This window comes from Camellia sinensis, chromosome 1 (genome assembly GCF_055761805.1).
Source record: "Camellia sinensis isolate YWXY chromosome 1, ASM5576180v1, whole genome shotgun sequence".
In the NCBI taxonomy this organism is placed as follows: Eukaryota; Viridiplantae; Streptophyta; class Magnoliopsida; order Ericales; family Theaceae; genus Camellia; species Camellia sinensis.
The window spans coordinates 142851413-142923501 of record NC_138961.1 but is presented as its reverse complement, the minus strand read 5'-3'; the positions used below and the strand labels follow the sequence as shown (position 1 = coordinate 142923501).

General features: G+C 36.5%; 3 protein-coding genes and 1 long non-coding RNA gene across 6 annotated transcripts in view; 1 reads left to right on the top strand and 3 right to left on the bottom strand.

The window, feature by feature from the left end:
- LOC114302948 (extra-large guanine nucleotide-binding protein 3) overlaps positions 1 to 7471 on the bottom strand; it is a 9469-nt gene extending 1998 nt beyond the window's left edge. Inside the window, 4 exon segments of the mRNA XM_082885776.1 lie at positions 2505 to 2614; positions 6362 to 6566; positions 6568 to 7267; positions 7270 to 7471. Of these exon segments, the coding sequence (XP_082741902.1) occupies positions 2505 to 2614; positions 6362 to 6566; positions 6568 to 7267; positions 7270 to 7327 (1073 nt within the window). The 5' untranslated portion in view covers positions 7328 to 7471.
- A 26130-nt stretch (positions 7472 to 33601) lies between these two features.
- Positions 33602 to 39488, top strand: LOC114289262 (uncharacterized). Its single transcript, XM_028232929.2, has 8 exons — positions 33602 to 33937; positions 34097 to 34205; positions 34370 to 34485; positions 35656 to 35775; positions 35992 to 36081; positions 37461 to 37612; positions 38686 to 38953; positions 39070 to 39488. The coding sequence occupies exons 1-8, from the start codon at positions 33680 to 33682 to the stop codon at positions 39220 to 39222; spliced, it is 1266 nt and encodes a 421-aa protein (XP_028088730.2). The 5' UTR covers positions 33602 to 33679; the 3' UTR covers positions 39223 to 39488.
- A 2855-nt stretch (positions 39489 to 42343) lies between these two features.
- LOC114289261 (D-xylose-proton symporter-like 2) lies at positions 42344 to 60641 on the bottom strand. Of its 3 annotated transcripts, none has more exons than XM_028232924.2 (14): positions 60207 to 60641; positions 59554 to 59651; positions 57110 to 57188; positions 53895 to 53954; positions 53654 to 53720; positions 53439 to 53563; positions 52835 to 52936; positions 52277 to 52648; positions 52130 to 52177; positions 51954 to 52016; positions 50452 to 50532; positions 50173 to 50271; positions 49737 to 49874; positions 42344 to 42709 (listed from the first exon to the last, which is right to left on the bottom strand). In XM_028232924.2, the coding sequence occupies exons 1-14, from the start codon at positions 60258 to 60260 to the stop codon at positions 42578 to 42580; spliced, it is 1518 nt and encodes a 505-aa protein (XP_028088725.2). In that variant the 5' UTR covers positions 60261 to 60641; the 3' UTR covers positions 42344 to 42577. The 3 variants fall into 3 exon arrangements, with proteins under 3 accessions (XP_028088725.2, XP_028088728.2, XP_082741880.1); XM_028232927.2 differs by having other exon boundaries at positions 57110 to 57174; positions 60207 to 60615; XM_082885754.1 differs by lacking the exon at positions 42344 to 42709 and adding an exon at positions 48877 to 49132.
- LOC145798256 (uncharacterized) lies at positions 54653 to 55699 on the bottom strand. The gene is made up of 2 exons (XR_014339216.1): positions 55503 to 55699; positions 54653 to 55082 (listed from the first exon to the last, which is right to left on the bottom strand). It is a non-coding gene; the product is annotated as an uncharacterized LOC145798256 (long non-coding RNA).
- Positions 60642 to 72089: the final 11448 nt, after the last annotated feature.

The window sequence follows — 72089 nt, the reverse complement described above, 5'->3', positions numbered from 1 at the left end:
CATCCATACACACCGGTATCATGTTGTCTTCAACTTTCTTTTATTTATCATTTTAAAATACACCCTTATCATGTTGTTCCCCACCTTCTTTACTTTATATATATATATATATATATCTCTTTTTATTATATTCTATTACTCAAACTCTCCTCCATTTGATTTTAAAATCACTTATTTTTTATTTATTTTTTCCAAATCACTTTTCCTCCTTTTTACATACCCCCACTTTATTTTTGAAACAATCACCCTGATATTTTTCATATAATCCATCTATACATATTTTTTTTATCTATTTTCTTTCTCCCTTGTTTTCTTTCATTTTATTTTTATTTTTTCAACACAACACTCCCAAAAAAAAAAAAAAAAAAACATTTTACAAACTTGTCATTTCTTCATGCCGGGGATCAACCCCGATCAGCATTTTACACCAAAAAAAAAACAAAACAAAACAAAAAAAAAAAAACACACACACACACACACAAAACAACCACATCCACAGGCGGGATTTTGCTTCTCTACTCTGCTGCGGGTCGCTTTTTCTTGCCTCCGTCCTGGGCGGCCCTTGCCGGTGCTGCCTCTGTGTTTCCCGCACCCACTCCACTGGGCACGATCACTACTCCCTGCTCCTCCACTGCAGCATATGGCGGACCTCCAAATCGGAACATAACGGTGGCCTTCCGCTTCAGTTCCTTATTTTCCGCCTTTAGCACACTTATCTCTGCTCGCGCATCCTTATACATGCGTTGGAGTAGAGCCAGTTGGGCGTTTAACTGCTGCACCTCATTTGTCCTACTCTGCAGCCGGTGCGACAAGTTTGTGACCGCAGTCATGGTTTCCACACATGACTTCAAAGTATACTGATTCGCCTCAATATCTGATTGCGCTGCCATTCTTTGCTCCACAGACCGCATAGGAAAGGTCAACGGAGCAAACTCAGGGGCGTTTGGTTGAGGTTCAAGGGCAACCGCACCGGTTATCTCTCTTGTGGACTCGTTGAGGTCGGGAAAGAGAGTAAGCAGACCACGGGAAGAAGAGGCCATGTTCTGGGTAGCTGGACGGGAAGAAGAGGCCATGTTTTTGGGTTGCTAAGTGTTTCAGAGAAGCAGCGATTACCGATTGGTACTGTCAGACAAGGTTGGTTACAGAGTGTTTCAAGATTTGCAGCTCTTCGAGACAAGCTCTCTGAGAATGCAGAGGTTTCAACTGGTTTGTTATGCTTCCAAGCCTCAACCTCCGCTTCGGTTTATAAAGACCCTGACGAAGAGGCCGACACGCGTTCTGTCGGTCACGTGCATCGCCGCGTGTCTGGCGCGCCTTTTGATGGCTCGCCGCTCGATGATTTCTGTCGGGCACATCTTTTGATAAAGTGGGCGCGCCTTTTGAGGGCGCGACTTTTGCGGGCTCGATATATATATCTACATGTATATCTTTTGGGCAGCCTATATACACACTCATACAGTGTCTTCTACATCGGTCCGACATGACCCTATAAACTGTCCCGACATTAATTCCGGTTAGCTCCTTTATGGGTCCGACAAGACTCTGTAAACTGTCCCGACATAGATTCCGGTTAGTTTCTACAAGGGTCCGACAAGACTCTGTAAACTGTCCCGACATTGATTCCGGTTAGTTTCTACAAGGGTCCAGCAAGACTCCGTAAACTGTCACAACAACTGTCACCACATTGTCTGCTACAACGGTCCGACATGACCCCATAAACTGTCTTCTACAACGGTCCGACATGACCCCATAAACTGTCTTCTACAGCGGTCTGACACCGCCATCCAGTGTCCTCTACACCATTATGACACCACCATACAGTGTCCTCTACAACGTTATGACACCACCATCCAGTGTCTTCACCAATGGTCTGACACAACCATACAGTGTCACCTATCCTCTTTTATTTTTATGTATTTTCTTGTTTTGTAACTCTCTCCAAACTCAAGTTGGCTAGTTCCTATCCCCCTTGAGTTTGCGGGGGGCTGTTAAAATTTATCACCTACTTCACCCACTTGAACCTACTCCACTAAACCTAACCCACTACACCCACTTAAACCTACTCCACTAAACCTAACCCACTACACCACTACCACCTCACCTACTCCACTAAACCTAACCCACTACACCACTACCACCTCCTCTCCACCTACTACTCCACCTACTACATACCTACCTCCTTTAAATCTTCTATATATAGGACTCATTGTAAACAAAAAATAAAACAATCAATAATACAATCAATATCTATACAATTCTCTATTTCTCTTTATACATTAAATTTTTCTACATCTCTCCAGAGGGAAAGTGGGAGTACAACAAGGGAATAGAACCTGACAATGGCGATCAACACACAATGTGAATGCAAGGCACATGACATGGCAACCTCAAATAAAATGATCTGTCAATACACCTGTACTGAAATACATTGTGGGCATGTGTAACGTCCCCACTGTAAGACTCATCCTTCAATTTCAAAAAGTAAAAGAATCCGGAGTACTGACCTTTCTCTTCCATTGATATAAACTTCAGTGTTGCCATTGCTCGCATAAGGACCGAGTTTCCCAGTAAAATTTAAGTTTGAACTTAAAATTCGACCCGATTTTTCTCCCTCCTGTCATATCAACACAGAGAGTCTTACTGGTAGCATTGGCTAAAAAATCAAGTACGCCAGGTTAGTCCCATTTGATGGGATTTGGAAGAGGTAGATTGGCAATCTCTGGCATAATGTGCACAAAATGGCTGCCCTCATGTTCGAACCTACAACCTCAAGGTTAATAGGTCGAGTTCTAACCAGTTAACCAGTGGTCCCTTGCTAACTGGCAGCATTGGCTATCCACACGCGTGTGTTTGTGCGCGTGCACACACACAAAAAATAATAATAATAATAAATGAATTATTCTTCATGTATGTAGACACAAATTTTAAAACATGAAGTGTTGCAACACATTTCAAAATTTATGTTACAAATGTCTACTGTTTAGTTTTTTTTGGACTAAACAGTGTTGATTATTTGAATAGCAGGTTCTTATTTCCGATCTGTATTTCAGATCGTTAATTACACATTTTATACAAATGAAACTTCCAATTAATGAAGAACAAAATAAATAATAAAAGACAATTTAAGAAAAATAAATAAATATTTTATTAAGATTGTTATGAGTTTTGAACCCTCGAATACAAAATACAGTTTGGGTTTGGAACCCTTTACCTATTCATCGCCATTAGCGTAGGTTCTTGAGTTCTCTAGGCTTCTCCTCTTCTTTTTTGTAACGATTTGTTTAGCTCTCAATTTCTTTCTCTCTCTCTCTCTCTGATTTTTTCACTTCTGATTTTCTCTCCCCCATCTTGTGTGATGGTTCTCATATTTATGGAGGGCCATCAGGTGATAGGAATGCTTCATCTTCAATTTGAATTTCAAATTGAATGATATTTGAATTTCAAATTGGATGAGAGCGCCATTTAAATTTTGAATAATAATGCTATCTGATTAACCGGATTGATCTTTGGGATTTCATCCTGTGTGGTGTCCTTGCTGTAGGCTCTACATGTGTCATCTTTTGTAGGCTCCACGTGTCATTTGAGCATCTTAAATAACGTCGTTAAGATACGACGTTGTTTTATTTATGCACTTCAACGGAGCAAGTTAATCATTTTGGGAAGTGATTGCCTACAACAATCTTATCGTAAGCTCTATATGTGTCATTGACTGTATTTGAAATTTAAACATAAATTTGGTTTAAAATTTATGTGCCAACAAATGCCCCTCGTGACTTGCACAAGTGAATTTGGCACTTTTATCTGAATGATCTTTAGGTCTTGGATGGGATTATTTCGTTGCTTTGGTCCCTAGCCCTTTTTTTTTTTTTTTTTTTTTTGGGTTGACGGCTTTTTTATGAGCCCTTTTACTTTTGTTGCATGGGTCCTTTTTGTGGACTTGATCTTTTTTTTAAAAAAAAATAAAGGGTTAATTGCCCTTTATAGTCCATGGGCTAGTTACTTCTGTTGTATGGGTCCTTTTTTGTGGACTTGATTTTTATTATTATTATTATTATTATTATTATTATTATTAGTAAAGGTCATGAGTAAGGTCCAAGATTTAATTGGACGTTTCCTTTTGTGGACCTCCAACTTGCCACCATTTCTTTTTACAGCAGATTTTTTTTTTTTTTAGGCCATAATGGACCTTTCCTTTTCTAGGCCACCATTTTTAATTGGGCCTTTTCTTTTGTGGGCCTCCAACTTGCCACTGTTTTCGATACAACATATTTTTTTTTTTTTTTTTTTTATCTAGGCCATCATGGACCTTTCCTTTTCTAGGCCACTATTTTTTTTAATTGGGCCTTTTCTTTTGTGGACCTCCAACTTGCCACTTTTTTATTTATTTTTTATTTTTTATTTTTTTACAATAGATTTTTTTGTAGGCCATCATGGATTTTTCCTACACCATCATGGACCTTTCCTTTTCTAGGCCATTATTTTTAATTGGGCTTTTTCTTTTGTGGGTCTCTTTCTTCATTCCGTGTAGGTTTACTTTTCTTTTTGAAAGAATCTCCTAAGTTTTTTTTCTTTTTATATATATATATATATATATTTTAGAATCCTTGTGGGATAGGGCTTTACACAAAACTGTTTTTGAATAAACCTGAAACTCTTGGAACAAGACTTCAATCCTATATAAACTATCCTTCTTAGAGAGACACATTCAAGCAAAAAACCTTTGCTCTACAAATACTCTGCCTTGTACTCGTTATTGTGCACATAGTTTGGTAAGTCCAGCCATTCTCTCTCCTCTCCTTCCAGCAAAAAGAGTACCTTAAGGAATACACAAGGATCTTTGCATATTAGGTATGCTTTTTTTTTTTAACCCAAAAATGAACACAGACAGTTTTTTTTTTAGACCATGAATCTAAATAGGCCAAACAAAGCCCTTGTCACAAAGCCTTCTTCTTTTTTTTTTAAAGAAAAACAAACCAACACAGGTTGCCCTTTTTTTTTTTATTCCCACACTAACTTCATTTTTTTTTTTCAAATAGTTTTTTTTTTTTTTTTTTTTGGGGGGGGGGGTGATGGAGGGTTTGTTTGAGGACTGTGGATCACGCCCCCAGACTTTAGAGCGGGGCCAGTGGTTGATGATGATTCCTCAAATTCATATCATCGAACCCCTGGATATCTCTCTTCTCCCAAAGATCCTACTCACAGAATCAATTTCCCTTCTAAGAGTGGAGCTGTTCCCAGTGAGATGCTTTTTAGGTACTGGGCATGCAAGAGGGCATCTGAGCTATTAGGCTAGGTTAAAGATGTATTCCAACAGTGTGCACCAAATTGGGACCGGTTTTTTTTTTTTTTTATAAAAAAAAAACCCTTTTTTTGTAGACCATAAATCTAAGTAGGCCAATACAAAGTTTCAGGTTTTTTTTTTTTTAAACCCCTTTGAATAGCAGGTTCGAGGTGTTTTAAAACATGAAATGTTTCAACACTTTTCAAAATTTATGTTACAAATGTTCACTGTTTAGTTTTTTTGGACTAAATAGTATTGATTATTTGAATAGCAGGTTCTTATTTCCGATCTGTATTTCAGATCGTTAATTACACATTTTATACAAATGAAACCTCCAATTAATGAAGAACAAAATAAACAACAAAAGACAATTTAAGAAAAAAAAATATATTTTTTATTGAGATTGTTATGGGTTTTAAACCCTCGAATACAAAATACAGTTTGGGTTTGGAACCCTTTACCTATTCATCGCCATTAGCGTAGGTTCTTGAGTTCTCTAGACTTCTCCTCTTCTTTCTTGTAACGATTTGTTTAGCTCTCAATTTCTTTCTCTCTCTCTCTGATCTTTTCACTTCTGATTTTCTCTCCCCCGTCTTGTGTGATGGTCCTCATATTTATGGAGGGCCATCAGGTGATAGGAATGCTTCATCTTCAATTTGAATTTCAAATTGAATGATATTTGAATTTCAAATTAGATAATAGCGCCATTTAAATTTTGAATAATAGTGCTATCTGATTAATAGTATATCTGATTAACCGGATTGATCTGGGGTTTCATCCTGTGTGGTGTCCTTGCTGTAGGCTCTACAGGTGTCATCTTTCGTAGGCTCCACGTGTCATTTGAGCATCTTAAATATCGTCGTTAAGATACGACGTTGTTTTATTTATACACTTCAACGGAGCAAGTTAATCATTTTGGGAAGTGATTGCCTACAACAATCTTATCGTAAGCTCTATTTGTGTCATTGACTGTATTTGAAATTTAAACATAAATTTGGTTTAAAATTTATGTGCCAACAATGTACAAAAGCAGAGTTGAAATAATGGCCTGTGTATATAACAAAATAATGATGCATTTACCTTTCCCCAGAGACCAGATTCTTTGTCATACCAACATCTACCGGGCTTCAATTTCTGTGGTGGTAAAGAGCATCCAAGTAATTCGGCCATCTCATCTGGCTTCAGAGGGAGCCCATTTACAATCAGCTGCTCTGGTCGAAGCTGATTAGCAGCACATTCTTTCTCTGCTTTCTTCATTTGCTTGACTTCTAAAGGACTGAGCAAACCTTGAATGTTTAGCAAGTTTGGACCGCTTTGATTCATCAATTGGCTCACCAATGCAAGTAACACATTTACGTCCTTCTGGCATAGAACCCATAGCCCTAAGCACACAATTGCTGCAATACTTTGCATCACAAACAAGCCATGACTCCTTTGTTTCCCACTTCCCTTTTCCACACCTATAACAGATTCTTCTTTTCTTTTTCTTCTTCTTTTCCCGGGAAACCCCAACATATTCAGGAAAAACTTGTTTCTCCACATGGTCTTTTCTTTCTGATCTATCCAAAGTATTGAAAGTGACAACCGGGGCTCTCCTTACTTCATTAACTAACTGTTTAGAAGCATTATTTGGAGGATTGTGAACAGAACCCGGAGATGCCGAAAGGGAAGCAGAAGAAAAATCAGGGTTCTGCAAGACAGACACTACAGACTCTGAACTTGTAGATACTCTTGGACTTTGAATAGGAGGACTTGTGACACCAGAAAAACAAGACACTGGCAAAGGGATTGGTGCAATTACAGGGGCGACATCACGGGTCACTGATCTTCATGATTCTGAGGGCAGTTCTGCCATTGACGCAGTTGGAATCATAGTTGAATTTACATCAACAGGTTCAAATCTAGGAAGCTCGTACGAAACCGGGGGTCCATTATACTCTATTGCTATTGAGTAATCAAGGTGAGACTCATCTTCCTGGAGGGGACACCCGGGGGGAGCATCTTTCTCACCATCTCCCTCCAGTCCTCTCCTCCATCTTTCTCCATCTCTATTCCACCACAAGTACTACCAATTACCCACAAAATCTTAAACTAAAATCTCAAACTACTACTTCTACAAAACACTCTAATCACACAAAGCAACAAAATAGGCTTCAACATCAAAATAACTGAACATGTGAGCTGTTGCACAACTTTGAAAACCAATAACCACTATGAGTCAAACAAAGAAAGAGGAAATGTTGCAATCAAACCACAAGTCAACAAGAAATACCCAACAAAAGGGGGGTTGAATTTGCTACTTGTAGTAGGGCATTCAAACCAACTCCAATTGACATCCACAACCAATGAAATGGCAGCATCAACCGAGTCACAATCCGAGGGTCATCATTCAAAATTGAAAGAATTAATCACAAAATGATCAAAGATTAAAAACCAAATTCAACAGTCCAAGCTCGAATTTTAGCTACTAAACCCCAAAGCATATATATATATATATATACAGAAAGCTGAAATCTGCTAAAATTGAAATAAAAAATACTTTAAAAAAAACATGTCAACGCTAGAAGAAATCACCAATTTTGAAGTGGGAAATCTTAAAAGTTTCAGAGTCAAACAAACAGCCAAACAAATCAAAAACCCAGAAACGAAAACAGTTTCAACCATGGATATATGTGTATATATATACATACATAGACAAAAAGGAATAAAGAAAACATGTGGGTTATATCAAAAACGAATCCAAAAATTTTACTTTACAGTGAAAATTCGACTTTTATAAAAGCGAAGCTAGAGAGAGAGAGAGAGAGAGAGCGTGTGTGTCAAATATATGTATCTGAGAAAGGGACAAGCTGAGAGACTGAGAATCTGATAAGCTCTTACTTTTAAAACCTTCGAAAGCTCTGAAGTTCAAATGGAGCAAAGACCCTTGTGTGCGTCCACCATCAAGGAAAAAAAAAAAAAAAGAAAGAAAAGAAAGCTTTGTGCAGAGAAAGAAAGCAGCAAGGGCTAGAGAGAGGCAATTCGCTGAAAACGAAGCAGAGATAGCGAGAGATGGGGCCCAGACAGACATTTTAGAGAGAGAAGCTTGTGGCAGCATTTAGGATCAGAAGAGAGAAAGATGGGAAGAGGTAGGGCGGACCTACCACCACAACTTTGAGAGAATCTGAGAGATACGGATAGTGCTACATCGTGCTGTGTCGAGTTTCCTTGAGTGCGAGCTTGAATCGTTTGCTTATCGAGATCGAGTGAAATTCGAGATAACGTTTACTTTTTTTTCTAGTTATATTTACAAAAATTTTATAAATTAATTTTTGTTTATTTTTAAAAAAAATAAATTATAAATGCATTTAATAATTCACAAAATGTTTAAAAAAACTTAAAAGTATAAAAAAAAAAAAAAAAAAGTGAGAAATGGTAAGTGGTGGTAAGTGGCGGTGATGGAAAGTGATGACAGTGGGTAGTGGGTAGTGGTGGGTAGGTGGGTGGGTGACGGTGATGGGTGGTGGGTGGTAGCGAGTGGGTGGCTGTGGCGGTGGCGGTGGCGGATGGCGGGCGGGTGGTGGATGGCGGGCGGTGGTGGGTAGCTAGTGGTGGCAGGTGGGTGGTGGTGGGTGACGGTGGCGGGTGGTAGCGAGTGGGTGGTGGTGGTGGTGGCGGCGACGACAGGTGGGTGCCGGATGGCAGGTGGTGGTGGGTGGTGGGTGGGTGGGTGACGGTGGCGAGTGGGCGGTGGTTGTGGTGGTGGCGGGTGGTGGGTGGTGGTGGCAGGTGAGTGGCGGATGGCGGGTGGTGGCGGGTAGGTGACGGGTGGTAGTGGTAGTGGGTGGCGGTGGCAGGTGGGTGGCGGGTAGGTGGTGGGTGATGGTGGTGGTAGTGGGTGGCTGGTGGTGACAGGTAGGTAGTGAGTGGTGGTGGCAAGTAGGTGGCGGGTGGTGGTGGTGGTGGCGGGTGATGGTGGCGGGCGGTGGATGGTAGTGGCGGGTGGTGGGTGGTGGCGGGTGGATGGCAGGTGGGTGGTGGCGGCGGCGGCGGCGAGGGGTGGGTGGTGGTGGTGGTGGTGGCGGGTGGTGGTGGTGGTAAGTGGTGAGTGGTGGTGGCAAGTGGTGGTAGCGGGTGGGTGGTGGTGGCAGAAGACGATGGTGGAAAATGGTGGAGGGTGGTGACTAGTATTGGGTGGTAAAAAAAAAAAAAGAAACTCAAAACTCAAAAGAGAAACACATTTTTTGTGTTTTCATTTTTTGGCCAAATTTATAAACTAAGACTACTGATTTATAAATCAAAAATTTTACCAAACAAGTTTTTATTTGAGTTTTTTAAATTTTTGTAAATATAAACAGAAAACTGAAAACGTGTATTACCAAACGGCACCTTAATTTTATTTGAGTTTAGCTCGGTTTATTAATATTAAAAAGTGTGCTTGGTTTGAATTTTTTGAAAATTGAATTTTTTGATTTTTGTATTTTTTTTTAGTGAATATTTTTAAAATTTTAACATTTTTTCTACTTGTATCTAAAAAATAAAAAAATTGTGAAAAAAATATTTTAAAAAATTAATAAATACATAAAAATATAAAAAATGTATTGAATTTTTTAAAATATTTTTTAAGAATACGAAATTTCGTACTGAATTAATAAATACTGAATTTTCGTATTTTTTGTATTTTTGGTATTTAGGCTTCGTTTGGGAAGCGACCGGTTTAGCCAAAAAGTCAAAAAGTTATTAAAAAAGCCAAAAAGTCAATAACTCATACCAAAGAGTTAAAGATTCTCTTTTCTCTCTACTTTTTGCACATCGTTTCGTAAAAAGCCAAAAATTCATCCCAAACATACTAATTTTTTTTAACTCATACTTTAGCCAAATAGCCAAAAAATTACTAAATCAGCATGTCCCAAACGAGGCCTTAGTGAATTTTTAAAAGGTTTGTTTACAAATTTTTTACTTTTTAGATATATTTATGTTAGGTATGTCTAAAAAAAAAAAACTCCTTAAAATATTTAACAATTTTAGTAAAAATAAAAAAATACGAAAAATAAGAAAGTATAATTTTCTGAAAAGTATTTTTTGAAAAACCTAACCAAGCAAGCTGTAAAATTCAAATTCAACTCGGTTTTGCTTGAATTTTATTATTTAATATATAAATAATATATTTATTATATAATTTAAATAAAAATAAATGAGACGAACTTGACGAGTCGAGTTTATTCAAGTTCGAGCTCAATTCCTTTATCAAACGAGTCAAACCGAATCTGTTCGTAAACGATTCGATTCATTTGCAGTCTTAAGTCTGGAGAACCTACAACCAAGTTTCGTTTTGATAATTCAAGTCGTTCACTTTATAAAATCTTTAATATATATTATTTATGAAAAAATTTAAGTCAATTTAATAATCATAACATTTTTATTTTATAGCATTTATTTTTTAAAAAATAAATGATCTATTTTAAAGATATATATTATCTATTTTTTCGGAAATAAATGCAATAAAATAAAAAAGTTTCGATTATTTGATTGAACTAATTTTTTTATGAATAATATATATTGAAAGCTTTAGAAAATAAATAATTTGAATCATCAAAACGAGATCCGTCGTAAACCCTATAGACCCCCTCAAGTTCTCTCATGTTGAGATCTCAACATGAGAGAAACCCAATCCTTCCATAATCTATTACAAAATATTTATAAAACAAGAAAAATATTAAAATAAATTAAATAGAAATGACAAAACAATTTTTTTATTTAAAGAATGAAATACATAATAAATTACACAACTAAAAATTAAGAAATGAATTAAATTACATTACTAATAGAATAAATTATTAACATGGATAACTAAAACTTAGAACTCATCTTTGTAAACTAAATTTTTGAAAAAATAAGAACAAATGATAAAAAAAAAGAAACAAACCGAAGCCTGCATTAGATAGTTTCCTTAGAACAGATTTACCACCTCTTGATGGATGCTGGAGGTACACTAGTGTCTGTCTCCCAGAATACGACGGTCGAAACTAGCTAATACAGAGACACCTTCTGAATAGCTTCGGCAACCTTCACAATCGATTCACTCTCTCTAACAAAAACTAAAGAAGAAGCTAACGAAAGAAAATAGGAAAACTTTTCTTTACTGTAAAAAATCATCTCTAACTTTTTATCTCAAACCACCATCTTATTTTGCATCACAAAACCTCTTTAGAAAACAACCTACTAAGTTGGAGAAGAAAGATCTCTATTTATACTAGTAGAGGAGAGCCTTAGCCATGAAGTCTAACATTAATAGAGTCATCAAATGTCATCAACTCTAGCCATTATGGCTAGAGTTACAAAGGTTCAAAACTCCAAAACCATTATATAAATCATAATATGTATATAATGTATAAGTTTTGAGAATTAAATTAGATGGGTTGCAAAATAGATACGATTGTTGGGTCACAACTCGATCCAAGCCCAATCTCAAACACATGCACAAACTAAGCCCAGCACAACTCAGCCCCAAACTCAAGACTAGGTCCAAGTCCAAATCTAAGACCAAACCCAGCACATGCACAAGTACAAGTCTAAGCCTAGTCCAAACCAAGACTAAGTCCAAATCTAAACCCAACTTTATTGATGCTCACTTTATGAGACAATTCTCATTCACAACTCAATGGTTTCGGTTCATTGGATTTAAGGTCTATCGGATTTATTGGCTGATCAGTGAAAGTGATGTCTTGAACTGTTCTGCTGTTTATGTAAATCGAGAGAAATAGACCTCACACAGGAGTTACTCCAGCCATTGTTCTTGTTCTCACTGGTGTGTCCAGTTTGGCCTTAGAACACTAGCTTGGTTCAAAGAGTGTTTTTAAAGAATTCGGAGCAGCCCTACTTCGCACTTACATAGATGACCTACATAAGGTATGTCGTTATACCACGGTTGACTATTCACAGCACTTAGGTTATTAAAAACATCAGCTTAACCTTCCACCCCACAGGGTATCACTGTATAAGGGAATATGGGTAGGAGGATGTACCTCCGCAGTGACTCATCCGTTACACGCAATTAGGTTGTCCATTTGAACCTAGATTTTGGGATCTCTAGTTAACTAGGTTCGGTTTTCCGTTCCGGTAACATTCACTAAAGGCCTTAACCCCATTCATTTTGACGACTTTCCTACTAACTCTCGATTTAACCTTTTGGTTAATGGATCCGTAATATCGTCCTTAGACTATATATAGTCTATAGTGACAACACACAAGAGTAGTCGTCGTATGGAACTATGTCTTCAACAAAAATGTCTAGACCTTCCATCTGTGCCCTACCTATACTTGATTGGTTGTCGCAAAGTATATAAAATTGCTAGCACAAGTTTTGATCAACATGGAATACCCTCAAAAAAATGGCAAAGTCATTCAATTACTTTAGTAGCTTTATCTAAAGCATTGAATTCCAATTCCATCATTGATCTCGTAATACACATTTGATTGGAAGATCTCCAAGATACAATTGCAGCTCCAATTAGACAAAACATATCCACTAATGGATTCATAGTCTTTATATCAGATATCCAGTAGGTGCTTTTGTACCCTTCTAGTGCAATTGGATATCAAGTGTGATGCAATACATAATCCCAGCTTCATCGTAAGTACGTTAGTACCCTCACAAACGCCTTCTAAAGATAGGCGTTGGGATTACTCGTGTATCTACTTAGCATGTTTATTGAGTAAGCTATACATGGCCTTGTACACGTCATCAGATACTTTAAAATTCCAATGACTCAAGAATATTCTGGTTGAAATACACTCTTATCATTATTCTCAGTCAACTGTAGACTCAAGCCTACCGGTATTCTCGACACACTTGTATCTGATATACTGAATTTCTCAAGTAGTCTACCAACATAATGAGACTGAGAAAGTACAATACTACCAGATGTTTTAGTAATCTTAATACCCAGAATCATATCTGGAAGGCCCATATCTTTCATATCAAACTTAAAATTTAACAACTTCTTGGTAACTCTAAACATCTTCTCATAATTACCAATCGTACAAACATAAATTGACGTATCTATTTGTCAGTGTCTTTGACATATACATATTTGTCAATCCCTGTTTATTTAAAACCCTCTTGACAACATTGTGTTGTCAAATTTCTCATGTCATTGTTTCGGTGCTTATTTCAAATCATAAAATGATTCTCGAGCTTACAGATTTTCTTTATCGTCAAAATGAAAAAGCCTTTAGGTTGTTCCACTATCTAAATTTTCATATAGGGAAGCTGTCTTTAACACCCATTCGATGTAACTCTAGATTTCGCACAATTACGATTACACCCACGATAACTGATGATCATGTACCAAAGTAATCTAAGCCTCCTTTGATAGCAAAATTGTCTTATCGGCTTTTATTTACTTGCATTCCAAGGCTTACTACCTTTGCAAGATCAAGTTAATTTAATAACTTCTTTATAGAGAAATCACAACTTCAAAAAACTTTTAGCCTCACTAGCCACCATATAGGTTTAAGAAGTTTAGACAAAAGAACTTTAAAGTCTTAGCCCTTTAACATCTTCTAGGCTCATATTTTTTCTCATGAAAATCGTTTCCTCAATTCTATGATAGTATTCTTGTGTAAATTTGAATATCAGATTTTTCCACAAGAAAACTGATATGCACGACTATATTGTGCAAAGTTAACGGATTTTTAGGGCTATCCTACCCGCTTAGGTTTTGCCACTTTTTGCATGACACCCCTACATTTGTAGAATTTATACGAAGGCTTTCGGCCTTTCCAAAAATTCATACAGGGTCTTTAAACAATTCCTTGTATCACAATGATTATGAGACTCTCATAATCATATCACAAAAAACACATTCCTAGACCATCATCAACCGAATTAGGTCTTTTCCGAATTCAAAGCACCAAACAAATTTGGTCTAACTTGTCACTCTGAAGCCAATAGCCTTACTATTAGAAAACACAGATCCAATGTCCAATACTATTCGGAACTTCATAACATGACCAGTAGTCTTATCACTAGGAATCACTAATTTCTTATCATGTGATCAGTAGACTCTCCACTACTAGGAACCACAATGTTTTAAATGTGATCAGTAGTCACTTTCATTACTAAGAATCATCATGTATTAACATATGATCAGTAGTCTCTCCACTATTAGGAACCATCATGTCTTAACATGTAATCAGTAATCTGTTTACTACTAAGAACCACAATCTCGTAACTGTGTAGCCAATGGTATAATACCTCCTAGGAATCACCAGTTTTCTATCTCTGTGATTAGTGATCTTATATTCACTAGAAGCCACCAATTTAAGAATATATTTAGAATTTAAAATTTCAAAAAATATATTCACCCACCCTAACGAGTTGTCTCATCTTTGCTTTTAAGCAAAATCACATAGCAATCATACGTGCCATAATTGACACAAGGATAATATACTAATTGCCTCTAATTCATTCAGAGATATTATCATGCAATCTTATGATTTCCTCTAATCACACTTGATCTCTCTAAATCTTCCTTTAAGAACCTTGCAAGGTTTAAGGTTATCAGGTGGAACAACATTTTCCGTTGTCACCTCTTGAAGCCATTTCTAAAAAATCACAACAGATTTTCACTATTCTATTTTTCCATAAACTAAACTTAACACTATAAAATTCCAAAGTCTGAAATTTAATTCAAAACTGATCTCACCACTTACCCTAAAACCGAACATGATCAGTGTCATGACCCAAACCCGCCCCTATGGATTAAGGTCATAACCGGCCAGTAATCAAGAGATTACCTACAGCCTCAAACCAAGTAAGACATATCTTATCAGAGTTAAAGGGCCAAACAAAAGCAAAACTTAAAACTTTGTCCATAGAGTTGTGCTTACATGGCATAACAAAATCAATTCAAAAACATTTCATAATAACTCACACATATACAAAGAGTTAATCTATATCCAGGAACTTCAATTATACAGTCAGCCAAACAAAACTCATATACAAAAAGTGATTCAATATTTTCGCCGACATAGCAAAAATATAATAAAGGAACAAAAAGGGGCGAAAACTAGTCTCGTACGTGAGATGTATGGGCTGACTCCTCAAACTATAGCTTCTTCTTACATACGTCACTGGGGCTAGGTTTGAACATCACTTGGCTCACCTAATGACACTTGAATGAGAGAGAGCGAAAGCCTAGTGAATAATACCAGGTAAAGAAGATACATGAACAAACTTTGAAACAGTTACATCAGACGGCCTTGGGCTCAATTCATGTTTTTATCTAATGTATCAAACAACTAAAGTTCTAGACGTATCAAATGGCCTCGAGCCCAATTTACTCATACCCAACGGCCTTTGGCCCATTCATTCATGTCCAATGGCCTTTGGCCCAATCGTTCATGTCAAACAACCTTTGACCCAGTCATTCATATCAGACGGCCTTTGGCCTAATCATTCTTATCAAACGGCCTTTGGCCCAATCATTCATGTCAAACGGCCTTTAGCCCACTCATTCATGTTAGCAGACTTATGAAACTCGAACAAGAGTAAGCAATTGAACAGATAACATTCTTCAAAATATCTTTACTAAGATATTACTCAAAGTGATCTCCTGGAAGATTTTCCCTTGAGCTCGACCCTACACATTTCATAAACATAATGGGTCACAAACGATTTCAATTCGTTCTTAACTCATACATCCCTCTTAGGCTTCTTTCTTATCCTTTTAACTCATTCATAATGTTCAATTCATGCCTAGGAGTGCTTAGAAATAAAAGAGAACAAAAAATGAAACATAGATCACATTTACAAATTTTTTGAAACAGGGCTCCCCGTTCGAGCGTGGCTTCTGCTGCTTGAGCAGACCCCTTTGGTTTGCAAAAGTACTAGTTGCTTCATATCTGCGCTCGAGCGTGACTTTGGACGCTCGAGCTAGAAGTCAAACTACATGGCTTGGCGCTCGAGCGTGAATATCCTCGCTCGAGCGGACATCAAAGTCTACAAAACTGTTGGGAACTAGCATTTCACGCTCGAACGGCCATTACCCCGCTCAAGCGGACATGCCGGATTCTGGAAATTCCAGCAAGCTGCTTGAAGCTCAAACTTGCATTCAAACCCATGGATCTTGCATATTATGACTCATACTTCACATGCACATCTTCTAACATGATACAAATGCTAGATTACAAAATTATGAAGCTTAATTTCCATGAATTAATTACATACACATACATCTCTTGCCAATTCCATCTTCAATACTTCAATTTCATGCATTCAACACCCATGCTTCTATGAATTGCACTTGCATGTGGAATGTCACTTCCATTCTCAACTTAGATGATGCAAATGATGATCAAAAGCATGAACTTTAATCAAAATCCTACATGGATCATGTTGTTCATGCTCAATTATACAAATTCATAGCAATTTTATGCATGCATGTACATATAAGCTTTAAATTCTTCAATTTCATCTCAATTTATGTTCTTGATTACCCAACTAGCTTGAATACACAAATTTACAAACTTATACTCATGAATTTATGCTCAAATACTCACCTTGGAGTTCCAAGCTCCCAATTTCTAGCTAATTCTTGAAGTTAAGATACACAATTCTCCCTCTCTCTCTCTCTAGAACCGGCCCTCTCTCTCTCTCTCTAGAGTGTGATTTCTTATTTTTGAATTCACAAAATGAGGAGTTTAAGTGTAATAAGGCCCTTATATATGAGCTTGCCTAATCAAATTGATTAGGCCAAATAATGGAGCTTAAATTAATCGTTTCGAATCTAATTATTTTGATCAGAATAAATTTTCAATTAAATTTCACCATAGGCACTAAAAATTATGCTAATCACAATGACGTAATCAATTCCAGTTTCTGTGGCCGATAAGGCCTTCAATTTTCAATTCATAACAGTAAGTTGAATAGATTTTCCTACGGTGAACAGATAGAAATTCAAAACCACATATAATCATATAAATGGCATTCAAAATCATATTAAACATATAATCATAATCATAATTAGGTTAATTAGCATAATACGGAACAGGGTTATCACAGTCTTCCCTCATTTGCGAAGTTTGGTCCTCCAAACTTATTTTACCTTCATTGGGAAACAAATGTGGATAGCGTAGTCGTATTTCATCCTCTTTTTCCCATGTAGCGTCCGTCCCATAGTGTTCTTTCCATTCTACTTTCACCATCGGAATGGATTTGCTCCTTAACTGTTTCACTTGCCGGTCAATGATTCGTTCCGGCCATTCTGTATACTCCATATTTTCATCAAGAGCTATCTGGTGATAATCAATCACATGAAACGGATCCCGAAGATAACTCCTCAACATCGATACATGAAACACATTATGGATTTGTTCGAATCCTGGTGGCAAAGCAACCCTATAAGCAACTGGACCAAGCCTTTCTAGAATTTGGAACGACCCAATGTAACGGGGCAACAATTTACCTTTCTTTCTAAATCTTACTTAGCCCTTCATCGGAGTCACGCGAATAAACACATGATCACCAACCTCATACTCAAGAGGTCTCCTTCGGACATCTGCACAATTCTTTTGCCGACTCTAAGCTGTTTTGAGCCTTTGCTGAATAGTTTTAATCTTCTCAGAAGTGTTTTGCACAATTTCGGACCCAAGCAGAGCCCTATCCCCGACTTCTGTCTAACAAATTGGTGATCTACACCTTCTACCATACAAAGCTTCGTATGGTGCCATACCGATGCTGGAGTGGAAGCTGTTATTGTATGCAAACTCTGCCAGTGGCAAATAATATTTCCAACTCCCTTGAAAACCCAAGGCACACATTCTTAGCATATCTTCTAAGGTCTGTATTGTCCGTTCTGATTGTCCGTCTGTCTGTGGGTGGAATGCGGTACTAAACCTCAATTCGGTCCCCATAGCCTTTTGCAAACTTTTCTGCAATCTAGACACAAACTTCGGATCTTTATCCGAGGCAATGGACACTGGAACTCCGTGTAAACGAACAATCTCATCAACATATATAGTAGCCAGTCTATAAGTATCAAATGTCGTTTTGACAGGTAAAAAATGTACAGATTTGGTCAGTCTGTTAACTACAACCTAAATAGAATCCATACCTCGAGGGGTCCGAGGTAGACCAATAACAAAATCCATAGTCACATGCTCCCATTTCCATTTAGGAATAGGGAGTGGTTGAAGTAGACCACCCGATTTCTGATGCTCAGCTTTAACTTGTTGACACTGAAGGCACTTGGACACATACTCTGCAATTTCTTTCTTCATTTTGGGCCACCAATAGCTCTGTTTAAAATCCCGATACATTTTCTTATTACCTGGATGCATAGCAAACACTGACTTATGGGCTTCATCTAGAATTCTCTTCTTTAACTAGGGAATGTTTGGGACACACAATCTGTCTTGGAATTTCAGCACCTCATTTCCTACTCTATATCCCGGTCTTGGATTTATTTCAAGTTCATCAACTATCTTTTTAAGGAATTCATCCTCCTTCTGTTTCTATTTAATCTCCTCAATGATTATCGGTTCGGCTGAAATAGCGGCTATCAATCTGCCCTGTTCACATAATACCACTTCAATCTCGGACTTCTCGAAATCTTGCAAGATCTCCTTCTGTTCAGTAAGCAAACAAGCCATATTCCCTATCGATTTTCTGCTCAAGGCATCAGCAACTGTATTGGCTTTCTCAGGGTGATATTGGATTTCAAGATCATAATCCTTTATCAATTCAAGTCATCACCTCTGTCGCATATTCAGCTCTTTCTGTGTAAAGAAGTACTTCAAACTTTTGTGATCTGTGTAGACTTCACATTTTGCTCCATATAAGTAATGCCGCCAGGTTTTCAAGGCAAATACAACTGCAGCCAATTCTAAATCATGTGTTGGGTAGTTTTTCTCATGGGGCCTCAACTGCCGAGAAGCATAGGCAATTACCCTTCCATTCTGCATTAGTACACAACCCATACCTTTATAAGATGCATCACTGAAAATTACAAAGTTTTCTGTACCTGTGGGCAATGTTAATACTGGTGCACTGGTCAATCTCATTTTCAGTTCATGAAAGGCAGATTCTCTGTCATTATTCCATTCAAACGGTTGCCCTTTGCGGGTCAGTTAGGTAAGTGGCACAGCTATTTTTGAAAAGTCCTTCACAAATCTCTTGTAGTACCCAGCTAAGCCCATGAAACTGCGGACTTCTGTTACATTAGTTGGTGTAGGCCAATTCACAATTGCCTCTATCTTCTGCGGGTTTACGGAAATCCCCTCCTTGTTGATAACATGCCCTAAGAAAATAACTTCATCCAACCAAAACTCACATTTCTTTAGTTTAGCAAATAATTTCTTTTCTCTAAGTGTTTGCAAAACAGTTCTCAGATATTGTTCATGTTCAAGTTTATTCTTTGAGTATATCAAAATGTCATCAACAAATTCATCAAGGTAGGTCTCAAAAATTTGATTCATTAGGTCCATAAATATTGCAGGAGCATTAGTCACCCCAAATGGCATAACAAGAAATTCATAATGTCCATACCTTGTTCGAAACGCAATTTTCTCAACATCCTCTACTTTCACCTTCAACTGGTGATACTCGGATCTCAAATCAATTTTGGAAAACACTTATGATCCCTGCAACTGGTCAAACAGATCATCAATACGAGGTAAGGAATATTTATTCTTTATGGTTACCTTGTTCAGTTCTCGATAGTCGATACACAAGCGTAAGGTTCCGTCTTTCTTTTTCACAAATAACACCGGTGCACCCCATGGCGAAGTACTAGGTCGGATGAACCCTTTGTTAAACAGGTCTTGCAATTGTTCTTTCAGTTTTTTCATTTCAGCAGTAGCCATTATGTAGGGAGTTTTGGAAATAGGCTGAGTGCTTGGCATAACTTCAATAGTGAATTATATCTCCCTATCCACCAATTCTCCTAGTAGTTCATTTGGGAACACATCTGGGAATTCTCTAACAATAGGGATATTATTCAACTCATCATTCACAGATTGCTCAGATAGCACACAACACAAATAATCCTGGCACCCTTTCCTGATTAATTTTCATGCTTTCATTACAGATATCAAATAAGGTAGAGGCACTACCCTATTACCCACGAACACAATTTCTTCTTGTTCTGGTGGTTTAAATACAACCCATTTAGTTACACAATTGATGGTGGCACAATATTTAGTTAACCAATTCATGCCCAGAATTACATCGAAATGTCTAAAGTTCAAGGGCAATAAGTTTACATACAGAATAGCATTCCCAATACGCATGTCACAAAATCGATATACAGATGCACACAACACAAATTCCCCGGATGGAGCACACACACATAGCAAATATGGTAATGGTTCTAGAGGCCTACTCAGTCTAGATGCAAATGCACAAGTTACGAAAGAATGCATTGATTCGGAGTCAATTAACACAAAGGCATCTTGTTACATATAGAAATAGTATTTGAGACTACGGCTTCAGCATTCCGTGTATCGCCCGGAACAAGCGTAAACACTCTTCCTTGTCTTACGGTATCTCCAGTGGTAGTAGATCTCGTAGCATTTCTCGATTTTGGAATTGATGCAGTTGAGCTTGCAGCTACCCTTCTACTATTCTGGTTACAATCCCTGGCCATATGCCCCATTTTACCACATTTGAAGCAGGCTCCCGACACACAGAAACAAACTCTACGATGCCTTTTACTACAAATATTGCACATTGGAGATGTATCTCGGAAAGAATTCAAAGTACTCAAGGAGCCCATATTCTGTTTCTTTGAAAACTTCTTCTTTGAAAAGAAGCCCTATTTTTTACCACTTTTCCAGTCGGTTGTTGATTTGGTCTGTCTAGCTATGTTAGCTTCTAATATTATGGCCCGGTCTAGCACCCCAATATAGGTTTCCAGCTTGAGAACATTCACCTTTTCTAAAATATCATTTCGAAGCCCACCTTCAAAATGCCTCACTTTTTTATAGTCGGTATCGATCACATGTGGTGCAAACCTGGCCAATTCAGTGAATTTGGCCTCATACTCAGCTACTGTCATGTTGTCTTGTTTCAATTCCATGAACTCCGATACTTTCCTGTCACGGACACATTGAGGGAAGTACTTATCGTAGAAAACTTCCAAGAATTTTTCCCAGCCAATATCCTTATGATTCTCACGCATTAACATCCACCATCTTCTTGCTTCATCTTCTAGCATAAAGGTGGCTAAAAGCACTTTCTGTGTCTCTGAACAAGGAAACACCTCAAACAGCTTTTCAATGCCGAGAACCCATGCTTCGGCTTTTAACGGATCTAATCCCCCGTGAAACTGCGACGGTTTCATTTTCTTAAATTCCTTGGTGAGGGCTATTACTCAGTCATCATTCTAAGGATCTTGAACATGTGGTACTAGAGAAGGAGGCGGAGGGTGTGGTTGTTGCCACTGTTATTGTTGTCTCAATGTCTCTGTTATTTCCTGAATCAGTATTTCCATTCTATCCATTCTGGCAGTAGAAGACTCCTCTATTTTATCACCTCTTGTTCTCACCATCTGATTAGACTTGCATTATTCTTTATGCAAAAGACTCACAAGTATGCATATACTAAAGGGCACACATATTCAAATAATTTCAATGCAAGAAAATCATAAACTTATAGTACATAATTGTTCACCTTAGAACATTTAAGCATATTCTTGATGCTTTCAGATTTATACCTATCACATGAATGCATCCTAGATCTTTTCTAGACGCTTATTGCTCATTTGGACAAGTGTGTGAGTTATTAACTCGTGCTCTGATACCACTCTGTCATAACCCGAACCCGCCCCTATAGATTAAGGTCATAACCGGCCAGTAATCAAGAGATTACCTACGGCCTCAAACCAAGTAAGACATATCTTATCAGAGTTAAGGGGCCAAACGGAAGCAAAACTTAAAACTTTGTCCATAGAGCTGTGCTTACATGGCATAACAAAATCAATTCAAAAACATTTCATAATAACTCACACATATACATAGAGTTAATCTATATCCAGGAACTTTAGTTATACAGTTAGCCAAACAAAACTCATATACAAAAAATGATTCAATGTTTTCGCCGACATAGCAAAAATACAATAAAGGAACAAAAGGGGGCGAAAACTAGTCTCGTGAGTGAGACGTGTGGGCTGACTCCTCAAAACCGTAGCTGCTTCTTACATACGTCACTGGGGCTGGGTTTGAACATCACTTGGCTCACCCACAGACACATGAATGAGAGTGAGCGAAAGCATAGTGAATAATACCAAGTAAAAAAGATACATGAACTAACTTTGAAACAGTTACGTCAGACGGCCTTGGGCCTAATTCATGTTTCTATCTAATGTATCAAACGACTAAAGTTCTAGACGGATCAAACGACCTCGGGCCCAATTTACTCATACCCAACAGTCTTTGGCCCATTCATTAACGTCCAACAACCTTTGGCCCAATCGTTCATATCAAACGGCCTTTGGCCCAATCATTCATGTCAGATGGCCTTTGGCCCAATCATTCTTATCAAATGGCCTTTAGCCCAATCATTCATGTCGAACGGCCTTTGGCCTAATCATTCATATCAAACGGCCTTTGGCCCAATCATTCATGTTAGCAGACTTATGAAACTCGAACAAGAGTAAGCAATTGAACATATAACATTCTTCAAAATATCTTTACTAAGACATTACTCACACTGATCTCCTAGAAGATTTGCCCTTGAACTCGACCTTACACATTTCATAAACATAATGGGTCACAAACGATTTCAATCCGTTCTTAACTCATACATCCCTCTTAGGCTTCTTTCTTATCCTTTTAACTCATTTATAATGTTCAATTCATGCCTAGGAGTGCTTAGAAATAAAAGAGAATGGAAAATGAAACATAGATCACATTTACAAATTTTCTGAAACAGGGCTCCCCGCTCGAGCATGGCTTCTGCCGCTCAAGTGGACCCCTTTGGTCTGCAAAAGTACTAGTTGCTTCATATCTGCGCTCGAGCGTGACTTTGGACGCTCGAGCTGGAAGTCAAACTACATGGCTTGGCGCTCGAGTGTGAATATCCCCGCTCGAGTGGACATCAAAGTCTACAAAACTGCTGGTAACTAGCATTTCACGCTCGAGCGGCCATTACCCCGCTCGAGCGGACATGCCGGATTCTGGAAATTCCAACAAGCTGCTTAAAGCTCAAACTTGCATTCAAACCCATGGATCTTGCATATTATGACTCACTTCACATGCACATCTTCTAACATGATACAAATGCTAGATTACAACATTATAAAGCTTAATTTCCATGAATTAATTACATACACTTACAACTCTTGCCAATTCCATCTTCAATACTTCAATTTCATGCATTCAACACCCATGCTTCTATGAATTGCACTTGTATGTGGAATGTCACTTCCATTCTCAACTTAGATGATGCAAATGATGATCAAAAGCATGAACTTTAATCAAAATCCTACATGGATCATATTGTCCATGCTCAATTATACAAATTCAAAGCAATTCTATGCATGCATGTACATATAAGCTTTAAATTCTTCAATTTCATCTCAATTTATGTTCTTGATTACCCAACTAGCTTGAATACACAAATTTACAAACTTATACTCACGAATTTATGCTCAAATACTCACCTTGGAGTTCCAAGCTCCCAATTTCTAGCTAATTCTTGAAGTTAAGCTCCCAAATTCCCCATCTTTGAGCCAAGATACACAATTCTCCCTCTCTCTCTCTCTAGAACCGGCCCTCTCTCTCTCTAGAGTGTGATTTTCGATTTTTGAATTCACAAAATGGGAAGTTTAAGTGTAATAAGACCCTTATATATGAGCTTGCCTAATCAAATTGATTGGGCCAAATAATGGAGCTTAAATTAATCGTTTTGAATTTAATTATTTTGATCGGAATAAATTTTCAATTAAATTTCACCATAGGCACTAAAAATTATGCTAATTACAATGACGTAATCAATTTCAGTTTCTGTGCTCGATAAGGCCTTCAATTTTCAGTTCATAACAGTAAGTTGAATAGATTTTCCTATGATGAACAGATAGAAATTCAAAACCACATATAATCATATAAATGGCACTCAAAATCATATTAAACATATAATCATAATCGTAATTAAGTTAATTAGCATAATACGGAACTGGGTTATCACAGTCAGGCAAGTTTCCAGAAAGACTGGAGGGGTCACACCAGTCCCACTTAGGACACAGTTAACCTTAGACAAAACTTTCAAGAGCATATTGACTCCTAGTCCATAGAAAACAAATTTAGAATCAAGTTTTTCAGGAAATAAACTAGGCTAAAACAAATAAAGTTTACAAAACTTACAAGCAATTAAAAATTGCTATCGAAATTATACCATTCATAAAAGTTAACTGGTACTCCCGGAACTGAGCCCATTATTTTTTAATAAAAATCAAAAATATTTTAGCTAGTGCTAAAATTTGGTTCTTCTCCCAAAACCAAAACACTTTGGAAATAATCAGATTATAACCAAAAACTTTCTCCAAACTTGGTTTTCCAACACTTTGGGAATAAAATGATTAAACCTAAAGGCTTCCTCAAACTCCAGAGGTTTGAAACCAAATCCATTTCAGTTGCCATTTCTAAATATAAATTAGAAAATACTCTTTAGCCAAGGCTAAACACCTTGGTTTCTATTACAGAAAACCAAACCACTTTCAGAATAATAAAATTAATTTCAAAGATTTTCTCTAAACCCGAAGATTTATAATTTCTTTATCTCTCCCTTTCCTTTCACTATGGTGAAACTATTACAAACTAGAAATTAAAACTACTACAAATGGAAATGGAAATGCAACTACAACTGTTACAATTACAAATTGTCTAAATCTGCAAAACGGAGTTCATAGTTGCATCTGGAATCTTCTGTTTAGCCAAGAACACACTTCTCCACTTGTAATGCTTATCTTTGTATAAAACATATTACAAAACTCTATTCTCGTTGCCGCTAAATCTCCATGCTCACTGTTCATATACACACTTGGATACAAAATGAGTTAATGAACTAATAAAGTAATTTCAACTATAACTCGCAATGTGTAATTCAAAGGCTATAGATGCAATGCAGTTACAAGAATATCATGATTTGTATGGCTATAAATCAATTATACATAAAAGAATATTATGGTTATAATGTTGGCAATCCAACCATGCAGTTATGAGCAAATATATATAACAATAGAGTTAAGCTTTCATTTACCATTCCATGAATACAAAAAATATTTTGGAGTAATTTCCTTGATTACCCATCAAGACATGAAAGAACTCACAATTGATGCAACCAAAAATAAATAGGAAAAATAAGAGTTAATATCACTACAATACCAAACTATACCACCATGCGATAATACAATATAATCATAAGCAAGCTTAGAAATAAAACCATTATATAAGAACAACAAAATTGTTTTACTAAATTTCCTCCTAAAACAAACATGTTTGGAGATATTTTATACTGTCAAAACCTGTCAACTAGACGAATCTCTTGAAATTCTCAAAACATAAATTCCAATACTTTGATTTTCTCATAATTTAATTAATCGAATTAAATCAAAATTGTTTAACAAACTTTCAAAACAATACGAAATAAATCCAAAATAATTCTCCGCATTACGGTGAATGATTAAACTCACAAATATGTCCAAAAATCTAAAGATTCAAAATTCTTATCCATGCTTATGTTATCCTGATCAAAACAAAAATCAGTAGTCCCATTTATTAATTTCAATTTATTTTATTTGTTTGTATTATATATCTTATTTTCACATTTAGATAAACTTGAGAGAACAAATAACAAATAAATCAAATAAATTAGTAATAGAATCTTAAGAAATAAAATAAATAAAGTTCTTATTTTATTTTTATAAACTCCTACCAACTTAAACACTAACAATCAAGTAACTCATGGAATAACAACTAATTAACATAAAATAAATTCCATGAATAAATTATTAGAAATAAACAATTTAAAACAATCCAATAACTCTAGGAAATTAAATTAATTTTAATTCCAAGAGTTACTAGAATAAATTAAAATAAAAACTAATTTTTTTTTTCAAAAACTATTTATAAAAAATCTGTTTTAAGATTGTCGGTATTTTTCCATAATAATACAAGAAAAATATATAAAATAAATTAAATAGAAATGACAAAATAATTTTTTTTATTTAAAGAATGAAATACATAATAAAATACACAACTAAAAATACAGAAATGAATTAGATTACATTACTAATAGAACAAATTATTAACATGGATAACTAAATATTAGAACTCATCTTTGTAAACTAAATTTTTGAAAAAATAAGAATAAATGATAAGAAAAGAAGTAAACCAAAGCATGCACTAGACATTTTTCTTAAAACAGATTCATCGCCTCCTGATGGATGCTAAAAGGTCCGTTTGGTGTAGCTGTTAAAACAGATTATAGATTATAACTTAACAGATTATAGATTATGACTTTAATCAGAAGTTGTTAATCTGTTTGGTGTACCTATTGGATTATAGATTTAAATTGTTGAGTAGTGTTTGTTCAATAAGCTGTAAAATAGTTTTTTGTTGTGTAATGTCCTTTTTGTCCTTATAAAATATAAAAATTGTTATTTTTTTCATTTTCTTCAGTTTTAATTTTTTTAAAAAAAATTATTTCATTAATAGAAGTTAATATAATTAGTATCAATTAATATAAAAATTGATATATTTTATTACAACAATTGTTATTTCATTTTTTTTATTTCATTTAATAGAAGTTATTTCATTTTTTTTCTCATTAATATCAATTATAAAATTCTTTTAATAGAAGTTATTTAATTGAAATAAATTTGTGCAATTTATTTCTTTATTTAAATTGTGTAATTGTGCCATTTATATAAATAATTGTGAACAGTGACCTCAGAGGAGGTCACTTCTCTCTTCTCTCCGGGTAGTTGCTCCGCCTTGAACCACACCGCCGAACAACAATCCCAATCTGCCTCCGATGGAGTAGAAATCGAGATCCAAGATCACGAAGAGAGCTCTTCCTCTAAGTTCTCTTGGAGAGACCATTGGTACCCTGTCTCTCTTGTCCAAGACCTCAACCCTCCTATCCCAACCCCATTTCAGCTCCTCAATTGCGACGTCGTCCTCTGGTTCGATTGATCTTCCTCCCAATGAGCCGTTTTCGACGACAAATGCCTCCATCGTCTTGGTCCTCTCTCTGTACGGCCTCCAATTTGATCAATTTAGGGTTTTTTTTTTAAAAATTAATTTTGGGGATTTTGATGATGGGTTTTTGGTGTTTTTTTAGGAAAGTAGGATAGATGAAAATGGGCACTTGCAGTGCTCGTATCACGGCTGGTCTTTTAATGGTTATGGATCTTGTACTCGAATCCCTCACGGATGGTCTTCTGATCGCCTTTCTCATGCCGGAACTCGCCAGTCTCTCTCTCTCTCTCTTTTTCAGAGAGGGAACAGTGACCTTTTGTGATTTATATAGTGGCAATTTGGTAATATTTTAAATTAGTGAAGGGCATTTAAGTAATTATGGCCCTCAAAGTTGCGCCTCCACTTAATCTGAGAATCAAAAGCACCCCTGGGGCTGCTTCTCATATTCTGCTTATTTTGCCTTCAAAAAAAGTTGTTAGAAGTTGAAGTTGGTATGCTTAAGCTGAAACAAACAGTTAATTTTAGCTTTTTTTAAGCTAAAAGCTATAAGTTGAGTGAAAAAAGCTAGACCAAACACCCACAAAGTACGCCAGCGTCTGTCTCCCAGATTACGACGATCGAAACGAACTAATATAGAAGCACCTTCTGAATAGTTTCGGCGAACTTGACAATGAATGCACTCTCTCTAACAAGAACCAAAGAAGAGGCTAACAAAATAATATAGGAAAACTTTTCTTTGGTGTAAAAAACCATCTCCAACTTTTTCTCTTAAAACACCATCTCATTTTCCATCACAAAACCTCTCTAAAAAACAACCTGCTATGTTAGAGGAGAAAGACCTTTATTTATACTAGTAGAGAAAGCCTTAGCCATGAAGGCTAACATTAATGGGGTCATCAAATGTCATCAACTCTAGCCATTAGGGCTAGAGTTACAAAGGTTCAAAACTCCAAAACCATTATATAAATCATAATGTGTATATAATGTATAAGTTTGGAGAATTAAATTAGATGGGTTGCAAAATGGATACAGGTGTTAGGTCATAACCTGATCCAAGCCCAATCTCAAACACATGCACAAACTAAGCCTAGCAGAGCTCAGCCCAAAGTTTAAGACTAGGTCCAAGTCTAAGTCTAAGACCAAACCAGTACATGCACAAGAACAAATCTAGGCCTAGTCCAAACTAAGACTAAGTCCAGATCTAAACCCAACTTTATTAATGCCCAATTTATAAGACAATTCTCATTCACAACTCAATGATTTCGGCTCATTATTTTTGTATTACAATCTTCTCACTTAAGATAATATAAAACTACTCAGACCCACCTTAACCGGCAGTTAGGTCTCACTTTAATTTCGAATTAAAGTTGCCGAAAAACCATTATTTTTGAACAGTTTGTGCAGAACAACTTGATCAATATGTATGGAAAGTGTGGAGAGATAGGTCTCTCTTGTGCTGTTTTTAAGAAGATGGAGCAAAGGACTGTTGCTTCATGGAGTGCCCTTATTACAACCCATGCTAGCTTGGGGTTGTGGTGTGAGTGCCTCGAGATTTTTGGGGAGATAAGCAAAACGGGTTGTTAGAGGGTTGAGAAGAGTGTTATGGTAAAGCCTATGACGTGCACCTTTACTGGTGCATATCATGTACACCCTATCACAAATTGGTGTAATTTTATTAAAAAAAAATCGTAATATCGATTATGAAATAGGTAATCTCGCCACAAATTAATGTGATAAAATGTCTAAAATTTTGTAGTTAATGTTACAAAAATTTGTAACTTAATTATGATATTTTTTGTTCCTTTTTTTTCGTGTGAAAAAAACAGCAAACAAAAAAGTTCAAGGCATTAAACCTTAACAAACAAAAGATGACCCAACAATATTTACAACAAGCAGGCTGGCAATCTCACTAAGACAGTCATCAAGAAATAAAAAAGATTCATGACGATTCATTCCCAAATTTTCCAAGCCATCAGCATATTTGATACCTTCCCTAATGATGTGGCCTATGGTGCAGTTGCATCTCCTTATAAGGAATCTTGCATTTTCAAGCAAAGCCCTGTGAGGAAAGTGTGAAGGGATTTCACTCTACATAAACTTGACAATCTACTTTGAGTCAATCTCAATATCAATGTCCTTCATGTCTTTCTCAAACATTATGGTGAGTTCTCTATAAACCCCCCATAATTCAATTTCAACACCCGTGGCTTCTACTAGCTTGTTGTGGTATCCATGCACCTAGAAGCCCCTAAGATGAACAAGCCGCCTAATCCAGCTGCACCAGGATTGCCCTTAGTGCATTCATCTATATTCAGTTTGGGTTTTTCTACAAAGGAGGAATCCAATTAGTGTTGCGAAATAGAAGTTAAATTGTAAATAGGTCAATCTGAAAAGCTTCGTGTGTTTCCCTAGCTTGATTATAAATTCTCCTAATTGCCTTTAGTGGCGTGGTTTCCACTTGGAGAAAGACTCAGTTATTTCTATCCTTCTATATTTTCCATAATGTAATGATGAATACAACTCCCCATGAAATGTTCAGGATTTCATTGTCCTTGTTCTTCATATTAACTTGAAGCCAATGCTCTATACAAGAAACATAAAGGGACATGGTTTATTTTCTAGAATGTGAGGGAGTTAAATGTATCTATCATGAGTGGGTGTTTGTAATTTATCCTAAGGGACATTTACGGGCCGATTTTATTAAAGAAACTTATTTACCTATAAGTCATGCTCATTTTTTCACAGGGTAAATTACACTTTACTCATTTTATGTTTGGTCACTTTTCCCTTTGGCCTTTAAAGTTTGGTTTTTTCTCACTTTAGCTTTTCATGTTTTAAGTTTTTCTCAATTTACTCCTAAAGCTAATTTCTGTAAAAAAATTAGACAGAAAATGACACATTAACAGTCACGTGGCATAAAAATATTTTATTATATATAACTCACATCTCTAACATAAACTTAAAATTCAATATAATATATTATTTAAGTTATGTAATAGTTATTATGGCCTTTTCTATCTAATTTTGAACAGAAATTAGCTTCAGGAGTAAACTGAAAAAAACTTAAAACATAAAGGGCCAAACTAGGAAAAAAAAGCAAACAAACTTGAAGAGCCAAAGTAGGAAAATGATCAAACATAAAGAGGGTAAAGTGTAGTTTACCCTCTTTTCACCTATCAATATTCCTAAAATACCCTTACTTTACCTTCTGCATCCCTAATTATGACTCTTCTCCTTTGCTAGCAACCACCCCCGGTGCCGGTGACTACCTCCAGTGATATTTTTTGGCAACATTTTTTTGAATTGTTTTAACAAAAATAACATCTATCACTACTACATCACAACTCCCACCACTCAGTCACTCATTCATATTTACACACACACACACACACACACACTTTTACTCATAGAAATACAACCAGATAGACATATATAACACAGTCTAATCTAATAAATATTACAAACACATTCAGTGATAAATTTATCACTGATCGATTTCTAAAAAAATTACAAATAAATTTGATTTACTCACTCTTACTCATGTTCATTAATGAATTTATAATTGACAAAAAAAAAATCTAATAAATACAAAACCCACCCTCATCTCACACATACATAGGGAACAATAGAGATTGACAAATTTATCACTGGGAAAAAAAATTTGAATCCATCACAGATCAATACAAAATCGACAATATAAATTTATCACTGGGTGATTTGTTAAAAAAAATAAAAATAAAATAAAAAAAAGAAAGCAATTCACTTATTCACATTCACACTTCTACTCACTTACAAGACACTATCATCTTACATACATATACACAACAAGAGATTGATAAATTTGTCACTGAAAAATAAACTTATTGCAGATCTATTTTTAAGTTTAGAGAGAGAGAGATAGAGGATGAGGACGAGTAAGATCTAAAATAATATTGTTGATTGGAGTCATTTAGAACCGATTTTATCGTTGAAACAACTAAATCGATGTATATCTAGAACTAGATCGGTGGATCAGCGACGGTAGAATGGAGATCGGAGATGTAGAGTGTAAATCGGCATTGGTGGAGTGTAGATCGGTCATGGTAGAAGTGGTTGGTGAACGGTGGTGGTAGATTGGAGATGGTAGAGTGTAAATCAATAGTGGTAGCGAATGGACAGCGGCAGCGGTGAGTGGAAGATGATGGTGGCAATAGTGGGTCGACAGCAACGATAGTAGTGATCGGTGGATGACAATGGTGGCAGTGGTCGCGAGGTAGCAATGGTGATGTCAGTGTGAGTTCTTGGAGAAACATTAGGGGGAAAAAAAAAAGAAAGATAAGAGGATGAGGGCAAAATAAAAATATTAAAATTTATTAGAGCATACAAAATACGTATAGACATCTAGGTAATTAAATTCAATTAATGGGAACAGTTTGTTTGTTTTTAATTTTTAGGATTCACTTTTCAGAAATTTAATTTTTTTTATTTTTTGTATTTATTTTTTGTTTTTATTGAATTTTTTAATATTTTAATTTTTTTATACACCTAACATAAATACACTTAAAAAAATATAATATTTGTGAAAAAATCTTTAAAAAATTTACTAAATATATATATATATATATATGAAAATTCAGTACATTTTCGTATTCTTAAGTATTTATTAATTTTTTAAAATATTTTTTTTATAAATATTTTAATTTTTAGAAACATCTAAGTATAGTACATTTAAAAAAATAAGAAAAAATTATTTAAAATTTTAAAAATATTTGTTAAAAATTAAAAAAATATGAAAAAAATAAAAAACTTAATATTCAATGTAATAGGATTACAAAAAAATGAGAAGGGCACTTACCAATAAGTCCATACACAAAATTCAAAATCCATCTAGTCCGAGAACAAAACACTTGCACCAATTAATGATACATACTTTTAATTGTTACCAAAAAATCTCTTTTTTTATAACTTTAAAAACGCTGCTACATCCCACCATTGCTGAATTTTCGTCAAACGATCACCAGAGACTTATCGGAATATTCAACATAATCGAAAAATCGCCGGAATATCGCTAAAAGTTCACCAGAGTGTTTTGAACGTCACTTGAAGTCACTGGAATGTTCAGGATGTTCTTTGAACATCAAGAACGTTATCGAAGACTCATCAGAATATCCAGAATATTGCTGGGGAAAAAAAAGAAAGAATAGAGAAATTAAAGTGAAAAAAATAGTGAAATGTGCTAAATATTGATAAACTGAAAGAAAGAGAAAAAAAAGAAAAAAACAACAACAACAACAACACAACAATGAAAAAAAATATATATTATTTTTCAATTTTTGTAAAGTTTAAGCAAATAATCTCCAATATTGATCAATTGAAGTAAGTTTTGAAACTGTAAAATGTTACAGTTTTAAAGCATGATTTTACTAAGCATTTCTCTTTATTAATCAAACTGGAAAGCATGTTATGAAACTGTAAAATTTTACAGTTCTAAATAATGTTATGAAATTGTAAAATTTTATAGTTTTAAAGCATGATTCATTTCAGTGCCAAAAAAAATGAAACTGTAAAATTTTATAATTTTTATCACCTGTAACTAAAACTTAAAAATAATTTATTTAGAACTTAAAAGTTTTCTCTATTCAAATAGGAAAATAGAAGTGTATAGCAGAGAAAATGTAGAAAAATTGAGAAATCGAAGGAGAGAAACAAATATAGAGAGAACATTGTACTTTGACAACTATTTTTGATTTAGATCTAGTCAGCTCTCATGTAGATTTATTGACTACATCTACTAATATTTTTGGTAGAAAACTCATCTCTTTTGCAGTCGGTGAAGGTGAAGTAAGGAGTTGATGGTCAATGGTTATGGGTGAATCCCAAGAAAGAATGGTCGTTAGTCACCAATAACTATATATTAAGAAAAAAAAATAGAAGAAGTAAGGCATGCTAGACGGCCACCATAAATCAAAAAGAAAAAGAGATAAAACAACAAACACAGTAAAAAATAAAACAAAAAAAATACGTAATAAACTTTTAAAAGTATTCAAAAACTTACTAATAAACTTATTCCTTAGTATGACTTCCAAATAATTTGCTCAAAACGAAATGATAGTTTGGGCCATCAGGCCCACAAGGTCCAAACCCGTTTTAACGAGGATGAAAATGCAAAGGCCGCGCTGCTTGTACTCTCTCTCTCGCTCTCTCTCTCTCTCCAGCGAACTCCATCAATTTGAGTGAATGGCAAGCACCGGCGGCGGCGGCGGCGGCGGCGGCGGCGCTTCGAATCAGTCAGTTGGCGGCGGTGGTGGGTCATCTCATCCGCCTCCTCCTAAAATCCTATTAGCCAAGCCTGGCCTCGTCACCGCCGGCAAGTTCACCCGCGGCGGAGCCTCCGCCGATGACGATTCAGTCTCCATTCGCTCTCGTCTCCCTTCCGTCGGTTCTCTCAACCTAATTTCTGATTCCTGGGACTTCCACACCGATCGCATCCTTCCCGTATGCTCTCTCTCTCTCTCTCTCTCTCTCTCTCTCTCTCTCTCTCTCTCTCAACTCATCTGAATGTAAAGGGACTGGCTAGGTTACTTCAGAGACTAATAGTTCTCTCTCCAATTCTAGGGTTTTATAAAAATCTGAGAAATTTGGAATTTTTTGTAGTTTCTGACGGATAATACTGATTTTACGGTGATTGGGGTGATCGGACCACCTGGGGTAGGGAAGTCGACGATAATGAACGAGCTCTATGGCTTTGATGGAACTTCACCTGGTAACATATACATATATGCTCTTACTCATCTATATATTTATATGATTTTCTGTTCATTTTATAAGAAAGAATGATAGAAAATAATACTAGAAATGTGAAGCTGCTTTTGATAGAAAGCTTATTGCCCAATAAAAGTGAGTAAAATTAGCTTGTTTATCATGCAGGAATGTTGCCGCCATTTGCGATACAGTCAGAGGAAACCAGAGCAATGGCTAGGCACTGTTCTGTTGGCATTGAACCACGGATTTCGGCTGAACGGATTATACTTCTTGATACGCAGGTACCCTACTAGTAACACCTTTATTATATATATAGATATTAGCGGCGGTGCACACGCTATTGATGTGCAAACCAAAAAAAAAAAGAAAAAAATTGGGTGGTTTGTTGAATGAGAAATATGGGTTGCTTTTGAAAACTGATTAGGGATGTGGCATCTTTATAATAGACTAGATATACCGTTGTCTTTCCTTGTCATTGAAGAAGTTTTGTTCAGGTCCTGTTGTGTTACTTCTACTTTGATTGCTGGGATTAAATTTAATTACTATATAAAAGCATTAATTCCAAAACAGTTTATATTCAACACAGAAATCAAGAATTGTAGATTTGTTTTGAATTCCAAATAAAGTCAGCAAACCAGAACAAGGGAGGAATAAAAGAGATAAAATTAGTCTCTTTAATGACTGATTTGGGGATTGGAACTACTACTGCACTTCTGTTAGATTAAGCAGCAAACAGGAGCATAACACACTGATGTGGGAGCTTTAATATGTATTCTTTATATCATTGATTAAAATAATTGTCAGTATGAGTACATACATGCTCATCTACCCCTCCAGAAATCGGACTTGATTTGCAAAATAAAAAATGACTTTCATTTTTTTTCATAGGAAGACTCATTTTATGTAATTCATAGGAAGACTCATTTTATGCAATTCTTGCCTCTTTGGTACTACATACTTACGATAATGCAATGCCCAATTTTGCTTACCCCTTTCGTCATGGCTTACCACTATCATGAATACCCCACATTGACTTGATCCCTGAATTACAGATGTCATATAAAGCTGTCAGAACACTTGAAAAATTAAAGATGTAAACAAAAGCTCTACTAGTTGATACAGCGGTCACTTTATACCATGATTGTCATTATTTGTCTTGCATTATTGCCAACATTGCAAATTTCACTAATTGGTTAGGTTTAAACTGCTAAAAGAGTTACTTAATAGAAAATTACTTCTGCCTGCAAATACATACATGACGAAAACCAGAAAAGAAAAACCCAGTGTCAGCTATGGTTAGGTAGCTTATTTATTGATATTTAAATCAGGAAGCAATGAAGACTTCTATTTTTTCAATTTTTGCATTTGCTTCTGTATATGGTCCATTGTAGAACAGTGCTTTTTAGTTGCATGTTATTCTACTAGTTAATAAACTCCTTTATGACATACAGCCTGTATTTAGTCCTTCTGTTTTAGCTGAGATGATTAGACCTGACGGCTCATCCACAATCTCTGTATTAAGTGGTGAATCTCTATCTGCTGAGTTGGCTCATGAATTGATGGGTATCCAGGTAACTGCCAAACTGAAGCAGACTTAATAGTTTCGTTATTGACTGTAAAATACAAAATTATTGAATGCAGATAATCTTTATTGTTGGCTCTTCTTTGTTTATTTGTTTGTTTTCATTACTTATTTGGTGGTGCTTAAAGCCCATTCTAAAAGTTCTCAAGGTTTAAAAGACTAATGAAATTAACCTTTTCCTCGATGCTGCAAGGGATCCTTCTAGCTTGGTGTTCTCCTGGCATCAATTTGTCATATAATACTGGTGGTATCAGATGGAGTACACGATATTAACATGTGGCGTTTGATGTTGACGGTACTCTTCTATTCTATATCACTGCCTTTTGATTGGATTGGATGTCTCAATGCACCAATAAGGTTTTGTTATAGTGTTGAACTGGTTTCTTATCATATGAAGCTCAAAAAAGTTATATTAAGAAAGATTGGAAGTTATATATCAATGTTCTTTAATTTCCACTTTTTGAAGCAATAAAAAAAAAGGCCCAATTAGTACACATTAATGTGTGTTTGAAGCAATATTTTATTTTAATGATAGAATCACCAATTCCAATGTGACTAACTTGTATCATATGGTTCAGATTCTCCTCATATTTGACAGTGTGTCCTACAATCAAGGCATGCCACTTCAGTTGCTTTGCTTTTGATTTATCAGGGTTATGCTCTTCATCTTGCCCTTCCTTTGGGGCACCCGCCTTCTTCTTCCTCCACCCCATAGTCATCCTTTTTGCATCTAAAATGGTCAATGTCTCCTAATCACAATACTAGTGCACCATGATACTCTTTGCCTTTGAACTGAGCTACATTTTAATAGTAAGAATTCCGACTGTCAGAACCAAAAGAAAAACCATGTCCAGACTGGCTTATTCATTGCGTGAAATTGGAATTGGAATAATATCACTATCATGTGTTGATAAAATCGAGGTTCTCAGCTGTGATACTAGTTGTCGTATTATTTTGATTTTTTAGTTAGTATAATTTACTCTAGAACCAAAAGAAAACCATGTCCAGACTGGCTTATCCACTGTGTGAAACTGGAATTGGAATAATGCTACTATCATTTGTTGATGAAATGGAGGTTCAGTGGTGAAAATTGCCATATTATCCTGATTTTTTAGTTAGTATAATTAACTCTAGATCTTGTTACTCCTGTATAGCAAAGACCACATCATAACAGAGCCATATAGTTGAGTCATTGTAATAGCAAGGACATTGGCTTAGGTAGCGAGAATGCAAACCCTTGATTTCTTCTTTTATGTTTTGGCCCTTTAATGTGAATGAAAAACACAACTTGATTGTAATTTCTTGAATTTTAAACCATATTTTCGGCCCCAAAGCTTATTATTTTTTCATTATTTTTCCTTTTCCATTTTTTATATTATATTTTGGGGGGCTAAGTGTATTATATTTTGTTTTATTCTTATGTCAAGGTTGGTTAAGTGCTTTTGTGAAAAAGATTAGGTAATACCTGGACTTGCATAGGGTGAAGTAAATTCTTGATAATTTCAATTGTCTCCTACTGTTCGTTTTGTACGGTGTACACTAAATATAACTATGAAATCCAAGATTCCTTCCTCCGCAGTTTCGCACTTCATCTTACTAATTTATTTCCCCCTTGCTTTTTCTAATTTTGGAGTTGAACTTTGAACATATGGTATAATTTGTTTACATGTGCAGGTGGACTTGTTGAAGCATGGCATACCTGACCCATCTTCTCCCACACTTTCCCATTCACAGACCTCTAGCCTGGGTTCTGAAAAAGAAAGCAAAGATAAAATTCAGGAGGCTGGAGAAGGGTATATGGCAGCTCCAGTTTTTGTACATACGAAGTGAGTGATTTTACCTCATAGTTACCAGCATCAATATTAGGTCACAAATTTTAGAAATGAAGATATTACATTATTTTATTATGTGTGAAGCTTGGGAATTAAGTATTGGAAAGCATTATCAAATATACCCTAGAGAGTGATAAAATGGTCAATGTTTATATGAGACTTTCATTACTTGCCAATGTTGTCATACACAATACAGGTGACATTATTTTGTATCCATTTTCAATTTACAGACGTCATTTGACTTTTTTGGTTAATTCTTTCTCAGATTGAGAATAAATTTCAATTTCCTAAATTTCGAAAATATTAATGTAATTTCTTAGATGGAACTTTTAGGTATTTAAACAATTAAATTGGTCTTCTAAAAAATGTAATTGATTCATATGTTACTAGGTTTTTTCTTTTATCAATAACAAATGAAATAAATTAATCATAAGATATGGTTTGCACATCCCTCTTGTAGTCTTGTGCACTTTTAATACACAGTTACTCTTTTTTTTTTTATTTTGAAAAAAGAAACAATGTCTAAGTTCAATTTAATCTATTAATATCCGTGGATTTATGATGGAGCTATATACACATGATAATCTCACTCAAGGAAGAAAAGGCGAAGAATAACTCGTGCAACAGTTATATAGATGACTAAATAAGTTTCCATCTGCATTTCTGTTTGGTCATATTTTGTTACATTTGTATGTAGAATTTGAAAGTAACAATACATCCTCAAGTATGTAGGATGCACTGTATAGCATGGGTTATACATTCCTGTGGATAATGATATTTTGTGCAATCGGATAGATTCCATTCCATTGGCTGGGAAACCACAATGAATTGACTTAACAATTTAAAAGTTGTGTGGACATTCATACGCATCCTTTTTCTGTTGTATCAATTTTGTACAATAATTTCTTCTTAATATTTTAAGATCCATGGGTTGCTTCACCTCAACTTAAATTTTAATGTTCTTTTGAATTAGCTGAAAGATTGTTGTGGGTTGGAAAGCTATGCCATCTCTTTATATACTTCCATATGCATTAATCTACTAAAATTCACCTTCTCATTGTTTGTAGGCTGCAGGACCAAGATCTTTCTCCTCATAACTGCATGCAACTAAAGAAGGCCCTCGTGCAATATTTCAGATCCTCTTCTTTCAAGCTAACCAAATACCAAAATGCAGCCAAAGATCATCACTTCTCTTCTGTCTCTCTCAATTACCAGAGCAACAATCCAGACTCAACACTACCAAACTTATTTCTAATCCCATTTAAGAGTAAAGATGACTCCCCAAGGGCACAGTATGAAAGTTTTGTTTCTACGTTATGGAAATTACGGGATCAGGTATCTCTCACTTTCTCTTTATGTAGCCTGATTTTACATATGACCCCTCATTTTGTGCATCTTTAGTTGAAAAATGTATATCAAAAGCTTAAATTGATGTTCCTTTTGCCTTGCAGGTTTTATCCATGAGTAGCCCATCTTTTGCGAGGACGGTGTCTGAACGGGACTGGCTTAAGAACTCTGCCAAGATATGGGAACTGGTGAAAAACTCTTCAATAATTGCAGAGTATAGCAGAACACTACACAGTTCTGGCATGTTTAGGCGGTAGTTGTGAACTCTCTCTCCTCTATTTATCGTGCCAATGGAAACATTGTCACAATGTTGATCGTGTAGTTTGGATTATGGTTTATGACAATCCAACAAGCTGGTTTGACTATTTGTGGAAGTACCTTTTTTTTCTTTTCTTTCCCGTTCTTTTCCTGTTTGACTATCTGTGGAAGTACCTTTTTTTCTTTTCTTTTCCTGTTACTTTTGTTAACGTTCTAAGGCCGAGTCCTTATAAGTAGAAATTTGGGTTTCGTTACGTGATTCAAACTGCAGTTTCTTTTCATTGTTGGGTTCTTTCCCACTAACCACATATACTATATAGGGTTGATTGCACTGATGGTCCCAAAATATACAATTTGTTACACTTAGTACCTGTCAATGCCAAAATAGGGGTATTTTTAAAATTTTATATAAAATCTCAGCAAAATAAAAATAACTAAATAGACACATAATCTTGAAGTATGCATTTTGTAATATTTTTGTTCCTAAAATTTCAGTTTTATTTCATTTTAATTTCTAAAATATCTACTTTCTTGCACTTTCATCCTTGTTCTTTTAATTTCATTGCGTATTTTTTTGTAAAATTTCGAAAATTTCTCTTCTACTATCGATTTTGAACAATATTGATGTTAGAGACTGAAGGGTAACAAATCGTATCCTTTGGAAATCAAAGTGGAACACTTTAAAAAAATTACTAAAAAATTTAAATAACATTCACATAAGTGTTGAATCTACACCATATGAAATTTACACTCATGTGAATATTGTGTAAAATTTTTAACAACATTTTGAGGGTCTCATCATTATCAAGCTCATTACAGCTTTCTCTTGACTATTTTATAGTACAAAACTATAGAAACACAATCTATCAAACTCAATTCTTGGTTAACTATTTTAGTTGAATATCAAATTATTAACTACATGTAGTTAGGGAAAGAGAACTCAAAAAATGAAATAAAGAATAGAGTGTTTGTTGGAGAATGTATTTGAAAAAACGGTTAGTTAAAATATAAAAATAGACTTTTAGTTAAAATTTAACTAAAAATTTGACCGTTTTAATGGAGATACATATCTGTTAAAAGATTGAAGACTAAAATGTAACAAAGTACATATTTGGAAACCATTTGTGAGAATTGGAAGCAGTAGAAGAGGTGGTCAAGAAAGAACAACTCAGCCTCCGTTTGGGAAGTGGGTTAGGTTTTTTACTTTTTGGCTATTTTAGTCCGGGGCTAAAAAGACTGGTTTGAGAAGGACTTTTTGACTTTTTTGGCTTTTTGGCTTTTGGGTGAGGTGTCTCCATATTAAAAGACCAAACTACCCTTCAAGTGACTCATGTCAATTCATTCGCAAACATCCTCCACGTCAGCGTCATCTTGGACCGGAATGAATTTTCTTTTTTTTTTTCTTTTTCCGTTTGGATTTGGCGTCTTTTTTGTTTTTATGGTTCTTTTTTTTTAATTTTTATGTTGTTGTCATTTTTCTTGCAAATGGTTTTTTTTTTTTTTTTTTAGAAATGGGTTCTCATGTGTTTTATTTATTTGTAAATTACATGACAAATGCTAATTGATGTGTTGATGTTTTTATTTTTTTATTTTTTTGGATGAGGCGTATTTTTTAAATTCTTTTTTTTTAATTTACGTTTTTTTCATTTTTTTTTCTTTGCATACATTAATTTCTTTTTATATTTCAAAAATGAGTTTTCATGTGTTTTATTTATTTGTAAATAAAACAGGCAAATGCTAATTTCTGTTTGACATTTTTTTTTTTGTGTGATGAGACTTATTTTTGTGGTTCTTTTTTTTTTCATTTACGCTTTACAAAATTTTGTTTTATTTTTATACATTAATTTGTTTTTTGTTTTCAAAAATAGTTTTTCATGTATTTTCATTATTTTTAAATTATGTGGCAACTGCTATTTTATGTTTTTAATTTTTTATTCTTTATTTTTTACTTTGTTTGGTTTTTTGGAAAAACATTTTTTCATGTCATTTATTTAAAATGATGTCAAAAATCATATATTGCCATGGCACATGATAAAAAATGATTTCTGTTTTTTCATGTGTTTTTTTATTTTGATTTTTAAAATTAATTTTTTTTTTCATTTTCTGTAAAATGATAAAAAGTGAGGTTTTATTTTATTGTCCTGTGTATTTTAAGTGTTTTTTTTTTTTTTTTTTTTTGCAAATGGTTTTTTCATGTGTTTTTTATTTTAATTTTTTTTTCATTTTCTGTGAAATGATAAAAAGTGAGGTTTTATTTTATTGACCTGTGTATTTTAAATAATTTAATTTTATTTTTATTTTAAATATTTAATTTTATTTTTATTTTTAATTTAATTTTAATTTTATTTTAAATATTTAAATAATGTAAATAATCTAAAAAAATTAACAAGTAAAAAATTAAAATAAATATTCAAAAAATTTAAACCGTAAAAATTTAAATAATTTAAATATTCAAAAAATTATTTTAACAAAAAAATTTAAATAATTTAAAATGTTAATATTTTAAATTTAAAAACAACTCTACATTTAAATCGTAACTAAACACATAAAATAAAACTCAATTAATAAATTATTTTTAAAACTCATAACCAAACACATAACTCGAAACTCCATACTACTTTCACAACTCTACACTAAAATCATAACCAAATACATAACAAAAAAATTAAAATATTTAAAAATATTTTTATAAATAGAGTTTGAATTTATTTTTATAAAATATTTTAACAAAAAACAAAAAAATGTTTTTGATTTTTTTTTTTTTTCAACTTTCTTTGTTTTTTCTAGGAAAATGTGTTTTTTTGGAAGAAGGTTTTTTTTTTTTTACTTTGTGTGCTGACGCTGAGGCGATACCCCTCTTTCATGTGGAGGTAATTTTGTAAATTTATCTTGGCATTGGTTGTTGCCAAGCACCTGTGAAGCTTTTGTCTCCATGTGGCTAAATTAGACTTTTTTGTCCGGACGTGGCTGGTTTAGCCCCAACTTTGCTTCCCAAACACCACCTCAGTTGTCAACACAGTAAACTGAGGCGAAGATATATATGTAAACAAATATCAAAATAAAAACTAATAATTGAGAATAATTTATGTAATAGACTAGATGTTTCTACTATCTAGCAAATACATTTAAAGTGCTAGCTAAACTAGCGATTATTTATTTATTTAATCTTACCTGAAGTATATACATACATAAAAATAAAAAATAAAAATAAAAAAAGGACGGTCATCTCCACATGGATGTAAATGAACTATAAACATCTCAAAGTGATGTTTTTTTTGTTTGTTTGTTTGTTTGTTTGTTTTTTTTTTTTTTTTAATACAGAGCTAATAAGAGTGATCCGAAGGTAAACAAATACTAAAGGAGTTTGGCCTCGATCTCCTCCAGACTGAGCCCCTTTGTCTCCGGTACAATGAAGTATATGAAAACAAGAGATACAATAGCTATTCCTGCAAAGGCGAAAAACAAAGGTCCAGCTCCCAGCAATGCCTGCAATCACAAGTAAAAATAATTGTAGATAAATAAGTATGTGGACTTTATTGAGAAAGCATTAAGATGATACAAAAAATACAAAAATCCCAAAGGGGACAAAAATCACCCTCTAACTAATAACCTCATCCAAAAACTCTAAAAAACCAAACATATCCAGATCAATTTTCATCTCTAACTATCTATACAAAACAGCTAGTAAACGACTCTCAAGCCAACTAACTATGCGATGAATCTCCTGAAACGTGCACCTATTACATTCCAACCATACTAACCACATCAAACAAAATGGGACCAAATACCACACAAGCCGCCATCGACAACCAACCCGAGCCCCGCGCCAACTCTACAACATATCCACCACCCTCCGCAGCCGAACCCAAACAATCCCAAAAAGAGAGAAAATAAAGCCCCACACATGGAACGGGCAATGCAAGCAATTATAAGTAAAATAATATAATGAAATTCTCATTAAATGTAAGCAATGAGAGATTATCGGTAAAAGGGGGGTGATAGCATCAACTTGATGTTAAGTCAAACATATTACCAAGATATTAAATAAATTAGAAGTTTATGCTAAATGAATGAAATAACACTAAAGTATGTGGTCCAAAATCAACAGAAAATATGACAAGATGACGTGCTGGAATTCAAATGATAAAAGTTCAGCACAAATAAGCAGATAAACCTAAATTGCGAAGACAACTGAAACCACTGTTTTTGAGTCTCTTTAAAAAATGCACAAGTACTGCATGTGAAAGACTAACACAGAGAGAGAGAGAGAGAGAGAGAACAAAATGAGTCTCTGTATTTTCATAATAGTTTTGTACATACCAACACTTAATATAGGCCACTCAAAAATAGTTGTAAAGAATACATCACAACAGAACTCAACTCAACCAAAAAACTAAGACAAACTATAACTATCTCAACTGAATTCATTCAGCTGAATCATCAGCTACATGACTTGAGATGTAATTAAGAAAAGATGCCGTTTTAGGAAACATCTTGGCCTCAACTTCTGCACTAATATGTAACAAAAAAATTATGAAATAAATATATGCTAATCAAAAGCTCGCCTCAAGCTCAAAATGGTGAAAGCCTTATCCCCACCACTTTTGGATAGGGTAAACAAATCCCATTTTGCCACTTCACTCTTGAATCTTCTTCCCCTTTTTCCCCCTCAAATCTAGGCCAAGAAGTATTTTCTAACAGATTGCTCGCACAACATTCTTGAATGCCTTCGACACGAACCAACTCACTCCAAACTTATACTGTGAAAGGGCTTCTTTGCAAATGCCTAAAACAATCTTCACCAGCTTTGTCTCTCATTTTCATCAGTTAAGACTATTTTGATGCTATGATTTCTCACATTCATTTTCTTTGTGTATCTCTTGCTGCTCCTCCAATCTCATGTTTGCTCCCCTAGATTACTCAAAATGCCCTTAACCCTTTATTTCATCCCACTTTGATTCTATGGCACTAGCCTCTTGTTAAAATCCACCTACTCTCCACCTACTTCCCCCACTTAAACCTACTCCACTAAACCTAACCCACTACACCACTACCACCTCACCTACTCCACTAAACCTACTCTCCACCTACTTCACCCACTTAAACCTACTCCACTAAACCTAACCCACTACACCACTACCACCTCACCTACTCCACTAAACCTAACCCACTACACCACTACCACCTCCACTTCACCTACTCCTTACCTACTACACACTCACCATCTTCTATATATAGGAATCATGAATCATTGTAATAGAAATCAACCTTAAATCAATCAATAATACATACAATTTATTCTCTCTCTATTTCTCTTTATACATTAAATTTTACATGGTATCAGAGCAAGGTTAAGACCTTAGTATTTCTCGCTTCACCGGCGGGCGGCAACCTCGCCTTGGCCGCCCGCCGGACCTCAACCTATTCCGCTTATTTTCTACACAACACATACCTTCACTTTGAAACCAGAGAACATTTTGCTTTCAAGCCCTCACAGTGATGCAGTGCTAAAGATTGCTGATTTTGGTCTCTCAAGAATTTTACATCCTAATGATCACGCAGAGACAGTTTGCAGGTCTCCACTGTATATGGCCCCAGAAATTCTGCAATTTCAGCAATATGATGCCAAGGTTGACATGTGGAGTGCTGAATGTCCAGTCGTGTTCATGTCTTCCATTTTCAAAGCTCGCCCCCTTTAGAAACAAAGTTCAATGCTATTGAGACATTTGCTTCTTCAACCTGTTCGTCAGTCAGGGATATACTTGTAGCTCCATACCCCTTTTCCAGCCTTGCCTTCAGTGTGGCAGCCCCTCTCAGTGATTGGGAACGCAGCATGCGCTGGTTTGGCAGTGATGATAGTGATTCTGTCTACTGGTTGCAACCATGAAACAAGAAGAGAATATTCCAAATGGATCTGGAAGCTAAGCCTGACCATTAGCATCAACATCTTGTGTCTAAAGTACACAAACTGATTTTCTCTCTTCTCTCTCTCAGCAAACCCAGCACAAATGGAGAGGGGCTACGAACCTCTCTCTCTCTATGCACTGACTCTCTCTTTTTTTTTCGGAAGCTTTGAGTTTTGAAAGGTAAAGACACACTAGACCCACTCACTTCCTTTTCTTATGAGGAGAACATTTTTAATATCTTTACTCACCCAACATGGATACCACTCACTTTCTTTTTTTATTTCTTTATCATCACACCAGACACCAACTTTTGTCCCCCTCTTTTCATTTCTTTTTATTTTTATATTATTCACCCACCTCTGCTTTTTTCAACTCTTTATTTTATTTTATTTCATTTCCCACACTGATGTTTTTCATATAATCCATCTACCAATTCTTTTTATCTATTTTCTTTATCTCTTGTTTTCTTTCCTTTTATTTTTATTTTTACACAAAAAAAAAAAAAAACCCGGAAGAAGACGAAACTGCACACCAAACTCATTTTATTCATATCAAGGGATCAACCCCGATCACAATTTTACACCCCCCCCCAAAAAAAAAAAAAAAAAAAAAAAAAAAAAAAAAAACAGAACAACCACATCCACAGGCAGGATTTTCTTCTCTACTCTGCTGCAAGTCTTTTCTTCTTGCCTCCGTCCTGGGCGGCCCTTGACGGTGTTGCTTCCGTGTTTCCCACTCCACTGGGCACGATCACTCCACCCTGCTCCTCCACTGCAGCATATGGCGGCCCTCCAAATCGGAACATCACGGTGGCCTTCCGCTTCAGCTCCTTATTTTCTGCTTTCAGCACACTTATCTCTGCTCGCGCATCCTTATACATGCGTTGGAGCAGAGCCAGTTGGGCGTTTAAATGCTGCACCTCATTTGTCCTACTCTGCAGCCGGTTCGACAAATTTGTAACCGCAGTCATAGTTTCCACACATGACTTCAATGTATACTGATTGGCCTCCACATCCGACTGCACTGCCATTCTTTGCTCCACAGACCGCATAGGAAAGTTCAACGGAGCAAACTCCGGGGCGCTTGGTTGAGGTTCCAGTGCCACCGCACCAGTTATCTCTCTTGTTGACTCGTTGAGGTCGGGAAAGAGAGTGAGCAGACCACGGGAAGATGAGGCCATGTTCTGGGTAGCTGAACGGGAAGAAGAGGCCATGTTTTTTGGGTTGCTGAGTGTTTCCGAGAAGGGTTAGATACAGAGTATTTACAGATTGTTTCAGAATGACAAGTTCAGAGGTTTCAGTCTGGTTTGGTTTCCACCGCCTCCGCATTGGTTTATATTGACACTGACGACGCGGCCGACACGCCGCTCTGTCGCTCACGTGCCTCGCCGCGTCTCCGGCTCACCTTTTGATGGCTCGACGCTTTCTGTCGGGCACGACTTTTGATGAAGTGGGCGCGCCTTTTGAGGGCGCAACTTTTGATGGCACGCCTTTTTATGGATTGGACACGCCTTTTGATGGCACGCCTTTTGACAGATTGGGCACGCCTTTTGAGGGTGCGACTTTTTAAGGGTCCGACAAGACTCTGTAAACTGTCCCGACATAGATTCCGGTTAGTTTCTACAAGGGTCCGACAAGACTCTGTAAACTGTCCCGACATAGATTCCGGTTAGTTTCTACAAGGGTCCGACAAGACTCTGTAAACTGTCCCGACATTGTTTCCGGTTAATTTCTACAAGGGTCCGACAAGACTCTGTAAACTGTCCCAACATTGATTCCGGTTAGCTCCTTCATGGGTCCGACAAGACTCTGTAAACTGTCCCGACATTGATTCCGGTTAGTTTCTACAAGGGTCCAGCAAGACTCCGTAAACTGTCACCACAACTGTCACAACATTGTCTGCTACAACGGTCCGACATGACCCCATAAACTGTCTTCTACATCGGTCTGACACCGCCATCCAGTGTCCTCTACACCGTTATGACACCACCATACAGTGTCCTCTACATGGTTATGACACCCCCATACAGTGTCCTCTACAACGTTATGACACCACCATCCAGTATCTTCACCAATGGTCTGACACGACCATACAGTGTCTCTTATCCTCTTTTATTTTTATGTATTTTCTTGTTTTGTTACTCTCTCCAAACTCAAGTTGGTTAGTTCCTATCCCCCTTGAGTTTGCGAGGGGCTGTTAAAATCCACCTACTCTCCACCTACTTCCCCCACTTAAACCTACTCCACTAAACCTAACCCACTACACCACTACCACCTCACCTACTCCACTAAACCTACTCTCCACCTACTTCACCCACTTAAACCTACTCCACTAAACCTAACCCACTACACCACTACCACCTCACCTACTCCACTAAACCTAACCCACTACACCACTACCACCTCCACTTCACCTACTCCTTACCTACTACACACTCACCATCTTCTATATATAGGAATCATGAATCATTGTAATAGAAATCAACCTTAAATCAATCAATAATACATACAATTTATTCTCTCTCTATTTCTCTTTATACATTAAATTTTACACCTCTTTTTTCCCGTCTGACATCAAATTAGTACAATGTATTTATCAAGATTAAAGGTTTAGGAAGTAGAACCATGACAAATATTTTTTTCCCATGAGTAGAACCAAGACAATATATGGAGTGCAAGTAAAACCAGAAATAGGGATGGAGATAGAGTCAAACTTGATGGATAAGAGATACTTAAGAGAATATTTTTGATATCTACGCTCAACAATTCAAAGGCATCAAGAGATTGAGGATGTGACCCATAGAATTAGAACGGGATGGATGAAATGAAAGATTGCATCAGGAGCGTTTATGTGATTGTAGGATTCCTATTAAGTAAAAAGGAAAATTTATAGAAATCCTATAAGACCAAGTATGATGTACGGTATCAAATGCTGGCTGGTTATAAAATACATAACCAGAAATTGAATGTGACCAAAATGAGAACATTGAGATGGATGAGTGGTGTTACGAGAAAATATAAAATAAGAAACAAATCTATTAAGAAGTTAGAAATGGCACCAATTGAAGATAAAATGAGGGAAGGCCACCGTTTGAGATGGCCCAACCATGTGTATTGTAGACAAATTGGTGTGTTTGTAAGCTTGATGCATGTAGAGGGTGTAAAGGAAATAGAGGAAGGTTAAGGAGAACATGGGTCAAGACGAAAAGAAAGGAATGGATCCACGTAACTGACCCCTAGAAAAAGAATAAAGGCTTTTTGAGTTGAGTATTTATCAATACTACATGAGAAAACACAAAACCTAAATGGGAAAGAGTGTGATAATCATAAATGGAATGGTGAGTTCCTAAACACTTTCTCTAATGCATCTATCAAGGAAGCTAACAGGGGAGCAGAATTACCCAAGTAGTCCTATTTGTCTATCCCCTTTCAATGCATAAAAGTTTAAGAACGCACTCAAAAAATAGCCGCAAGTCTAATTGAAAGTTAAAACTTCTAAAAAATGCGGGATATATCTTTCAACTTCCCAAAATATCAGCAATTCAGCCGAATGTAAGAATTGCCAAAAGAAGGGCTTCTCCACTAAAATTGTTGGGAAAGGCCTTATATGAAATGAGCCAAGTTCAACCAACCGCTTAGAATTTCTTTCATGAAGGATCTCAAATGTGTGCTACTTAGTCCTGCAAAACTAAGACGAGCAAAAAACCATCTAGGAAGTCATGACGACAGATAAAGTAGGTTTTCTCACCCAATGTATGCACACCGCTCCTCAGATGTAAAGAATCCCTTGAAATGAATAACTACTGGTTGATTTTTATATTGCATGGCACCCAAAAATTATTTTAAATTGTCCAACAAAATCTTCACCAGTGGGCGGTCACAGAGTTTTTCTTGGACCTAGCTTCTCTCCACTTGGAGACGGGACCAGTTCTGTCTAGTTGGGCTGGTGGGCTCCACCACGAGTCCCCCTCCAATGATCCGATTCAAGTTTATCTTGTAGCCTCCTGTGTGTAGATCATCCATGAAGAAAATCAAATTGATTTGTTAACTATAGCCACATGATTTTATCATATTTGTCTTTAAAAATGGATTGTATTTTCCAAATCATACTTGCCATCCACTTTCTTCCTGATTTTTCATGAATGCTACACATAGGAGATACTAGATGAATGGCTTGGATCATCAGAGCCGGATCCTTGATGGGGTCCACGGGCCCAACTGGACAGAACCAAACTTCTGTCCAGCTGGAGAAAAGCCAGATCCTTATTTCTTTATATAATGTAGTAGATAATAATGTGGGTTACCTTACCTTTTAACAGAACCGAAAAAACAATTCATGATTATCATATCATTCATAACAAATTCCGTCAAATATATTTCCAGTAACTAAAACCCTAGCAATGCATGACAGTGATGAAGATGATGAGAAAATAAATCTCAGAAATCATAACTAGATTACACAATTGATAGAAGTGTTGCTAACAGACATCCATAAGAATGGGTAAAAATGAGAACCACACCTACTATAAGAAAATCTACAAAATAAAATTTTAGAACTTTCATTTCAAATACTACTCCAAAATTAAACTGGTTAAAGAAATTAAGTACCTTCAGAGGAGAAAATGCAAATGTCACAAGTGCATTTGCGCCAAAATTTACAAGCACTGCTATACTTAATCCTCGCCCTCTGAGGCGTAATGGGAAAATCTCAGAAATCATCAGCCAACCAATGGGACCAAATGACAACTGCAAAACCATTCTTCATAAGTTGTATTTCAACAAGGAACAATATTACAATATACTTGACAGAAAACCTATAAGTCAAACAGGGAGGGAGGGAAAGAGAAAACAACAACAACAACGTAAAGCTAAGCTTAAGGAAACAACGCCCAATTAGTACACATTAATGTGTGTTCAGCATAGATGCCATCATAAAAGTAAATGGTAGATGTTCTGCTAGGTAAGATGCAGAGACAGAAATCACTAAATGCATCGGGGGGAAAAGTAAAATGACATAAGGAAACAAGCATTTGCACATGTGTACCTGATAGCATCCAACATACAGTAGCAGTGCAATTACAGCCACAGCTGGTGCATCATCCAGAAAAGTGTAATATGATCCCAGAAGAAATAATGAAACAACCTGCCATGCATTTTATTATACAATTCTTAGTTGCTTGTAGTTTGACAATTCTAATCCACAGCACCCCTAATCCATACAACTAAATCTGAGAGGATGATAACACAGTCTTATCCACTATCTCAAGATTTTTGGCATTCAACTAAATGAACAGACATCCCTGAAAGAAGAAAGAGAAGTTACCATAAAGGAGACACCACCAAGTAATAAAGGTCTTCTCCCAACTTTATCAACAACCATGACAGCTACTCCAGTCATTATCAACTACAAAAAATTAAAACATGCCAAACATTTCAGGAACTTAAAAAGAAATTAGTTTAGCGACATATATATTGCTGGCCACATTGATATAATGTTAATAACAAAAGAAAAAGGCCGGGATTACAATGCAGCTCAGTGTTCACTCATAACTTATACAGTACTACGATTATAACAGAGTTCAGAAGATGAAAATCCGGCATTTGTAACAGGGAAAAAGAAACTCCGGCCTGCAATAAAGATTTTGATTTCATACAACCATATGAGACGATGAATAAATAATCTTGTCCACTAATTCAGACAATATTTAATAAAATATTAAGATAATGATAAAGAAACTTCATAGATTGTCTGAGTTATGCCCAATAAGCTCTAGCTCAGTTTGCATCAACGACTTATCAATCAAAGGAGGTCAAATGTCAGACTCCGCATGAAGACTTAAGCTGAGTCCATGAGTCTTGTGTAACATCTCATACATATATATATATATATATATACTAGTTTAAATCATTAGATATATGATAGAATTATGTGGTATGATATGTATCATTTTTTGATTTGCTATACACCTAATGATGTCTCCAATTCTATTACCATATCATTTTGGGTGAATTTATGAGTCTTTAATATTTCTTTCGAATTTATAAAAAAATTAAAATAAAAAATTATGGTGTGTAACTTTTCTCAACGGATAAATATAAAACAAATACTACGATAATTCTCCCATGTAAAAAAAAAAAAAAAACTACTAAGATAATTCACTGAACTAATAAAGAAGCAGAAGAAAATATATATACATACAAATGACTAATTTTATTAATACATAAATCATACTTGCATAACAAATGACCAATTTTATTAATAAGTCAATCATTAAGCAAATTAACAAATTTTAATAATATGAAAAATATTTTTCAGTTAACCATTTTGTTAATAAATAAATCATTAAGTCCATTAATAGTTTTTATTAATATGAGAAATATTTTTCAATAAAAAAATTTGATAATTTATTATTGCATACGAAAATAGATTTTTTTTCCCTAAATACTGTGTTAAATTAAAATTTATAACGAACGATAGCTGTAATTTCTAGTATTATAGAACCGATTCATATTTTAAACAAACCTTATGGGTGTATTTGTAATTTGTTAAAAAATAAAAGATTTATGTTTCATAATTGACCAAGAATGTTTGCGTAATTACAAAAAAACCTGTTGCATAATTGACCAAGAATGTTTGCGTAATTACGAAAAAACCTTCACTCAATATATAGGCCACAATTAGTAAATTATTCAAAATAAAATGGCAAAATCGGAAAGAAAAGACGAACCTCTAGCAACTAAGCAATTCTTATATATATAGATATATATTTTTATTATGAAAAAGTAAAAAAGGAAAGGTTCTTGATGGCAGTTGAGCAAATGCACCTTCAATACCCCAAGAAGAATTGAGACTCTTGTTGCATCAGATGCTGCAGAAAATCCTGCACTCTATCCAATTGTAATGGATTAGTATAAAAACACATGCTTATGTCACACTCCAGGAGAGGAAAGATTAAGTCCAAAAATTGGTCAATACTCTCAACTTAAAGCAACATATGTACCTGAAGGATTGAAGCAGCATAATATAGTACACTGGGTTGCCCTGTTATCTGCCACACAATAGGGTTGACATACGTAAGTGCAAATATTGGGACTTATTACCTCAATATAGAGCTCCAATGCCCTTAAGTCTTAACTAACAAAGATACCTGCTGAAATAACACTAATCCTGTACCAATAAGAAGAGCTTTCGAGCATTTCCCCTGGAACATCTCTGCTAATGAGGCTTCTTTTTCTTCACCCATATAAGAAAGCTCAGCCAGAATTTCGTCTACCTGTTCAGTAACTGAATCTTCACCCATAGCTTCACCCCGGAGCCGGCACAAGCAAGATATGGCAGTTTGTCTTAAATCCTGCATATTGCCTTTTCCCTGTATAGCACATAGAAGTAGCCATCTGGGTGATGCAGGTAGCCACCACATTCCGATCCCCATAACTACTGCTAAGGGGCTACCAACCCCATACATGTAGCGCCAACCAGCAACTGTATCAACCAAAAAGCTACCAATTGTATAACCTGCCTACAAGAGATTCCAGATATTCAGATTTCAAAAGCCTTATAGCAGGAACTAAATGTTAAACAGACAAATGTTCAGAACCTAACGCAAATAAGAAGAAAAAGAAAAATCAAAGCAGCTCTTACTTCATAAAGACTGTATAGCATAACTTAAATTCAGAAATACTCAGATGTAGCTTGCAGTACTTACAACCATCCCAAGAACTATAAAGAACTCTTTGAGAGAAATTAGTTGACCCCGTATCTGACTTGGAGCTGTCTCAGCAATGTACATGGGAGCAGCATGCATTGCCTATATATGAAAGCAAAAGAAAATAAGTTGCCTTGCTCTCGTGAAGAAATTGACAACTCAAGAAAACAAATATGAAACTCTAGTCTCTAAACACATCAATAGTTCTATCCATTGTTTCTTATGCATCTATAGACACAGATCTTCCATTTGTGTTTTTCATTTTGTTAGCTGGTCTACTGTATCAGTTGCTTATTCATATTGTGCGGAAAATTCCATTTTAATTATGAAAAAAAAAAAATAGGAAATAAAATCTGCTGACATAAAATGCTTTGCAAAAAAATATTTTGAAAAAAATTAAATATTTTCAAGGACTTACTTGCATGTATGGTGAGTGTATGCATTTTTTAACTGGTGTGGCAACTTTCAATTCTATACATATGCATGTAAATCAAAAACACATTGATGTACAAGAACAAATGTACAAGACAATAAATTATAAAATACATAGAGAACTTAACCATCATTCATCATATAGTCTTAGAAAGGCTATGATGTATATTACCAGGCCAATTCCTATACCAAACACCAAACGTCCAATCACCATAATAACAAAGTTGGGCGTCAGTGCCGTAACCAGAGCTCCAACAAGATATAATACTGCAGCCACCATCAACTCCCTTCTTCTTCCTGAAATTCAAATTCATGATATGACTTCAACAAGAAAAGCACGGTATTGATATCTAAACTTTTTGCCACAAATTTAAAAGAAAAACTAACCTAGAAAATCAGCAACATTAAAAGCCAAAATAGAGCCAATCAATGCCCCATATAGAGAGCCACTAGTCTGCAAAGGGCATCATCCAGAAATCAAAAATAAATTGACTATATATAAGATTTTTTTTTCCCCCTTTATTAGTAAAAATGTAAAGCAAACATGTACAGAGCAGAACTTCAGGAAAAATAAATCTTCCACTCATGGAATCCAGGTATAACAAGGATCAAAGAGTAGTAAACTTACTATGAGACCGATTTCCACTGAAGACAAATCATACCATGTAGTCCCGCTTAATGTGGCTGACTGCAAAGAAGAGGTTAGATGGCTAAAGTTTGTGTAGATGATAGATATATTTACACTGTTGACAGTAAAAACTTTTAGAGCGGTTGTTGGCTAACATGGTAATAGAGTAGGTGAAGTATTGGGCTCGAATTTCACCACCTACTTGACAATTATATGCATATGTTTGAACTGATGAAAGGGTCTGACCACACATGAGATGCGGGTGGTTTATGATATAGATATTTATCTTACACCCTCTCTACAGCTTAAGCTTTGAGAGGATCTAGTTGTTTACAAAGTATTAAGCTACATAAAATGATTAGAGATGCTTGAGCTGGAAAGTGGAAAGTGGAAAGTGGAAAGGTGAAGGTAACTCTACTGCCAAGCCCAAGAAACCATTGACAGAAGTTGTTGGAGGCAAGACACCACACATCAGAAAAGATCATTGCAACAAAAGGAAGACTTCAGCGCTTAATAAAACCACATTGATGAGAAAGTCAGTCAACGGAATAATTGTTGGAATGTGTCCCAGATCGCCTGGAGTTGCCCCATCTGTGCTGGTTATAAGGTTCTAATTTCCTTCTCCTTAACACTTGGATTTGAAGGAGAAGTGTGGGCTGAGCTTTTCAATTTGGTATCAAAGCTTGGTTGGGCTGTGATTGGTGTGCTGTTTGTCCAACTACTGGATGTTGTGGTCCAAGAAGGCGTATTGGAATGCTATGAAGCACGGACACGGACACGGATACGGATACGGACACGGACACGGACACGGACACGGGACACGGCAATTTCCAAAAAATGGGGACACGGACACGGCGGGGGACACGGAGAATTTTTTATTTAATTTTTAATTTTTATGTGTTTTGTAGATTCATATTACATTCATCCTAAATCAAAATTAACAAACACTAACATAGTAACATTAATTCAATAAATATAAGAGAGGCAAAAGATTTAACATCCAATAATAAATATAAGGTGAAAGCATTCAACATCCAATAATATTCTTCACATAAGAACATTGAAAAGTATAGTTCCCTCTTGCACCAGATTTTTGTAATCTAGTCACATATTTCCACAGTGGCTTATCATCTTCAGCATCAAATGCATATTGTGTGTTATTGGCAGAATTTGAGCTAGACATTTTTCCTGTAAATTATCACCATTATAAATTAACATTAACATTAGAATGATTTAAAAAAAAAAAAAATGAGAGCCATTAAAAATTAACATCAACATTAACATTATATATAAATTATAACCACTATATATATAAACCTATAATTTTTTTAGATATATATACATATATATTAACATATAATTACAAACAAAAAAAAAAACAGTTTTATATATACATATATATTAACATATAATTACAAATAAAATAAAATAAAATAAAATCTTACTTATATATTTATATATATAAACGTATTAAAAAATAAAAATAAAAATCTAAATCTAACTCAGTCTAAGAGCACTGAGCTGAGCAGAGAGCAAAAAGAGAGAGAGCGAAAGAGAAAGACGGAGAGAGAGAGAGAGAGCGAGTGTGAGAGAGAGAGAGGGGCTTACCTGCGAAGTCGTCTGGATCGGAGGTCTGAGACAGAGACTGAGACGAGTGGTCTGAGACAGAGATTGAGGCAGACGAGTGGATCGATTGAGACAGAGACTAAGACGAGTGGATCGGAGGGCTTCGATCAACTTCAACAGAGAGACAGGGTCTTCGACTGAGAGAGAGAGGTCTTCGCAAGGTCTGACTGACTTCCTTCACTCTTTCTTTGTTCGATTTAGGGCTTTTACACATGTATTTTTTTTTTTTAAATATTACACTTTGACCCCAAATAAATATAATAAATTTAAAACTGAGCCCCGCCGTGTCCCATGGCGTGTCCCAAAATGGACACGCGTGTCCCTGCCGTGTCCCCGCCGTGTCCCCTTCCAAAAAATTCATTAAATTAAAGGGACACGCCAAATGGCGTGTCCCGTACGTGTCCCCGGCGTGTCCCCGTGTCCCTGGCGTGTCCGCGTGTCGGACACTGCCACGGCACTGATTTTGAAGTGTCCATGCTTCATAGTTGGAATGTGTCCCACATCGCCTAGAGTTGCCCCATCTATGCTCGTTGTAAGGTTCCAGTTTTTCTCTCCTTAATACCTAGGTTATAAGGAGAACTGTGGGCTAGGTTTTTCAATTTGGTATCAAAACTTGGTTGGACCTATGATTGGTGTGTCGTTTATCTAGCTACTCTATGTTGTGGTCCATGGGAGTGTGTTGCAATGTGCCCCACATCGCTTGGAGTTGACCCATCTGTACTGGTTATAAGGCTCCATTTTCCCTCTCCTTAATACCTGGGTTTTAAGGAGAAGTGTGGGCTAGGCTTTTCAATTATAATATGTTTAAGTGCAGATCTATTACCAAATAGTATGAGAAGTGAGTAAAACTTGGATAATCATAAATCAAAGATTGATAATATAAGCATCTTTTTCCAATTTTTTGGTAGTAAAAAACAGTCATGGAAGATGTAGTTTGCCCACTAAGTTAATCATCTGAATCCACTTGAAACAGAGCTTTTCTCTAAATGGAACACTACATAATTTTCTAAAAGTATTGCAGATGTGGAAATTATAGAAAAAATCAACCATGGATTTTATGATTACCCCTTTGGTGATTGTTTAGAACCAAATTGAAACAAGAACCCCTCTTTTAGCATCAGAGTTTCTAAAATTCTAATTATCAGAAAATATAGTCCAATTTTAAAAAAAAAAATTCTTAAGGTTCGTTACCTTAATTGAAACTCAATGAAACAATACAACTTTTTATTACAACCATGTATACACAATGGGGCAAAAAGTGGCATCTCTGAAACATGAACCACGCTATATATTTCACTAGAAGAATTTAAATTTTATAACCATGATCTACAAAATACCTTTTGCTCACTAGAATGCTTAGGAGTTTTCCTTTTACCGAAAATACTTGGACTAAATTAACTCTTAAACCATGAGAACCAAGAGCTCAATTATACCAATCAATCAGAGCCAAATTGCAATAATGCAGTAGCTCAACTCAGCTCAACTAAATTCAACTCAATGAAGCCTTGTCCAAACTATTTGGGTCAGCTGCACTAATTCTTTTATGTGCAATAATCCTTCTAGAGTTGACAACTTTAATGAGAGCATACCTCTACAGAAATCGTAGCGCAAGACGTGGCACCAATATCATAGCCATATAGTAATCCTCCAAGAGCTGGGAAGAGAAATCTGAAATTATCAAGTCAATCAAGACATCTAGATTAAAGAAACTAGATGGATGACTTATTTGTTTACAAGAAAATTGGACATAAATGTAACTCAAAAGACCAAGCATGGAACTTGCAATCAAATAAGCAGTTAAATCTTGTTCGACATACACATTGATTAAAAAGCCTCCTCAATCAGCATGTTCATCATACAATACATACTACAGATCATGTCATAGGCTCAATATTCACAACAGACGAAGATGAGCATCCCAAAGATGATGAAATTGTAATATTTTAAAGTCTTTCAAAAAAATGTTCTTAGATATGAAAAAGACAATGTAACAGTCTTCAAAAAAATGTTCTTAGATATGAAAAAGACAATGTAACAGTCTTGAAGAATTTAAAAATAATAATAATAAATTAAAAAAAAAAAAAAACATGATGTTATTTTGAATTGTTGCATTATGTCTCTGAAAACATAAAATGGTTCTTATGTTCATGTAAATTGAAAGGGATGAGGCTTCAACCAACCAATTAGTTGTCACCATTTTTCTCTTAATGAAGACCCTCAAATCCAGAAGTATAACAACTTTCAAACAGTATAAGACTTGGGTAGCTTCCCTGAAACTAAAAAGTTCATAACTTTTCCCATCCTCGAATTATATTCCAAAAGTCTAGGTAACATCTCAATTGCAACACAGTAGGTGTGATATTTCATAATATGGCCAATATAGCACTGTGGCAGCTTGGAAGATTAGTGCATTTGTTTAGGTAGTAGATCACTCCCTTCCACTTTACCATTGTTAGCACCTTCATTTCTGCTTGTACATGTTCAAAATCTGCTGAAAGTTGCAAAACGAGTGACAAACTAAGGACTGTGTGTGTATCAATCTCATGAGTAAGATGAAAGATTCTTGGCTGAGTGATTGAATTTTGCCACTAATAATCAGAGAAAGGCCTAGAGGTTGAAAGCTTGGCATTTAAAGCAAGTTATTGAAGTGAAATGACTCCAGAAATTTGTTGGAAGACAAATAATTCATCCACATCAACTCATCTTGTACACGTAGGTAAACATGTAATTGGATGGCATTTTACCCAGCCTTACGGAGACTTATCAGTTATCATGAACTCTTGTCTTATGGATACCCTGCACATCTCCTAACCATGATAAATATGTTGTTGGCCCAACATCCATCTTCAAATTTTAGAAATTTAAGCAGAAAATGTTTCTTTTGTTTCATTGCCTTTAGTAGCTTATTACTTGTTCTTAAGTCAAGCAAACACTAAATATTTGCAACTCAAAGTTAGAGACAAGTAATAATCCAACAAACCACAAAATCTAGTCAAAATTCCTACAATTGCTATTTACTTCTAAAACATGATCAAGTATGATCTGTTTAATATAGCATAAACAATACAAAACCAACATTAAGCATACAAAAGTCCGCACAATATGCTGATCTCATTTTTCCGTACTGTGGAAATGCACTACTATTACCGTGTACACAAATCTTCATTCTTAGAATTTTAACATACAGCAGTCCAATATGATGTCAGATTTCCACACCCAAACCAAAAAAGTAGTTGAGAACTTATGTTGCATGTGGCTACCAGGTGGAGGAGATTTACCTGCTACTTTATGAAATTACAATAAGGAAATCAGAAGAGTATGCTGAAACATACTATTCATGCTACAATGTGTTTGGTGTGAAAAGATTAGATGAGAACCCACTCATACAATGAAAAATGGTTATCATTCCTATAAGTCAGGTATGTACTGTGAATCATTGTTTAAAAAATGTTGCCGAATGGTCAAATAGTTTTGATCAGTGTCATACTAAATTACAATATAAGAGCAGAATTTGTTCAACTCCTATGCTTAATGCAATTCTTTTATCTATTTAAACCCAAGTCATATTGATGGCAACACAATGCTTTTAATGTCAACACCAGGAATAAAGTTTCATGTTCTTGATTGAAGCTTAGACTCAAGAATGCACTGGACTAGTACAAGAAACAGGTACAACTTTCCTATGAGTATATCTATACTATCTATTCTATACTAATAAAGTGAACAAGTCAATTTGGTGTGAACAACAAATTGAACCTGCATAATGCTTTTTTCAACTCCAAAATTATCCAACAAAAAAAGCACTTTATAACTGTTAAAAGAAATTTATTTGTCTCAACTGTCAAGTCAAAATTGTAAACCTTTCACAAATACAAAATCATTCAATTTACATAACCGATTCAGTTACTTAATTTGATGTATTACCCACACACAATGTGTGTCACGATTTCTAAGTCTGTATATATGTCTATTGATATCAAAATATAGATATATAAATATATATATATATATATATATATTCATCTAAACTCACGGAACGATCGCTGCGAGAACAGAATAGTTTTCGGAATGTCGCTCCCCATTGATAAGAGGCACTTGCGCACTGTCGATCTCACCTGATGACTGCCCGGCCTAATTTAACACCACCAAAAACAAAAAAATCAGCATTTTGTAACAGCATTTCAATCCTTTATTTTTCTTCTTTTCATCATATTTAATTAAAAATTTAGTCAAAAGCTTGATATGATATACAACACTCCAATCCTTTCTCTTTGTTTTTCATCAATTTTTTTTTGAAAAAATTCCAAGTTATCCTAAAACTAGTTTATATATATATATATATATAAAAAAAAAAACATTTATAATGAAAGAAAACATCTCCAATCCTTTAAAATTTCATCAAAAATAAGTTAAAAAATATAACTGTTGGAAATTCTGTGAAGGATTTGGTTCGTCCTTGATTTTGTGAAAATTTTGTTTTGTCCCTTGATTTGAAACAGACTTGATGAAATAGTTGGAGCACACTCTTCACCATTTTTCCATCAAAAAAAATAAATTGAAGGATTGGAGATGCACAAAAGAAACAATTATATATAATATATATATATATATATGCATACATTTGTGTATACAAACAGGCGCGCGCACACACACACACATAGAAACAGAGCAAGTAAATAGAGAAACCTTTCCGAGGGAAGAGAGCGAGAGCTGCTCTGGATCAGATGAAACAGACGCCATTTCTGAAGATCCTCAGAGAGAGAGAGAGAGAGAGAGAGATTGAGAAATGCGAGAGACGTGAATTTGAATGTACCAATATAGTGAAAGAAAGGCTCTCTCTCAGATTAATCTTTTTTTAGGGTTTTGTTTTCGAATTTTGAAGTTTGTTCACGCTTTCTGTATGTTCAAATTGGTTGGTAGGTGGGTAGTCTAGATTGAGTTGGCTATAGAAGGATCAGGATGGAATGGGGGTTAGACATTAAGGGTAGTCTAGAGAGAGCGAGAGAGAGAGAGAGAAGAAAAAAAAGGTTAGTTACACTGGTCTGGTCGGAAGAACTTGGAAATAGCGGCACAGAATATAGCTACGTTGGACCGTTAGACAGCAGAAGAAGAAAAGACTTTAACCAAATCTACCTTTTCACTGTCAATAATTTTTAGTTTTCGTAAATTACACTTTGTGCCCTGCATTTTATACCTAATTTTATTTTGGTTCGTTTATTTTTTTAATTGTAACAGTTTATTTTTGTATTTCCGGTCCAGTTGCGTTAGTCAAGTTTTAAATTTACTAATGAAAATTATCATGGGATCTTTACATGAAATATTTTTAGAATAAAAAAGTAATTTAAGGGCAAGAGAAGTAGCCGAGGTAAGTTAAAATATGTCTGACTAATATATTGAGATAAAATTCGTTTTTTATGGATCACGGGGTAAGATAAATTTTGCTATCCCTTGATTAAAATTTTGAAAATCTTTATTGAGTAGTATCTTACTCGGTAAAGTAGATTGGCAGATTTCACTAATTTGGAAAATATTTATCAAGTTTCACCTACTTTGAAAATTTGTCAAGTGGCATTTTACTTGGCAAAGTATGTTGACAGGATTGACCAACTTTGAAAATTTTTACTGAGCGGCATTTTGCTAAGCAAAGTAGGTTAGCAAGTTTGGCCAACTTTGAAAAATCTTTACCCATGGCATCTTGCTCAACAAAATAGATTGGCAAGTTTGACTAATTTTGGCATTCCTTACTGTAGGGGGGTTCGAGGTTAAGAATATGATTAGAGAGGCAAAACTATGTTAATGGTCCAACAATGGTAGAATAACGGGAGAATGAGTAGCAACAACTGTCTGGGAGGTTGGAGAGTGAGTAGTTAGGTGAGGGTGAAGCAAGTAACTCAAGAAGAAAACAAAAACAGCGTACAAATGGGTAGCATCTCCCCAAAATCTCCAAAATTCCTCTTGTTCAACCTTGGGAAATGGGTTCTATTTATACGCTTTTCCTTGGTACCAAGAGGACACCAAATGGCCAAATAGAGAGCAAACAAGTGTCCCTAAGGATTATATAGAATATTCTGCCTTGAGCCACCAGGCTGAAGGCGCCACGTGTCCCTCTACATGTACTGTGTATTATTGGTTTGGCTTCACAACTACCCTTTTAAACCTCAGCGAGTGTAGTTGTGACAGGAGTGTTTGGTGCTACAACTCCCTTTGAGCCTCAACAACTGCAGTTACAGCGGGAGCGTTTGCCGCTGCATTTGCCTTCTCAGTTCGAACCTTAGCAAGTGCATTTGCAGCGGTAAGCCTTGCTGCGCCATTTGTCTTCTCAGTTCTACTTGGCCAGTACATGCATTCTCAAGACTCCATTAGTCTTCTATTGACTATGTTCGTGTTCACTTCAGCAAAGCCTCCACCCTTAGCCACCTAATCGCAAACTTCCCAACTTCCCAAAGCGAAGGCCACAGCCAAGCCTGCTATCAGCCATGCTATGCCTTAATACCAAGCCCAAGAGGGCTTCCTTAGTCCTACCTATGCGATTAAGGCAAGTCCATGACCTGGGTAATGGAAAGAGAGTCTCTTACACTCGAGCTACCCTGCTCTCATCTTCGCGGGATCGCTACGGTAAATTGTTCTTTCTAGGCCTACTATCAACTTCAACCAGTAAGTCTCTTGGGGCCTTCTATCAGGGCCAAGTTAATGAACTTTGGGGCCTGCTATTAACCCTAGGCTAGTAATGCCTTGGGGCATGCTATCAGCGCCAAGCATTAGCCTCTTCTTACAGAGAGGAAGCTTTTTCCAAAGGTTGCTATCACCTCGGCAGGATGTTCCCTTCGCAAATTGGTTGCGGCTGCTATAATTGTTGCGACAATCGTTTCTCATGGCAAGTTCAAATGGCCAGAATTGACAATATTGGAGATGGCGTTGACAAAGTGCCTCTGCAGCTTAGTTGCTTCAATTCTCTTTTTCCCTCAGCAACTCCAGGTGGCGGCGGAACCGACAATACTTGGAATAGTGGAGGTACCAACAATACTTAGAATGGCGGCGTTGAGACAAAGTGCCTTCGTAACTTGGCCGTCGCAAGTGTCGCCTCTGTAACTTAGTTACTTCGGCTTTCTCTTTCCCTTAGCAACTTCAGATGGCTGCTGAATCGACATTATTGGGTAATGGCGACGCTGAGTCAAAGTGCCTCAACAACTTGACCGCCACAAGTGTTCCCTCCGCAGTTTGACCGTTACACGTGTTTGTAGACACCCCATTTTTGACCGACCTTGAGACTCAGACGTCACCAGTTGAGCACTTGGTGATATTGCATAATGTGCTCGTTTAGAAGTTTCAGAGTCTTGGCTGCGAGCCCTGCCTCCGGACTTCCAAACCCTCTTCTGTGCCTTGCCTCGGTTTGCGAACCAGACTCGGTTTTCTCTGTTTCTTTTCCTGAGGGGAGGGAGAGGTCCTGTAGACCATCTCTCAGTGGCCATGGGCTACATTTTGCGGCCGTAGGCCATTTTTCCCATTTCGGAGCCCGGTTTCCGGTTTTTCGGGACCGTTGGCCGTGTGCCTTGGTTCGGGACCGCTTAACCATCTCCGTTTTCTCTAAATTTTGGCATACATCTTATTTTCTCCCTTTCAAGGGACACTGGGGCCTGAGAAACCCACTTCGTGGCCGAACGCCACTTTCGGTGCTTGGCAGCCCATTTTCGGGACCCCGAACTGCGTGTTTTGGCCCCCGAGCATTCGTTTTGCATTGCTTTTCATTCATTTTTGGCAGGTGCCTCTGTTTCATCACCAGGAAGGTCACCGGAGGGTGGGAGGCCAGCAATTATCTTGGCAACCAGTTATATTCCATTTTCGCCCTCCGACACCCGTTTTTCGCGCTTCCCAGCCAATGTTGAACACCTTGGAGCCATTTTCTTCAAACCCAAACCACATATTTGTGATGTACACACATGGGAGGACCCTAAAAGTTCATGGCCGGCCACTAATGTTTCTTGACCCTTTTGAACCCCTCCTTCCGGGCCAATGTTGAACACCCTTGGGCCACTTTCTTGAACTTTGAACCACATATTTGTGATGTACACACATGGGAGGACCCTAAAAGTTTATGGCCGGCCATTAATTCCATTTGAACCTTTTGAACCCCTCCTCAAAATGGCTTGTTCTCTCTCCTGTTTTAGAGTTTCCAAATTCGAACCACAGGGTTGTGAAGAGGGGACCTGGGAGGCCACCAATATGTGGTGGCCGGCCACTAAAGCCACTTGGCCTTTTTGACCCTTGGCCGGCCGGCTAGGGGTGGTGGCCGGCCGGCCACCTGCAACAAAAATAATGGGCCGGCCATGATCCTCACTGTGTGTACTTTACAGCTGTACAGCTGTTTCCCCCAGAAAATATCTATGTCCGGGGGATATTTTGTGGGGGAACAAGAGCCTCAATTCCCTCCACTTTGGCCTAAGGGTCTTCTCTCCCTCTCTTGCATAGATTGCTGGCCTCCCAACCCAAGAAAGAGGGTTAGAAGGATTGGTTGGAGCATATACATACATATCACCCCATTTCCTTCAAGTTTTGGGCTCCATTTCTTCATCATCTTCAAGCTCTACCACCACCCCTCCATTCCAGCAGCAAGGGGAGGAATTCCAGCAGCTTAAAGTCATCAAAGTTGGTCCAAGAAGCAACAAAAGCATTGGTCTTCAAGGGTGAGTAGCATTTCCCCCTTTTTGGTCCATTTCTTGCACCTTTTGTAAGCCATACATGCTTATTGATTTGAGCTCCGACCAAAACTGAAAAGGTCATTTTTTTGAGCTAATTTTCTTGTTTCATTAAGGGTTCAACCCGGTTTGAGCCCTCCATATTGCACTTGCTTCAATATCCTCCTTGAATGCCATTTTCTTGCATGCTTTGGAAGCCTATCATGCTTCTGTTTTTGGTCTTTTTACAGGCCTAGAAATAGTCTTATTTTGACCTTCTTAACATGTTTCATTAAGGGTCTTTGGCTGTTTGATGAATATTTTTCATACTTTGTGTTATGGCCTCTTTTGAGCCTCATTTTGCATTGCATTTCTAGTATGTTTGTATACTGTTTTGGAGTTTTTACAGTTCTTAAAATAGTCATATTTTTGGTCCCTCTTCAATGTTGTAGAAGGGAATTTTTCAGTTTGGGCTTTGCATATACCACTTGCCTCTTTGGCCACCTTTTGGCCCTTTTTCTTGCATGGGAGTGCAGCCATACCTGTGTTTGTTTTTGGGGTTTTTACAGTTCTGGAAAACATTATATTTTGGGCCCCTCTTCAACTTTGTTGAAGGGCCCTAACCTGTTTGAGGACAGCAGATGTAAGTTGCTTCTTAATCTCATGTTTAGGGCCATTTCTTGCATGCTAGTTTTTCCCTGTCTTGGTTTGCTGTTTGGCCATGCTATAAACTGGAAAAGTGCATATTTAGGGGCTGCCTTGCTTCTGTCTATTCATTGCATGTGCCAATTGTGCATGTTTGGTATAGCTATAGGCCATTTCGGGTGCCAAAATTCATGTTTCGGGACCATTCCGTGCATCGGGTGTACTTTCGCCTCGTTTCGGGGCTGTTTTCCCCCACATTTCAGTGCTGAAAATCCATTAGCATGTTTGCATATCAATTTTCATGCATATTGCATTGCGTATGCCATCGCCTCGGTTTGTGTGCCCGTGTGCACGCATTTCGAGGCACTTCATTTTCATTCACCGGCCTCTTATGTGAGTGTGGCTGAGGCTCTCTCATATTAGTATAAGTTCATGTTGCATTCTATATGCCATTTTAGCCATATTGCATTGTGTATGCCATTACCTCGGTTTGCGTGCCCGTGTGCACGCATTTCGAGGCACTTCATTTTCATCCATCGGCTTCTTATGTGAGTGTGGCTGAGGCTCTCTCATGTTAGTGTAAGCCCATATCCTATTTCCATGTCATTTAGATCGCATTCTGTCATTTTCTCGGTTTGCGTGCCCGTGTGCACGCATCTCGAGGCATCTCATTTTCACAGCATAGTGCATACTAGGTTGTATCTTAGATCGCATTCATGCATTCTCTCGGTTTGCGTGCCCGTGTACACGCATTTTGAGACATGTCATTCCATAGCATTATGTATGTTAGGATTGTATCTTAGTTGCATTTCATACATGTCATGCATTTTGCATCGTGTTCGGGATAGGAGTTAGCCCGGGCATGGGAAACGAGGTGCGTTTCGTACTCCGAGCGACGGAATGTGTCTCAATTCCCCAGTCACCGACACTCCGGATCATCCATGATGGAGTTAGGTTCTTGTTGTGTTTACACGTGCATTCATTCTATATTGAGTTGCACATTTCGACTCCTCTGCCATCATGCATCGATATGCGTGATTGGTGGCACGATGATCGAGGCATGCATATATCTGTGAAAATACATTGCTATGCCCCTTTCCTGCTCTCTGTTGCAGCAAATGAAGAATCAGCAAACTTCCGGAGTTTGGCGCGCTTTCCAAGAATACCTGCTAAACAGAGGCTAATTGGGGCATCCCAGTGGATTTCCGCGCAAGGCAGCCCAAACATACAGCATTCATCAAAAGCAAGGCAGTCCCTGGCTTGTACGCCAGTTTTACAGTTTTCTTAGTTAATTTGTTAATTAATTAGGAATTTGTAATATTTGGACTGTAATATTTTGACTGTAATATTCTTTTATTTGGGACTGTATATTTATTCGGACCCTCTGCATGACGGCACAACTGTAATAAGTGTGCGTGTGTATGGTGTATGTCTTCTAACCCCACGTCTTTCTCCCTTTTATTTATCCGCTTTTGATGGTTAGATTAGGGCATGTTTAAATTAGCATACAGTATGACAGCATGTTTGCATCATTCATCTGTTTTGCATGCACCGGGCTCGGCGCATCATACTAACTGCATTTGTATTTCAATTCCAAGTTGAATACATGTTAGTCGTAGCATTCCATATGCCATGTTTAGAATAGCCGAGCCTGCTATAGTGTGCATTTTTGCATGTGTTGCATTAGGCATTTCTGTATACTTAGGATTCATGCATGAGTTCTAATGAGTTTCTGTTTTGACTTGGAGTACTCGGTGAGTTTTTATGCTTTAGCATCCTTGCATGCGTGTGAGTGACTGCCATGATAGCATGCTTGCCATGAGGCTATTTGCTTATGTGATATAACTGCCTGAATACCTGTGGGTGAAGGTTGGGTCATTTGGATTGGAACAATTCATTAAATGCGAGTTTTAAGCCCACTTGAGAGTGGCAAATCATCATGTTTTCTAAGCCCACCCGAGGGTGGCAAATCCACGTCTTAGCCTACCTGCGGGTAGCACCATCAAACCATTTTCAAACAAACAAACATGAAATGTTTTGTTCCAATTCAGACGACCCGGTCTATACTTGTATGCTGTGCGCATCACATAGTAACCTAGGCTAATAACCGGAATAAGAACACAATGTTTTCAAAAATAGATATCATGGTTAGTAGAGACCGATCTTTGATCGGGCCAGCGGGGGTGCTCACGAAGTGACCTTCCCCAATCGTACCCAAGTTCCCGAGCCGAGGCAACTTTGGTGATGACGGACACGTGGCCTTTGGCACCGAGTCAGGGTTTCCTAAATTTTCCATTAAAAAACATTTAGGTGGCGACTCTGTATCTGGCAAAGCAGTCCATGTTTGGCACTTCTTTCAAAAAAATCTATTTTTCTCAAAACGATTTACTGGATTTGGACTCTTTGGTTCAGACTTAGAACCGTGACTACAAATCGAGTCCGAGCTGTAGCGAGGTCCCCCGCGGGCTTGTTACAGTGTTGCCTCTGCAACTTGACTTAAGCATTTTCCTTCATGGAGTCTGTTTGAACCCTTGTCAGGTCGGACCTGCTTCGGCCCTCTGTTGGTCCACTTCCCTTGGGCTTAGCCCATGCTCCTTTTTCATTTCTGGGGCGACCTTAGCACTTAGGCCCATACTTAATTTGGAGCTTAATTTCTGACTCTCTACACTTGTCAAGCGGGTTTTGCTTAAGAAGAAGTAAGTTGGTAGTTTGTCTAATAGTGGGATTCCTTACCAAGAAGATTTTGCTCGCCAAGAAACAAATTGGTGTTTTGGTAGTTCCTAACTTGACTAGGCATGCTTTGCAATAAGTACTAGCGAGATTAGGTGTTCTTGGAATAAATCCTAACGAGGTTAGGCATTCTTGGAATAAGTCCTAGTAAAGGTTAGGCATTTCAGAGTATGCCCTAGCACCCATGTATAGTTCTAGCTAGGCAATATTATACAACTATTTTTATCAGAACAATAGAAAGTTTCCACTCTTTTACTGGATTCAAAGAGAATGGAAGCTTGGGACAATTGAGAGGGAATAAAAATAACCACAGGAATTATGTGAGTCTCAACACTGCCACGTGGCGTAATTACGGATTATCACGTCTATGACAATTGTCAAGATATAAAATCTTACCAATATATGAGTCCTAAATAACTGGAGATTATTTGGGACAGGACTTCTCAAACATTCAAACTAATTGCTAGGTAAGTCACTGAATATTATAAATAGGTGATACTGTCATAGGTTGAGATACGCAATTTCTTTCTATGATATGAATTAGTCCATTAAATATTTTGATAATTTTAGAAAACTGACTTGAACATCAGAGAACCTCTATCATTTCAGGATTGAGGTATTTTGTCTTGTAGATAACGATCGCGTGGTGGTACTTTCGTTGAATTTCTCCATCAATAAGTACGTAATTTTTCTTTACCCGTACAAATTCCTTCTTTTATATTTTTTTTTTCTATATTATATTTTCTAAACTCAACCTCATATATCTCTTTTATTATGCTACTCTTCATCTTTTTACCACTACGACTATCCCTTAATTGAATGAAAGGAAATACAAGAGGTGCAGGGAAGTCATAGAGTAAAAGGAATTCATAGGTAGTAGCCATGAGTGGGAGGGAAAAAATGAGTGAGCAGTGGCCATAAGAAATAAATAAATTGAATAAAAGTCTTTGTTTTTTTTATTATATTTTGCAAACTCACTACCTAAAAAGTTTGGTTAATCAATCTTAGCTCATGAACAGCATTAAAACTAAAAAATACTCATTTTCTTACCAAACCAATCTTGTTAACTTCTCTCCCAATACTACAGTTCAATTTGAACTCATGAGAGTATGACGTTTGTGATTAGTATTGGTGGCAAACATGATTCCACGTGAGTTTGGTTGTCCTCAAAATAAAAATAAAAATAAACTGTAAGTATTTTTGTTTTATTATTTTATTTTTTTAGCACACCATAAGATGTTAATAAATTAATAAGACTATATTATTATAGCAAGCTAATGTTATTTTATTAAAGAAAAATTACAAATCAATATAAAAGAGCAAAATGATTTACAAACATGCAATTCTTTTTGTATAACAAAATCACAGCAAAAGTTGCACCTCCATCTTTTGATAAAAAAAAATTCCACTTCCCACTATCTTGTAATTTTCATTTTATTAATTCGAAATTAAAAACTTAATGGAAATTCTATTTGCATATTATAGAAAATCTCAATACACACCATTTATATCGTTTATATATAAATTTTTGAACAAAAATCAAATATTCAGATATAAATTTATAAACAAAAATTAATTATTTAGACATATATTTCATTAAACTGTTTTTTATTCGTAAGTGTGTGTCTAAACATTTAATTTTATTTAAAAAGTTATATTCAAACGACATAAATAATATGTATTCAAATTTTTTTTAGTGTGCCAGTAAAATTAAGAGTAAATTACACTCACCCCCGAGATTTTTAACAATTGCATACTTCTTTTTTAAAATGATAGTTACCTCCCTTTGCTTTGTAACAGAATTTCAGTTACTACTTTTATGTCAATGAAAAAAATGAAATATTTTTAGAATAAAAATGCAATTTAAAGGGCAAGAGATGTAGATGAGATAAGTTAGAATATGTCTGAATAATATGCTTAGATGAAATTTGCATTTTATGAATCACGGGGTAAGATGAATTACGCAATCCTTTGATTAAAATTTTAAAAATCTTTGTCGAGCAGTATCTTACTCGGCAGAGTAGGTTGCCAAGTTTGACTAACTTTAAAAATCTTTGTCGAGTTTCACCAACTTCGAAAATTTTTGTTGAGCGGCATTTTTCTTGGCAAAGTATTTTGGCAGGTTTGACCAACTTTGAAAATTTTTGTTAAGCGGCATTTTACTCAGCAAAGTAGGTTGGTAGGTTTGACCAATTTTGAAAATTCTTTACCAGCAGCATGTTGCTCGGCAAAGTATGTTACTAAGTTTGACCAACTTTTGCATTCCTTGCCAAGCGGGTTTTGCTCGGCAAGAAGCAGGTTGGTGGTTTGTCTGATAGTGGGATTCCTTGCCAAGAAGATTTTACTCGCCAAGAAGCAAATTGGTGTTTTGGTAGTTCCTAACTTGGCTAGGCACTCTTTGCAATAAGTGCTAGCTAGATTAGGCATTCTCAGAATAAGTCTAAACGAGGTTAGGCATTCTTAGAATAAGTGCTAGTAAGGTTAAGCATTTTAGAGCAAACCCTAGCACTCATGTATGGTTTTAGTTAGGCAATATTACATGACTATTTTTATCAAAACAATGGAAAGCTTCCACTCTTTCACTGGATTTAAAAAAAATGGAAGCTTGGGAGCAATTGAGAGAGAATAAAAATAATCACAGGAATTACATGGGTCTCGAGGCGTAATTATGAATTATTCACATGTATGGCCGCTGTCAAGATATAAAATCTTACCAATATAGGAATCCTAAATAACTGGAGATTGTTTGGGAAAGGACTTCTCGAACATTCAAAAAATGGCGATCACGTAGTGGTACTTGACATGGGTAAGCCCATAAAGATTATAGCCCACCATTTAAGGCCCAATACATAACTCAAATACTAAAGCCCAGCATTGCTGAAGCCCCACGTAGCAATAAGAACCAATGACAGCAAGACACATGGCAAGAGAAAGACAAGCCACATAAGCAGACAAAGATCTGCAAAGTTATTGCCACTGCACATCGCCATTAATGAAGCCCCTTACAGCATTTATTGCGATAACCCCTCTCCGTCGAGACAAAACGCCTTCACCATGAACAAGGTAAGCTAAAGCATAGACTTTCGGCCAAGGTGATAGGTCGGAAGGGACAACGAAATGACTACTGGAGGATATAAGTAGACGTCGAAGACAAGAAGAAGGTTAAGCTTTTATGTCTCTAATTCATCCCTACATTCTACTTCTCTCTCTAACTTGCTCATCGGAGGGTTCACTGGGGGACTCCCCGTTCCCCGTTGAACTCTTGTGCAGGTTCCTCTGTGGGGTTGGTCATCCAGACTCCGGTTTGGGAAGCGTGGATTAGTTCGACCCGTTCCGTCTGGAACCCACTGTACTATCAGTTGGCGCTGTATGTGGGAAAGGTTTTTGTTCCGCGCGCCAATTGTCCTCATTGTCGCCGGAGACCCTCTCCCAATAACCCCCTCCTACCACCTGTGAAGGTGGATGGTTACAACTAGATCCATGGTTTCTCATCCCAATGTTCCCGATCATCAAGCCGACCCTCCCAATCCGAATAACCCACCACAGTATTTCACTGAACTCACGAACAGCATTAACCGCTTGGCCGAGCAAAACCAAGCCCTGATTAATGCTCTACTCCAAAGAAACCTTCCTATGCCTCCTCCACCACCTTTAGATATTCCACCCAACCAAGAACGAGCCCTGAGCCATACTATCCTGCAACCTAACCCACCCAACTTGGAAGGCTTGCGAGCTCCCCTTCCGGATATAAACCTGCCACCCCGGGCCCCGCACCCATCGGCCCCGGTATCAACCCCCAAGGGAGAGGCCAGTAGCATCCAGCCCCCGCTCCCCTCCGGTGGTGACAACATTCCTCTCTGGGACGCAGAACTCCGAGCCATGAAGCTCCAGCTCCAAGGAGTCATGCAAAACATTCAGCATAAACCATCCCCTATGGCTAACTCGCCGTTCATCGCCTCCATCCGAGACAAACCTCTACCCCTCAAGTTCAAAATGCCCATCATCGACTCTTTCGACGGTACAACGGACCCAGTCGATCACTTGGAGACCTACAGAACCCTCATGATCCTCCATGCATTCCTCGACGAGATCATGTATCGGGCTTTCCCCGTAACACTAAAGGGGTCAGCTCGACTCTGGTTTAGTTAACTACCAGCAGATTCTGTCTCCACTTTTCAGCACCTCAGCGACTCCTTCCTCAGCCATTTTATTGGAGCTCAGCGCCAGCGACGCCCAGCAACCCAACTCCTCAATATCCGTCAGACCGAGGGGGAGTCGCTGCACAGTTTCATTACCCGCTTCAACACTGAAGCCTTGCAGGTAGCGAAAAACGATGACAAGGTCATCCTTACGGCTTTCATGGCCGGTCTATGGTCATCTGATTTCCTTTTCCCCCTCTCAGAAAACCCCCCCGACCTCTATGGCAACGCTACTCTCTAAAGCCCAAAAATACATGAATGCCGAAGATTCCCTAACCGCCCGACAAGACCCAATAGCCAAAAACTCGACCTCCAGAGAGAAG

Coding starts and splice junctions, on each gene's coding strand:
- LOC114289262 (XM_028232929.2), top strand. CDS start 33,680: ATGGCAAGCACCGGCGGCGGCGGCGGCGGCGGCGGCGGCGCTTCGAAT. Junction 34,486..35,655: donor TTATACTTCTTGATACGCAG/GTACCCTACTAG, acceptor TATGACATACAG/CCTGTATTTAGTCCTTCTGT. Junction 35,776..35,991: donor ATGAATTGATGGGTATCCAG/GTAACTGCCAAA, acceptor GGATCCTTCTAG/CTTGGTGTTCTCCTGGCATC.
- LOC114289261 (XM_028232924.2), bottom strand. CDS start 60,260: ATGGCGTCTGTTTCATCTGATCCAGAGCAGCTCTCGCTCTCTTCCCTC. Junction 52,937..53,438: donor TTGGTATAGGAATTGGCCTG/GTAATATACATC, acceptor TTTCATATATAG/GCAATGCATGCTGCTCCCAT. Junction 49,875..50,172: donor TGTATGTTGGATGCTATCAG/GTACACATGTGC, acceptor ATGGTTTTGCAG/TTGTCATTTGGTCCCATTGG.